General features: G+C 31.3%; 4 protein-coding genes, 1 long non-coding RNA gene and 1 pseudogene across 8 annotated transcripts; all 6 read left to right on the top strand.

Moving 5' to 3' along the window:
- Nucleotides 1-14,206: 14,206 nt before the first annotated feature.
- On the top strand, nucleotides 14,207-15,432 carry LOC150032077 (uncharacterized). Its single transcript, XM_090308379.1, has 3 exons — nucleotides 14,207-14,629; nucleotides 14,777-14,961; nucleotides 15,258-15,432. Exons 1-3 carry the CDS (start codon nucleotides 14,207-14,209, stop codon nucleotides 15,430-15,432), a joined length of 783 nt encoding a protein of 260 aa, XP_090164505.1.
- Nucleotides 15,433-15,555: 123 nt separating this feature from the next.
- On the top strand, nucleotides 15,556-16,224 carry LOC150032076 (secreted RxLR effector protein 161 pseudogene; annotated as a pseudogene).
- Nucleotides 16,225-21,596: 5,372 nt separating this feature from the next.
- Nucleotides 21,597-26,286, top strand: LOC150032075 (uncharacterized). 2 transcript variants are annotated; one of them, XR_016525023.1, is made up of 3 exons: nucleotides 21,597-21,892; nucleotides 24,488-24,672; nucleotides 26,075-26,286. It is a non-coding gene; the product is annotated as an uncharacterized LOC150032075 (long non-coding RNA). The 2 variants fall into 2 exon arrangements; XR_016525022.1 differs by lacking the exon at nucleotides 26,075-26,286 and having other exon boundaries at nucleotides 24,488-24,825.
- Nucleotides 26,287-33,626: 7,340 nt separating this feature from the next.
- On the top strand, nucleotides 33,627-40,435 carry LOC120067536 (uncharacterized). The gene is made up of 12 exons (XM_090308378.1): nucleotides 33,627-33,665; nucleotides 35,245-35,346; nucleotides 35,427-35,486; nucleotides 35,791-35,863; nucleotides 35,962-36,109; nucleotides 38,204-38,330; nucleotides 38,447-38,624; nucleotides 38,774-38,802; nucleotides 38,959-39,110; nucleotides 39,738-39,840; nucleotides 40,026-40,121; nucleotides 40,277-40,435. Exons 1-12 carry the CDS (start codon nucleotides 33,627-33,629, stop codon nucleotides 40,433-40,435), a joined length of 1,266 nt encoding a protein of 421 aa, XP_090164504.1.
- Nucleotides 40,436-43,338: 2,903 nt separating this feature from the next.
- Nucleotides 43,339-48,300, top strand: LOC120092651 (uncharacterized). Its single transcript, XM_090308377.1, has 11 exons — nucleotides 43,339-43,439; nucleotides 44,644-44,767; nucleotides 45,829-45,891; nucleotides 46,008-46,067; nucleotides 46,175-46,336; nucleotides 46,865-46,938; nucleotides 47,041-47,134; nucleotides 47,258-47,394; nucleotides 47,489-47,569; nucleotides 47,651-47,756; nucleotides 48,126-48,300. The coding sequence occupies exons 1-11, from the start codon at nucleotides 43,339-43,341 to the stop codon at nucleotides 48,192-48,194; spliced, it is 1,071 nt and encodes a 356-aa protein (XP_090164503.1). The 3' UTR covers nucleotides 48,195-48,300.
- Nucleotides 48,301-57,927: 9,627 nt separating this feature from the next.
- On the top strand, nucleotides 57,928-69,423 carry LOC120092649 (uncharacterized). Of its 3 annotated transcripts, XM_039050795.2 has the most exons (15): nucleotides 57,928-58,021; nucleotides 59,234-59,381; nucleotides 59,761-59,860; nucleotides 60,195-60,290; nucleotides 60,379-60,434; nucleotides 62,140-62,263; nucleotides 63,664-63,726; nucleotides 64,494-64,553; nucleotides 64,658-64,819; nucleotides 65,336-65,409; nucleotides 65,490-65,583; nucleotides 66,311-66,447; nucleotides 66,562-66,642; nucleotides 66,768-66,873; nucleotides 69,130-69,421. In XM_039050795.2, the coding sequence occupies exons 2-15, from the start codon at nucleotides 59,242-59,244 to the stop codon at nucleotides 69,199-69,201; spliced, it is 1,365 nt and encodes a 454-aa protein (XP_038906723.1). In that variant the 5' UTR covers nucleotides 57,928-58,021; nucleotides 59,234-59,241; the 3' UTR covers nucleotides 69,202-69,421. The 3 variants fall into 3 exon arrangements, with proteins under 3 accessions (XP_038906723.1, XP_038906725.1, XP_038906726.1); XM_039050797.2 differs by lacking the exon at nucleotides 60,195-60,290 and having other exon boundaries at nucleotides 69,130-69,423; XM_039050798.2 differs by lacking the exons at nucleotides 57,928-58,021; nucleotides 59,761-59,860 and having other exon boundaries at nucleotides 59,247-59,381; nucleotides 69,130-69,422.
- Nucleotides 69,424-72,089: the final 2,666 nt, after the last annotated feature.

The following is a 72,089-nucleotide window of genomic DNA, read 5'->3' as shown; positions in this document are numbered from 1 at the left end:
AGGAGCATTTGTTAATCCAAACGGCATTACTAGGAACTCAAAATGTCCATATCTAGTTCTGAATGCAGTTTTAGGAACATCTGTGTCTTTCACCTTCAACTGGTGATAGCCTGATCTCAAATCTATCTCAGAGAACACCGTTTTTCCCTTTAACTGATCGAAGAGATCATCTATACGAGGCAATGGGTACTTATTCTTAATGGTCACTTTATTCAACTGTCTATAGTCTATGCATAATCTAAGAATACCGTCTTTCTTCTTAACAAACAAGACTGACGCTCCCCAAGGTGATACACTGGTTCTAATGTACCCCTTATTCTTCCTGTAATTGAACTTTTAACTCTTTCAACTCCGTTGGGGCCATCCTATATGGTGCTTGGGATATAGGTGCAGTACCAGGAATTAACTCAATAGTAAATTCCACTTCCCTATCAGGCGGTAAGCTTAGTAATTCTTCAGATAACACATCTAAGAATTCTTGTACTACCGGTACATCCTCAGGTTTTAGTTTCCTATCTTGGGAAACTACCACAGATGCTAAATAAGCTTCACATCCTTTACTCAACAATTTTCTAGCTTTTACCGCTGATATTAAACTTCCTGGGAGTATTCTTTTACTTCATACCAGAGTTATTTCTTTTTCACCGGGTTTCCTAAACACTATTTCTCTTCTAAAGCAATCCATAGTGGAATAGTGTTTACTTAGGAAATCCATACCTAAGATAACATCAAATTCTAGTAATTCTAATGGAATCAAGTCAACCCAAAAACTTTGGTCTCCAAGAATTACTTCACAATTCCTATTATACTCATGTACCACTAGTATATCTCCTACAGGCGTAGAGATAAATAATTCCCCATCCATACGTTCAGGTATTTTATCTATATGTAATGCACACATACTAGATATGAATGGGTGTGTAGCACCAGGATCAAATAATGCATAAGCGGATTGATTACATAAAGTTATCGTACCAGTTACGACATCTAGAGCTTCTTCCGCTTCCTGGTGTGTCATAGCATATATTCTACCCTATTGCTGCTGCGGTTGCTGTTGGGGTCGTCCAGCTACCCCTTTCTGCTTAGCTACACCGGATCCCTCACCTCTAGTTCCGGTCGTTCTAGGTTGGTTTACCGTCTGTGTTACTTGTCTTTGTTCATTTTGTGTTCCACGACCTAGCTGAGGACAATCTCTTTTGAAATGCCCAGCTTGTCCGCACTGGAAACACACATTCTTATTACCATAGCATACTCCTGTATGAGGTTTACCACAGTTTACACACAGCGGTTTCCTCCCCCTACTAGACGCCGATTCACTAGCACGACCTGATACTGATCTACCACTTTTTTTAGCTACAGGTCTGGACTTCTTTCGACTCAAACTTTGTAGGCTCATGCCTCCAAAACTCTTTATCCCCGACTGTCCAGAGAACGAGGATCTAAATTTTTTACTTCTTGTTTCTCCAGGCACTCTAAACTGTCCTTCTCCTGGTTGAAGTTCATCCTCTTTCGCTACACTCTGCTCTACTCGGATAGCGGTCTCAACTAACTGAGTGAAATTCACCAAATTAGATGTAGAGGTAACAGGTGTACATATTTTTCTTCTTAGGCCACTCTCAAATCTCCTACACCTCTCCTTCTCTTCCGGGATGATCGGAAGAGCATACTGAGATAACTCAGTAATTTTTTGCTCATACTCAGCAACTGTCATCACTCCTTGAGTTAGCTTAAGGAATTCCTCCCTCTTCGCATCTTTAAAAGAACTAGGGTAGTATTTATCCTCAAATACTTGTCTAAACTCAGACCAAGTCATAGTTTCTGAACTACTCCTTCTAGCCTCTATCACTTTCCACCATTTCTCAGCCACTTTTTGAAGCAAGAATGCCGATAACTCAACCTTACGGTCCTCAGGCATCTCATAACTTTAAAACACTTCTCAATCAAATCCAACCAGATTTCAACATCTAATGGATCTGTGGTTCCATCGAACGTCGTGGCTCCTAAAGCTTTCAGCCTCTCGACGCCGAATTTCTTTTCTGGATTGTTTTGAATCGATCCTACACTCGTCACTAATCTTTGAGTGACTCGTTTTCAGAAGTTGCCTCCTGTTCTACTAAGTCTCTAACTCTTTTCCCCTTCGGATCTGGGTCTGACGAGACTTAGGGACTTCCACTGGTTGGGTCAATATTCCTCTTCTCAGCCTGTTTGCTCGGTCTGCCTCTTTTCCTTAGCATCTTTGCCTAGTTATTAAGTACACATGTTAGGGACTTATCTATGGGACTTAATCTAATGCATGAACTCTCTCTTTCACCCAAAATCTTATGTTTTAGTACTAAGCTATCTTAAATCTTTCCCAAACTTACGTATAACCCATCCTTTAATACCAAGTTGGTATCAACTAATTCCTCAATTATCCCAAAAACTTAACCACTGATACCAAACTGTCACACCCCACCCCAGATCACCCTTTTAGCCTAGAGAAGGGCGTGACTGCAGTAGTTATCAACCTTTAGGCTGACACTTACTGCCTAAAAACTCTTGCAGAATAACTCTGATACCAAATACAAATTATATGCAACGGGACGGCTGTAGGCCCACAATTTATTAACTTAGAAACTTAATATGTTTAGAGTATTTACAACATTAGATTTACAAGTCCCAAAACCCACAACCCTAGTCTCTATATGAACAATAGTAACATGTGTACAATATTAACAATAACCACCTAGCAAATGGTTACAAGTCTTTTGGTCCTTTAGTGGCAGAGCAGATACTAAGCTGTCTTCAGAGGATTTAACCGCTACCTGTGGGGGGGAAAAACAAAAATATTTGAAAATGGAGTGAGCTTACGGCTAGTGAGTGACCGAGAAAACATAGTAAATTCTCATGCATAATTTCAGAAAATAGTTTTATCTGAAATATAAACTTTTGCAGCATAAATATTTTCGAAGCGTAATGTATATAAAACTGTTTTAAACATAAAACAGTAAAATCATTTCTCAAGTCAAAGTACTGTATATCTAATAAAATAATCCCAACACGAACTACTAGTCCAGAGAGAACCCTTTTGCTCAATCTCTGACTTTATTCACCTGTAGCCACACTAAGTACCTTCACACATTAGGTACTACTGCTCAGATACCTTCTCCTTGCACTTCAGTATCGAGCTACTAGGATACCTTCTCAAACGTACTTTAGTACCAATAGATACCTTCTCCTTGTACTTCAGTATCTAGTTGGGTGTATGCCTTCTCCTTGTACTTTGGCATCACATTTTACCAAAACTATTTATAAACAACTTTTCTCTTTAAAGCATGTAGAGTATAATACATATACAACATGGCTTTAAAGATGGTAACGCATGCTGGATAAAATCAATACATATACATATGTAAATAGTTTTTCAACAATAAGCATGCGTTCACAACACAATTCAGATCTTACTTGGAAACCACTTTATAAAACTAGTAGGCATGAGAATTATTTTTGCAAACATGCTTTCTGTAAAATGTTTGCAATCCAAACAGTTTAAAAACGTTTTAGTTTGAAAACATTTTAGCCACTCACCTCGAACTCTTAGGAACTTTTCACTCTAGTAGCTCCTCGGGTCCCTTTTTCACCCCTAGAATCTAGATTCAACTTACAATTTAGATTACTTATAGTTCCGAACCTTATTTGGAAATATTTCCTTGTAAAAACTTATTATAAAATGTCTGAGGAATCTTACTTTAAATTTTTAGCTCAGAATTCCTCGTGGTTTGGCCAAAATCTCAAAATCTTGAAGACTGGCCCAGACTGATCCGACAGTCTGACCCTTCTGCCTTCTTCTCAACCTCCAGCCCAGTTCCTTTGAGCCTTTTCCTCCGACAGCCTTACTCTGAAAACTAAACTTCTAGAGCTTTCATGGATTTAGAATCACTCCAAACGTACGAGTATATTGGAAGATCTCCTTGTCCAAAGTTGACACATTCCTCTGAACCCTCAGTGCTCTCTACCTTCTCTACGAAATTTATGATTTTTGTGTGATTTGAAAATGAAATCCCAACTCCCTATTTATAAACATTCAAATTGCTCGTGGGATTGACAACACCTACTTGGCTGCATGGCCAAATGTTTAATCCTCCCTTTATCAACGTAAGCTGACTTCATCTTGGTTCAATGTGTTCTTCCTAAACGCATCCAACACAATTTCTTAGGGTTTAAGAATTTCTCTTAATCGGACACCTAGATTTTAATTGACGTTTTTCCTGACGTCTTCAAGCTTTGTTTGTATTCAAATTAGGGTTTTTACATGAATAATCCACCCCAACGCGTCCAAATACATTGCCCAGATACTTGCTCGGCCATTCAATGCATAGGCGAGGCGTGGGCGTGACGTTCGAATCGGACAAAGAAAGGTTAACGCATAGGCGCTCTCGCTCTTTCCGCTCTCGGCAGTGTCGCTCTGTCCACTCTCGGCAGTGTCGCTCTCTCCCACTTTCTTGCTAGTTTCGCTCTCTTCACTCTCGCTCTCTCCCGTTTCCTCTCCAATCTCAATGATCTCGCTCTCAACGATCTCGCTGATCTCAGTCTCACCGATCTCGCTGATCTCACTCTCACCGATCTCGCTCTTAGCTACTGCGAACGTTGTTCTCCGTACACGTTTGCTCACCACTTTGATGATACTTTTACACAGATTTTCCAAATTTTTCCAAACTAATTTCCCATATTTTTCGCATTTCACATAAATTCCATTTTTTTCTCAATCCTTCAGCCATAACGCATTTCACATAACTTCTCTATACTTAGCCGAAATTTCACAAACTCAATTTCCATATTATTCCACACTAGCTCAACCTATTTATTATTTTTCCCCAACTTTTCCAACTCAATTCCATATTTGTCTTTTCAAATCCCCATCCCTTCTTCACCATTTCATACTAACTTTCTCATCAACCTCCTCAACTTATTTATACAAATTTAAATAGAAACACACAATTAAGTGGAAAATTAAGACAATTTAAATAAGAAAACACACTTACGTGTAAAATTGGGATTCGGGGTTCACATTTTTCTTCCTTCCATCTATAATTTTTTTTACTATTTTCTCATGATTTTTAAAGGAGAATAATTTTATTTAGATTATTTTGTGTTAATTTTAAATGGAGTAAATAACTCACTAATTTCTATTTAATAGATATTGAGTTGAGAACTTAAGACTAGATAATTACTACCAGAAAATATCTCGTGAACTATAATTGCTACTTCATAGATATTGAGTTGGGAATTTAAGACCATATAATTATTAGGTTAAATTATAAATTTAGTTTTTTTGGTTTAGAAAAATTTAGAATTTAATTTATATGGTTTTATAAATATTTCTTTCAGATTATTGTCAGCTATTGCTTCTGACTTGTTCAAGTTATCCTCAATATCAGTCTTCTCTATTATCTGGGCATGGGGAAGCTTCAGCAGTTGAGATTATAATATCATTTTTTGGATAGTATTTGCTAAGGTCTATGTATAATTCATCAATTGGTTGAGTCAAGTTGTACCTTTTTGCAGCCTTTGATTCAATCAAATGAATCTGTCCACTTTTAAAGTGACCCTATGTCTCCGGCAACATTTTGACTGGGCTGGGATTTTCGTTGACTAAAGGACGAGAGAAAAGGTGTCGTAAACCTCTCTCCGTCAATCAAATAAAATTTGAATTATACCGATCAATACTACCTATAATACTAAGGGGTTGTTTGGGCGCTGAGTTGAGATAGAATGTCTGGAGTTCATATGTCTGTAGAGTTCATATGTCTGTGTTTAGGGTATAGAGTTATTTGGTCTGAGTTTATGTTTATATTTGGGGTGCAGAATCATTTGGTCTGGGTTCATATGTCTGTTTTTGGGATGTAGAGTTGAGTTTATATGTTTGGGTATTTTATGCAGTTTCATTAACTCTAAATAATATGCTTTTATGATTACTATTTTTGTTTTGAAATTTTTTTATTCAATAATTCTACCCATCTTTGTTTGAATAAAATATGGATTGCAATTTTTTCTTTTAATTTTCAAAACATTTCTTTCTTTCTTTCTTTCTTTCTTTCTTTTTTGGGCAATGAACAACAATTAACTCATTACATTTCTTATAGAAATATGGTTAAATAAAATGAAAAACTAAACTGAAATCAAAACTTTTGATTATAGCTAATTTTTCTCAATGAATTTTATTATCATCTTCTTTTTCTTTCTTCTTATTGTTGCTCTATACTTTTACTATGTCATGAATTTTTTTTTTTAATTAAATCTCCCCCATCATTGTAACAGTCAATGGAAAGTCACCACATTTTTTCAACAGTTTCACTTTCATTTCCTCTAAATTTGGAGGATCATCAAAGAATAAATCTCTATTTTTTACTAATTCTTGCTTGAAAATGTTTCAGGAATTTTTTTAATGGTTTTTTGTTATATATTACATACTTTTCAACTACATATATACTTTTCGTGTAAATATTCTTAACACTCATTTGATATGTGAAATCATTACGTATAAATATTGCATTTAATGTACACAAAATAATTTTTTTTTTATATAATCAACAACCCTACAACATACTTTAAAAGTCATCAATCTTATAGTAGTCGAAAGTGGTGGTCAAAGTTGATTATGGAAGATGACTTTTGCTAAAGTTTGTAGTCGGATGTGGTTGTCGGAGCCTGAAGTTGGTCACATGAAGGTGTATTGGAGTTGGTTGTCGAAGTTTGTCATCGCAGGTAGTTTTCAAATCCCGGATTTGGTTTGGCGAAAGTGTATGTTGAAGTTGATCATTAAATATGATTTCACTGGAGATTGTAGTCGGAGGTGACTATCGGAGCCCAAAGTTAGTCACATGAAGGTGGTATTAGAGTTGGTTGTCGGAGTTTTTTTTCGAAGGTGGTTGTCGAAGTCTCGAGTTGGTCGTCGAAGTTGCTCGCTCAATGGTGATCATCGAAGATGATTTTCATCGAAGTTTGTAATCAGAGGTGGTTGTTGGATTCTATGAAGGGGGTTTTCAGAGTTGGTCATCAAATTTTGTTGTCGGAGCCATTTGGTCTTCGGAGTTGGTAGTACGAAAGTGGTCGTCGGAGTTGGGTCATCGAAGTTGGTTGTCAAAGGACAAAATTTGTTGTCAGAGTTGGTCATGCAAAGGTTGTGGGAGCTCATAGTTGGTCGTCGAAGCTGTCACTAGAGGTGGTTGTCGGAGTCTAGATTTCGTCGCTAGAATTGTCATCGGAGGTGATTTTTGGAGCCTGGAGTTGGTCGTCAGAGTTGTCACCGGAGGTGATTGTCGGAGCCTGGAGTTGGTCGTCAGATTTTTCATCGGAGGTGGTTGTCGGAGCCCGAAGTTAGTTCTCAGAGTGTGGTAGTGGCTGATAGGTGGAGCCACTAAAACATGGGAAGAAGGGAGAGTTAGGGTGAGTTGGTAAAATATACCAACTCAACTCCACGAACATTTAAAGTTGGTGGGCTAACAATGAGTTAGTATATTATACCAACTCAACTCAACTCATGTTGGTGAGTCAAACGTCCCCTAAATACTACAAGTAGCAAGACCGGTTTGATCTGCAAGGAAGCACAAATATTAGTTTCTCATAGTTAATTATTTTGTTAAAGCGATAAATGGGGGTTTTGTGTGTGGGTTGAAAAGCAAGTATAGAAAATTAAAATGTAGAATGTAAATTACAAGAAAAGTAAAAATGTCATATCCTAGTTTTTAGAAGTATCCCCAATTACTTGTTTGATCATAGATTCATCATATTAATTTCTATATTGTCTAAGCTTAGTCAATTCACCTAGAAAAAATAGGTGAGAGTCCAATTTATCAAATTAGTCAATTTAATTAGATGAGAAGTATTTTAATTAATTTGGACTAACAATATTGAGACTTGGGATTATGGTAAGGTGAATATTCAACTTTCAAGAGCCTAATTAAACATTCAATATGATTCTTCCTAGGTCGATAGAGCAATGTTGTTCATCATAGATAATGAATCACAAGTATAACTATCCTTTTGCTACCTTGGATCAAAATGTATATATCACGTATTGTAATTTAATGCCTAGCTAATGATTGTACATCTTCAAGTAGAAACACAACCATAAACATGCAAAGACAGTATACTGGAATGCCTTGAATTTGTTGTGTAGTGCTACGAACAATCAAGTACAAGCGTCTCCTAGGGTTTAGAAAAGTGCACTACATAAAATCTCTAATCCTAGTGGCATCGTTTTGTATTCAGAAAATGCTCTTTTATAATATTGTTCTCCCTTTGCACCCCATAGACATAGCTAACACACTATTAATGACCACATATATCTGTGTGTCGATCTCTTTTATGTTTTTTATATTATTTAATTGTATATTTTGTAACAAACTGGTATTAGAGCCGGTCGTTAGGGCTTTTTGAAATTTCGCATTTGTTCGACGATTAAAAATGTCTAGCATGAACGTAAAAATCGTCAAAATTCACCAGGAGGAACAATTTCGGTTTATGGCATATCAAGAAGCGATCCTTGCTAAAGTAGCAGAAGCTGTGGTCGTCGCTGATTGGTAAGTCGAAGAAGGCTTTCATGGATAACGAGGAATGGCATACTCCTAAGGAGAAGGCTCATGCGATGATCATGTTGTATTTGGCTGACGACATCTATTGGATTTTATGTCCTAAAACTCGTGGTTTGTAAACAATAAACATATTTTATTAATCAATAAAGATTTTATTGAAGTGTGATTCAATAAATTAGTTATTGAATATATGAATTGCTCATTATGTTTTAGAAATAAATACAATAAACTTAAGATTCATGGCTATTACATCTGTACTTGAATTTGGTTTTGTGAAGCATATTCAGGAGAGATTTTTTGCTTCAAAATTCATTCATCTTCATTTTCTTTATTATTATTATTATTAATTATATATACATATATGTCATACCTTCAAATCCTTTGAAGTCTTTTTCTAGAAATGATGGTTATGCTTTTTCTTTAGGTTGTGGCTCCTATGAAGATGAGTTAAAGGTAATCAATGATCAATTTTATTGGCAAACAATAATTGTTGGTTGCTAGTCTAGTTTGACCAATAATCCAATCACATGGTGTCACGTGACAATTTTTTTATTGTAATATTTAAATTAAGTTTTGTAATGTAATGTAACATAAACATTATATTTGCAGGCTGGTACCATGGTAGCACAAAAAATATTAGGAAATAGTTTTACTCTTTTGACTCAAAATTCAAATCATATTGTACTTTCTCTAATAGAAATTGAAGCTCGTTATCTAGTAACTAGATTTTTTTGCACGATATATATCCATCGAATCGTTAAGGTAAGTTTAATACATGATATCATGCAATAATCATATATTTTTTGGTGCACTTGAGTATTTTTCGTCTAATAATATCGCTGAAATAAATATTTTAATGGGAGATTTTCAAAAATAGAAAAATAAGGTAAATTATTTACACAGAATAGAAAAATTTAATCTACTTTAATAGAGGCTGATAGAAATCTATCATTGTCTATTAGTGATAGAAACTGATAGAAGTCTATCCTTGATACTTTGATACTATCAGTGACAGAAACTAATACGAGTTTATTATTGATAGATGCTGCTTGTGAAACCCAGATTTCCATTTTTCCTACTGAAGCCTTAATTAGTGAAAAATTTGGCTAAGTGTGAAGCCAAAAGGAAACATGTGTTGGGTATTAGGAAACATTAATGCATAAGATGAGACTGAGTTAGTACAGGCTTAAAAGAAAGGCAACCATGCGTTTGTAAGGTTGGACGCATAATTGGCCGAGGCATTGGCAAGAGGTATTGCCCAAGTTGCTCATGCGTTGAGTTTGTGTAAGCGAGAGTGGAGAGAGCGAGAGAAGCTTGAGCATAAGACGTTAGGAAGATGATCGCATAGTGTTGAGGCGACGCTGAGGGGTGCACTAGGCAATTGTGTAACTACACACGACGTTAAGCGGTGTGAAGAAATGCGCTACATAATCGAGCCATATGATAGGCAAAGACACTACACAATCGATGTAAGCTCTAGACGATAAACGTGGAAGTTGGGTGATAGCGCTAAATGATAGCACTATACGATAGCATTAAGCGTTGAGCGGATACTAGACGATGAGCTTAGACGCTAGACGATGCGTAGGTGCTAAGCGATAAACTACACGATAGGCAGAATGCTAAACGATGGGCGTTGCGCGATAGACGCAGGTCTTGGACGATGACACTATGCGATGAAAGGATGCGTTAGACGATAGAGCGTCAACACTGCACGATGAAGCTAAACGATAGGTGCAGCAGCTAAGCGATTGGCTATGGCAAGATCGTTGAGAGCGAGATCGCTAAAAGTGAGATATTGCTAAATAATTGAGCTACACGATGGGGCATTGGTGCTATGTGATGGATGGAGGCACTAAATTATTACAGCAAGAGATTCATTAGACGATGGAGCTAAGCAATGATGTGCAAGAGCTGCACGATGGACTAAGTAATGGAGTAGTGCTGAGGCTTGCGTTACGCAAGGCTGATGAGCTCACTCGGACAAATGGCTGCACCGAGAGATGGTTAGACTTGAGTTAGTAGAAGCTGGACGAATTAAGTTTCATGCAAAGGAAGTCTCATGCATGAAGAAGACAACTCAAGTAGGTGTGTGGCATAAGAGTAGGTGAATAGCAAAGGAGTAGGTGGTAGCAAAACATGGTGTAAACACTTCAAGAGTAAGAGGTGTCATGCATTGGAGGACTTAAGAGATGAGAATGATCATTTCTTTTAGCCTATAAATACCACCACAAGATATCTCCTCAATTTATAAGCTAAATCCTCTTTAAAGATCGTAAGGAAAAGTGTTAAAAAGTAGATTTTAAGGAGGCCATGCTTTGATCATGAAGGGCGTGAGTTGATCATGAAGTTCCAAGAGAAAGGAAATGTTGCCGGACAATAAGATGTAGAAGTAGTGTTGAAAATAGGGTTATTAACCTAGGGGCATTTATGTAATTGTGTAGACCCTAGAGTTTCCTACTGTCTATTTATACAGTGTGTCCCTGTGTATTTAGTGTATCAGATTAAAATAATAAAAAAAGTCTCTATATCGTGGTTTTTCTCCCTGTACTAGGGTTTCCACATAACTATGTTGATTCTTTTCTCTACGCTTTTATTTTTAATATGGTATCAGAGCTAGGTGACGAAACCCTAGCCGTTATGGAAGAGAATCAAGCACAATCATCTTCTGCAGATGAAACTTTGAGTTTTGACATGAAGACGACTATTCGAGTGACTGTAAAAGAATGTTTTCAAGCAGCCTTACCGGAGTTGCTTTCGGCCATTCAACAACAGTCAATGGAGAGCCGTCGTTCGTGGGGGCCACCGCACCAGATAGGAGCTCCGATCGACGGACAGATAGATCGCAGACAGACAGATCTGATCGTTCCAGGTTGTAGGGTGTTGCCTTCCGTGTCGTTGGAGTCAGCTGCGCCGTCTCAGACACCTGTGCCAGTTGGGGTCACGCCGATCAGCCAGCTTGCATCAGGTCCGATCGATTTCCAAAGAGCCATGCCCAACGCGAATGTAGCTGGGTTCGACCGACCTTCCACTTCAAATGGGTTCGATCGATCTTTCGTGTCAAACATGCTTAACCAACAGAGATCTTTTCAACCGGCGATCTACTACCCAACGGCGAGCCATCCAGCCAGCGATGATCTTGAGTTGTCCGGTTGGCTAGGTTCTTCACAGTTGCTGGCAACCTCCGTTCAGCCGACTACTGCCTTCCAGCCGGTGATGTTGTTTCAGCAGATAGTAGCAGCCCCGGTTCCAGCTGCTTGTGGTTCGACCCATTACCTAGACAATGTGAGAAAACGGTGGCTTATCTGCAACAAAAAAATTCAGATTTGGATACAATGTTTGGCGCAAATCCCAATCGGGTTTAACTAGTCTATTCAGAGAATCCAATAAACTCGTTCCCTGTTTTGTCGAATGTTTCTTATTTATCTGATTCAATGGGCAATTCTGCATGACTTCTTGTAGGGGAAAAATTAAATGGCTAGAATTAGTTCTCTTGGTCCCAATAAATTCGAATGGCCCTGGAAGGGCGTCACAAATTTGGGTACCTGACAGGAAAGATTCCTAAGCCAGCACCAGGCGATCCACAAGAACGAATCTGGAAAAGAGAAGACTCACTGTTACGCTTTGCTTTGGTGAATAGTATGGAGCCTCAAATAGGGAGACCATTATTGTATGCTGCAACCGTCAAGGATATCTGGAAGGCAGCACAAGATTTGTACTAAAAAGGACAGAATGCCTCTCGACTATATACACTCCACAAACAGGTCCATGAATGCAAACAAGGATCCATGGACGTTACATCTTATTTTAACAAACTGTCAATGCTATGGCAAGAGATGGACTTGTGTCGAGAGATTGTCTGGAACTGTGCATAAGATGGGGCTCAGTACTTGAAAATTGTAGAGGCGGAGTGTGTTTACGTGTTCTTGGCTAGATTAAATCCTAAATTCGATGGTATCCGTAATCGAATATTGGGCCAACGCCCGACTTCTTAACTTAGAGAAGTCTGCTCCGAAATACGGCTTCAAGAGGATCGATCATGTGCTATGAATAATCCCATTCCTACAACTGACGCAGCTACCTTTGTTGCAAAGTCGTCTAGTGTTGATAGCGATGAAAAACCCCTACCTGTGTGTGAACATTGTAAAAAGCTCTGGCACACAAAGGACCTGTGTTGGAAATTGCGCAGGAAGCCTCCAAACAGCAGGTGACGACAGTCTCATGACAAATCTAATACTAGTTGTGCCCTAGTAACTGACTCAATAGATGAACAGACTTAGAAGCAGTCTTCCATTTACAGTAAGAACAACTTGAGTACGGTTGGGGTGAGTGCAATTGCACAATCAGGTAATTTCCCTTTATTTGGCCTGATTAGTATAAATGGTAAAAAAAACCATGGATTATGGACTTAAGGTCCACAAATCATCTTACAAGTTCTTCAGAATTATTGATGTCATATAACCCAAGTACTGGTAATGAGCGTATTCGCATTGCAGACGGGTCTTTTGCCCCTGTTGCGGGGAAAAGCCATATCTCTCCGTTTGACGGTTTAATTCTGCGTGACACCTACCTTACATGTGCCTAAAATATCGTATAATTTGTTTTTTGTCAATAAAATAACAAAAGATTTGAAGTGTAAGGCAATTTTCTCACTGATTCCATTTTGTTTCAAGATCTGAAATCGGGGATGAAGATTGCCACTGTCCAGCATGATAGAGGACTCTACTTCCTTTCTGAAGAAGCTTTCTCTAGAGATGATCATCAAACTGAGTTTATGTCATTAAATTTCTCTGTTTCTAAAAATGACTTTATGTTGTGGCATTTCCGTTAAGGACATCCGAATTTTTAATATATGAAGTATTTATTTCCACATTTATTTCGCAATGTTAATACTTCATCTTTAAATTGTGATGTGTGTATTCGTGCCAAGCAAAATCGTGTTTCTTTCCGATCTCAGCCTTACAAACCCTTGAGTTCCCTTTCCCTTGTTCATAGTGATGTATGGGTCCCTCACTAGTTACTACTTCCACTAGAAAATGGTGGTTTGTCACATTTATAGACGATCACACCCGCCTTACCTAGGTTTTCCTCATTACTGACAATCTGAAGTGTCATCTTTTTTCCAACAATTTTATACAGCTATCGATACTCAGTTTAAAACAAAGATTGGGATTTTACGAAGTGATAATGGGCGAGAATTTTTCAATGCCTCTTTCAGGGATTTTCTTGTTTCTAAGGGGATTGTCCACTAGAGCTCGTGTGCTTACACTCCGCAATAAAATGGAGTAGCTGAGCGTAAAAATCGTCATCTGGTTGAAGTAGCCCGGTCTCTTATATTATCTGCCACTCTTCCGTCATACCTATGGAGGGATGCAGTTCTCACTGTTGTCCATCTCATTAATCGGATGCCCTATCATATTCTTAATCTTCATACTTCTTTAGAATTTTTTAAAGAGTCCTTTTCAACCACTCGATTAATCTCTGATGTTCCTCTTCGGGTTTTTGGTTGTGTTGTCTTTGTTCACTCTCATAAGTGTTATCACTCGTCATCTCGTAAGTACTATGTCTCAATGGATGTCACCTTCCTCGAGGATTAGCCGTTTTTCCCTGTTAGTTATCTTAAGGGGGAGAACATGAATGAAGAGACTAATTGGTCATCATATGCTATTCCCTTAGAATCAGCTTCCATTCAAACCTTGTCTAAACCTAGTTCTAAGCATGACAGTCAGGTTCTTCCTACCAACCAAATTCCCTGGAAAACTTACTATAGGAAGAATCTCAGGAAGGAAGCAGTGTCACCTGTTGAGTCAGAACTGTCGGCTCCAGTACATGAGTCAGACCCGCCATCAGATCCAGGTATGTTCATTCTTGAAATTAATGGTGTTGATGTATGTATGGATACTGATGAATGCAAGCAAGACAAAGGAGAAGGAAGTAGTAATACTGAAAAAATGGCAAAATGGGAGATAGTAGATAATGAAATAATTCTTGCTAATGATGATGTAGAAGAAGTTTCTGATACACAAATAGTTGATCATGGAGAAGAGCTTGAAAAGGTGAAAGAACGTGATGCATCGCTTGATCTGCCTATAGCTCTGAGGAAAGGCACTCGTTCATGTACTAAATATCCTATGCATAGTTACATGATGTATAGTAATCTGGCAACCGAGTTCAAAGCATTCACTACTAGTTTGGACGTTTAGGTGGTTCCAAATGACATAAGTGTTGCAATGAAAAAACCAGAATGGCGGTCTACTGTTATGGAAGAAATGAGAGCTCTCAAGAAGAATAAAACTTGGGAACAGGTAGCTTTACCTAAAGGGCACAAGACAGTTGGATGTAAATGGGTGTTTACTATAAAATACAAGTTAGATGGGACAATTGACCGGTACAAAGCTAGACTTATTGCAAGAGCCTTTACTTAGACCTATGAAGTAGATTATTCTGAAACCTTTTCTCTTGTGGCCAAACTTAACACTATCCGAGTGCTCTTGTCAGTTGCTGTAAATAAGGATTGACCCTACACTAACTTGATGTTAAAAATGCTTTTTTGAATGGGGAACTTGAAGAGGAAGTCTATATGAGTCCTCCTTCTGGGTTCGAGAGTCAATTAAAAAACAAGGTGTGTAGATCGAGAAAGTCGTTATACGTATTGAAATAGTCTCCAAATGTCTGGTTTGACAGGTTCACAACTTTTGTAAAAGTACAGGGGTATGTTCAGGGGCATTCTGATCACACTCTTTTTATAAAAAGATCGACATCAGGGAAAATAGCTGTTCTTATTGTCTACATTGATGACATTGTTTTATCTAGGGATGATGAAGCAGAGATCATGAGGCTCAAAACAGAGATAGCCTAAGAATTTGAAATTAAAGACCTCGGGAAGCTAAGATACTTTCTGGGAATAGAAGTGGCTCGCTCAAAAGAAGGTATATCAGTTTCTCAATGAAAATATACTCTGGACTTACCAAAGGAACTAGGCATGACTGGGTGTAAACCTGTTGACATACTAGTAGAGTACAATGCGAAGCTCAGTGATAGGAGTGATAGAGTTCTTGTTAATAAAGAAAGGTATCAGCGGTTAGTCAGGAAGTTGATCTACTTGTCTCACACAAGACCAGATATTTCTTATGCAGTAGGTGTGGTCAGTCACTTTATGCAAGCTCCATGTGAGGATCATATAACAGTAGTTGAACGTATCTTTCGGTACCTGAAAGGAACCCCTGGAAAAGGTCTAATGTTCAGAAAGACCGAAAAACGATCTATTGAAACTTACACTGATTCTGACTGGGCAGGGTCTGTTGTTGATAGAAAATCGACGTCTGGGTACTGTACATTTTTCTGGGGTAATCTTGTCACCTGGAGAAGTAAGAAACAAAGAGTTGTTGCTAGAAGTAGTGCTGAGGCTGAGTATAGGGCCATGAGTCTGAGGATTTGTGAAGAAATTTGGTTGAAGAAAGTATTATCAGATCTCCAGCAAGATAATGAGCTTTCGATGAAACTGTTTTGTAAAAATAAAGCTGCCATCAGTATTGCAAATAACCCAGTTCAACACGATAAAACTAAACGCGTAGAGATAGACAGACATTTCATTAAGGAGAGGTTGGACAGTGAAAACATATGCATCCCCTATATTCCTTCAAATCAATAAGTTGCTGATATTTTTACAAAAGGGTTACTAAAACAAAGCTTTGATTATTGTGTAAGCAAATTGGGCCTTGTCGATATTTATGCTCCAACTTGAAAGGGAGTGTCGAAAATAGGGTTATTAACCTAGAGGTGTTTATGTAATTGTGTAGACTCTTAGGGTTTCTTACTGTCTATTTATATAGTGTATCCCTACGTATTCAGTGTATCAGATTAAAATAATAAGAAAAGTCTCTATATCGTGGTTTTTCTCCCTGTACTAGAGTTTCCACGTAACTGTGTGTTATTCTCTTCTTTACGCTTTTATTTTTAACAAGTAGCATCAAATTGGGACGAGGATTTGTCCCAAAATACTCGGGCGTTTGGAGTGATTCTAAATCCATATGAAATCTCTGAGAGTCTAGTTTTCAAGGTAGGGCTGCCGGAGAAGAAGCTTTGAGGAATCGGTCTGGAGAATGAGGAAAATCCAGAAGGGTCGAGCCGTCGGGTAAGCTTGGGCTAGTCTTGGTGTTTAGAAAAGTCCGGCCAAACCATGAGGATTTCAGAGCTAATATTTTAAGGTAATCTTCCTGAAACATTTTAGAGTTTTTTTGTAGAAGAAAGTATCTCAAGATAAGGCTTATAATTATAAGTAATTAGAGCTTTAAGTTGAATCTGGATCTTAGGGTTCAAAAGGGAACCCGAGGTGATCAAAGAACTTCTAGAAAGGAAGATTCCTACCTTACCAAGATGAGTTGTACTTTCCACTAAGTCTTAAAGTATATATTTTAAGAGTATATGTAAATGCTTATATTATGAATGAATAAATAGCATGAGAATAAGAATATATGATCGGGATGATCAGGGGGTCAATAGACCTAGTTCTTGAGCCTATGGGAGGAACCTCGTATGGAATGGTCAGAGGGCTGACGGGCCTAGCTTCTGAGCCCATGAGCGGGGAGCTATGTTCACATAGGGTATAAAAGGGAACCCAAAAGAGCAAGCATTTATGATTAGTAACAGTTAACTATCTACCATCCGTGTAGATAGAAGTTAAGACCAGACTCATTCAAAACTGAGGTTTGAGTATTAACCTCATATATATGATATGCTTATTATTTATGAGTTGAAATAGACTCTAAAAGTTACTTACCACTCACTGAGCTTTGTAAACCTCATTCTTTTCTTTCATGTTTTCTTCCCAGGTAGTGGAAAGGTGAAGAGTTCTAGGGTCCTGCTAAGGTCAAGATCTGCCACAAGCCACAATTACACTTCTGGGGTTTTAAAAGTTATTGTTGTAAACTTTGTAGTTAAGTCTTGGAGTTGTATAAATATTACATTGTTGTAATAAAATGGGCCTATTCAATCAGTTGTTGTTTATATCTTGACTTAAAGTTTACTGAGAGTAAAGAGGTTTAGATGGGCAGTAGGTATCACGGAAGGGTGTTATCTACGGTCCCTCACGCCTCTCCTCGGGGCGGGATGTGACACTGATTGAAGTCTATCAATATCTATCAGTGATAGAAACTGATAGAAGTCTATAAATAGAGGTTTATAGAAGTCTATCAGTGTCTATCAGTGATAAAAACATGTGGAAATTAATAATTGATATTATAGTGATAGAAACTTATATAATTCTATCACTAGTGTCTATAAGTGTTTTTTTTTTTTTTTTTGGTTATTTTAGTAAATAGTTTGACATTTTTTCTATCGATAAAATTTTTTCAATTTTAATTTGTTTGTTAGTTCCTTAAGAAGAGAATTAATGACAATCGTGTTGTCCTCTTATTGACAAGAACTAACATTGCTTAATTATTATATAATAATACACTATAATGGATGAAGGTGGTACAATATTTACATTTAAAGGAATGGATAACAAATTCCTTCCAAATGTTATTTTAAAAGTCCACAACCCCCAATTTTATTTGAAGGTATGAAATTCTAATTTCAGTTTGATGTATATTTATATATATTTGAATTAGTTTAATTTGATAAAAGTAGGACTGAAAATATGATATATAAATATGTTCTTTCTTTACTTAATTTGTTTTGGTTAAAATTATTTATTTATTATTTTTCTATCCCGGATATAAACTTGTTGAGACTTAATTTTTTTCCAATAAAGCCATACACAACCTTTCTGAAAAGCATCCATTACACTATTGTATCAATCTTCAAAATATGGTGAAGGAATAACTATCCACTTGGCCTTTTTTTTTTTAGAATAGGTGATATTATTATACAACAACAAGGGGGATCCCATAGCCCGGGATCAAGGCATAAATCAACGAAGTACAAGCAAAGACAGGGTAACAAAACCAAAACAAAGCCAACAAGATATAACCAGAACAAAACCAACACATAAACGCAAACTTGCAAACCACCAGGGAGAAAGGTAGAGAAAAGAACCTAAAACCCCACAAACTAGGGGCTACAACAAAACAGAGAACAACGTGAAGTTCAAAAAGAAAAAACATCCGTAAACACACTAGATAAGACCAAGAAGGTCAACCCACAAGGAAGTAGCATGAGCACGAACCGTAGAGACCATAAGGTGAGTCAGGGTAGACATCGACCTCGGTCGACCTCCATGCAGCCGCCGATTACGCTCCTGCCAGATGTAGTATATGGAAGCACACCAGAAAACATGGAACAACTTACTACGCACCTTCTTACCTAACCCCACTTGGCACAACCAACTCAACTCTACATCCAACCAGCCACCCGATGTGACGAACCCAACTGAAGTAACATACTGGACCACACCTCTCTCCCAAACCTACACTTAAAAAATTAATGATCCTGCGACTCCACACCTCCTCTACACAGAAGACACCCCTCATTTGACAACACACCCCAACTCCTCAACCAATTTCACATACCCAACCTATCCCTTACCGCTAACCACACGCAGAAGGAGTGACGCGGAATACCACCCCCACCCACAAAATACCAACACAAGACATCCTAGGACGACGAGGATGCATACTCTCCTATGCACTAGCGATAGAAAACTGACCACTAGCATCCGGTACCCAAACCAAATAATCCTCCCCCTTACTCTAGGCCCTACTGCCTAGATAAGACCTCAGATCTCAAGCAGCTCCCAAGACACTGTAGGCCACTTCCAACCTTCCTCACCATCCATAAACTCTGACAACCGCGCTTCCAAACTGCTACTTGCATCATGAACCACCGTAGACCCGTATAAATCCAAAATCGCACCCTCAGCAGCCAAGGATCCCATCAAATAAAATAAGACTGTCCATCGCCGATCATCAAACGAACCAGATGCTTGAATCTATCTCTACTTCGCAAGATAGCCCTCAAGCACCAAGACCTCCCAACCTTACTCTGAACAGCCCACAACGACCACCCACGCAAAACATACACCTTTACCCACGCCACCCATAGTGACCCCGATTTAATTAAGAGAAGCCATAGCAGCTTCGTAATAGTAGCCTGGTTCCAAGAGGCCACATACTTCACACCCAACCTCCCTTCCAATGGCAAGTATACCTCATCCCATACCATCTGCGCACCACCCTAACTCACCACACTACCCTTCCATAAATAACTACGTAATAGACGTTCAACCTCATGAGTTACACACGCAAGCAACACGAAGATGTTACACCAAAAAACCTAAAAGGACTATAAAATAGATCTAACAAGTTGCAACCTCCCAGCAAAGGAGAGGGACCGCGCTGCCCAGCTTCTAATACGAGCTGTAATCCTTTGTATCAAAGGCGCACAATCCATAGCCCTCAACCAACCCGCCAATAAAGGTAAACCCAGATACCTAACAGTCAACAAACCAAGAGAGAAACCCATAGATGCAGCTAGTTCCTCCGCCTCCCCTGACTCCACACTCGCAACAAATATGGAACTCTTCCTAACATTTTCAACTAACCTAGACAGCTCTACAAACTCTGCCAAGACCTGCCTCACAAACTCCAAAGAATCTCTCCACAAGACTTTTTAACACTTTTATTCATGAAGCTTGAGTTTCAAGAGGAAAAGAAGAAAATTATTCATATGGAACAAATAATTTAAAGATCAAATCAATAGTTTTTAATCTATTAAATTAGGCTTAAAGAAGTGGCAGTTAATTCTAGCCTTTTGGCTTAACATTATTTACTATTTATTTAAAAGATTTAATTCACATTAATTATTTTAATTTTAAAAATAATATATTTAAAATTAATAGTTTTAAATATCAAAACTGTTGGAAATATTTTTCAATGTAGCAAAATGTCAATAATAGACACTAATAGTCATCTAATCAATGTTAGTGGAAATTGTACTGATAGATGTCTATTAATGTTTATCACTAATAGATAATGATATTTTGCTATATTTGTAAATAAGTTAGTTCATTTTTTTATATTTGAAAATAACACTATATTTAAACATTTTATTTTATTTATTTGATTTTTCATGATAAATAGAATTTTTAATATTTAATTTTTATAATATTCTCGTAAATATATTTCAAATGTATAAGCTAAATAAAAGAAATTAAACCATAGTCATTTTATTTTAAAAATATTTGAATAACTTGATTTATTATTATTATTTTTTTTTTTCATTTGACGCGATACATGAAATCTTTTATCTTTTGGTGAAAAATACGATGTTTTAAGTTAACCCATTTGAATTGTGTTCGGGTTGATTATAACAGAATAATTAATTAAAATTTATATATGAAACAAATTTTTATTTATATAAGGGATTTGGTTCATAGCAATTTTTTTTTTTTTTTTTTTTTTAAATATCCAGACAACTTATTTTCAAGTATCAATTATCAGTAAAATATATAGGAGAGTTTCAACCAAACGAGCCTAAAAGATTAGAGATCAAAATTTTGGCGTTCAATTTATTTATGAGTTTCAATAATTTTCTGACAGGGAGATGACTCTCATTGAAAAATATTGACAGAATATTTATGACCATTTGCTACCATTAACTCTAAAAAAAAATAATAATAAAAAAAAAATAAAATAAAATAAAAAAAAAATAGACATACTTTTTTTAAAAAAAGAATTATTACTTATCTTTTAGGTTTGTGACTATTTACTAAATTTTTAAAATTACAAGTTTAATCCCTAAATTTTCATTTTTTTAAACCATTCATAGATTAAACATGAAATTAAAATTTAATATTCCATCATATAAGATGACATAAAGTTCAAATGTATATCAAAACATATTCAGCTATATTTAAAAAAATTTAAATAATGACAAGAATTTATTAGACACAAATTTAAAATATCAGAAATTTGATTAAACAAAACTTTAAAACCAAATAGACCAAGAAAAAACTATCTTCAAAATTCACCATTATATATATTTTTTGAAGGATAAAAGTTTAGGCACCACAAATATATAGCTTAAGAACAAAGCTTTCATTTTGTATTTATTATTTGAATGGTTGATCTCTCATTTTGCTTTTTCATCTGTATTGAATGTAATTCAACTTTATGAGAAGTTTAGAAAGGAAGATGAAGGTAGCGGTGGTCGGAGCGGGGATCAGTGGTTTGGTTTCGACTTATGTTCTAGCTAAAGTTGAAGTTGAGATTCTATTGCTTGAGAAAGAAGATTATTTAGGTGGCCAAACTTTGATGGCTTTGATTTGGATCTTGGCTACAAAACTACAATGACAAAAGTTCATGAACTAGACTCGTTTGGTAAGATGTTTCATTTTTTTTGGTCCCCCTTCTCATTTATTTATGAAACATACAATGCTTTGTAAATCATTTCTAAATTTTCTTTCTTTTAAAAAGAGACAAACTATGAAAATTACTTTTTCCTTGTTTTTTTCCCAATTTTTTACTTAGGTGTATCCCCTGCCATCTCTCCCTCTTTCTTTCCCCATATCTCCTCTTTCTCTTTCTTTTTAATACTTAATTACTCATTTCCACTTTTTAGGGAAAAACATACTCTTTTCGTCTCTAATTTTGAGTTAAGTTTTTATTTAAACTCTAAGTTTCGAAATGTTACATATTTAATTCTTAAGTTTTTATTTTAATTTCAATTTAATTTCTATGTTTCAACGTCAACTTTTCACTAAATATTTACATTCCGTCTTTAGAGGTAATTTATATTAATAAATTCAAATTATCAAAAGAATTATGATGGATTAAGTTTTACTATTATCACTTTAAGCATTAAATTTAAAATTTTACTTCATAATTATTTATAATTAATTAATAGAAATTGACGTCAATAATTGAAAGTGAGTGTTTAATGAAAAATTAAAGTTAAAAATGTAAAATCTTGAAACTCAATGATCAAATTGAAAAGAAACTGAAATATCAAGGATAAAATTGTTATTTTGAAATTTATGGATTATTTTGAAACAAAACTAAAAACTTAAGCACTAAATGTAGGGGTGTTCAAATAACCCGACAACCTGAACAACTCGGACTATCCAACCCAAAATGTAAGGGTTGGGTTGGGTTAGTTTTGTTCTTTGGTTAGGTTGGATTGGATTTTTCTATTTTTATTGGGTTGGGTTGGGTTGTGAGTTTGCTAAAAAAAAATCTGGTTGACCCAACCCAACCCGAATTTTATATATATATATATATATATATATATTTCTCTTTGTTTAAAGTTGATTTCTTTGTATTGATTAATTTTTGAATTTTTAATATTTTTCTTTTAAAATTATTATGATATTTGTCTTTGTTTAAGGTTTACAATAAATATCATAGATATTTGGTATTTAGCATCTTAATTTTAATGTGTAACATTTTAAAACTTAAAGAACAAATAGAAATTAGAGCCAAAATCTAAGGACCAAAAAGATAATTATTCTAATTTTTTAAATTTGTTTTCTTTTTGCGAGCTCTCCTTTTCCTTTTTGTTTTTTTTTTTTTAATCCCTTTCCTTTTTCTTTTTCTTTTACTTAACAAGTTTTTTTTGTTCTTTCACATTCAAATCTCTATTATTATTTTCTCTTCATTTTTAGGATTTTAATTTGTTTTTATTAAATAAATAAACTACTAAGATATTTTTATGTTACCACAAGTTCTCACCACAATAATAATTCATTCTTTCTCTTTTTTGAATTAGTATCGTTGAAAATTTACAAAGTTTGTCTTAATTACCATTTACAAACTAATTTAATTAAACTAACTCATTAATTAAGTAAACATAATTTAAAGGGAATGCTTTAGAGTAAAAAGTTTGATTACAAATCAAATATGATTAGCATTTGAAGGATGAAATTCATTAATATTGTTGTTATTGTATTTTTAAGTTTACCTTCAGGCTGAAATTATATGAAATACTATAAACTCTTTGTAATGGTTGTATATATATTTGATTATATTGTATATCGAAATTTTATTACAAATATAACATACAGTTATCAAAGCGGTTTATGTGACTTTTTTTTTTTCCAAAAGAAAATTATCATACATTTTCATCAGATTTAGTAGGGGTATTAAAAATAATCTGATGATTCGAAAAACCATCTAATCAAGGTTGGGTTCAACAAATAAAAATTTTATAACTTGAGTTTGTTCATGGTTCACCTAAAATAACTCAAACCAATAATTCAAATTTATTATTAATTTATTCAACTTTATTTCATAATTTTTTTATTAATTTATTCTCCAACCACTCCTAAAAATAATTTTTGAGCAGTTTCAAAAGAAAAATTTTATACAATAATTTGAAATTGAATTATTAATCTTAATTTATTATATGAAAATAATGAAATAAAATTTCTACATATTAGCATTTTACTTATTTTAGAATAATAATTTAAATAAATAACTCAAATAACTCAAACAAACCCAACTCCATATTTTTATGGTTGAATTGAGTTGGGTTCATTATTTAATAAAGGTTAATCGGGTTGGAAAAATTTAAAACCCGAACAACTAGGTTGGGTCTAAAATATACTTTAACCCAATCTACGAACACCCTTATAATATAGTTATAAAAACAATAAACATAAAACAAGAAACAAAAACCAGAATTCTACGAAATGTGCCTAAATTGTTATTTCCATCAATGTTGAAGGACGTACAGTAGTTTATATGGTACTATAAATAATTCAGTATGTGTATAAAAATCCATCAGGGAAGTGAGCTTCTGTCATATTATCCCATTTTTGTGTCATTCCTCCTCTCTACTCAGCCTCAGCAGCAACTTTACCATCTTCAGAATTTTTTTTTTTAGTCATCTGGTGTTTGTATGTATGCTCTAATATAACTAATTTTCCTCTCAATTCTCGAGACGAGCTCAATTAGTGAAACGGTTTAATATCGAAGGGTAGACGAAGATGAAGGTGGCGGTGGTCGGAGCAGGGATCAACGGTTTGGTTTCGGCTTATGTTCTAGCCAAAGCTGGAGTAGAGGTCGTGTTGTTTGAGAAGGAAGAGTATTTAGGTGGCCATTATAAAACTGTAAACTACGATGGCTTTTATTTGGACCTCGGCTTCATGGTCTTCAATCCTGTAATAATCTCTTTTCTCTTCTTCTCACATCTTTTAGACTTAATTTGAGATTATTATAGCTTATTTAAAAAATTGTTGGCAGATGTATTCTTAAATTGGTTCTCAAGTATAATTAATATTTTTATTTAACATACGTTTAATTCAATATTAAAATATATTGAGATTGATATTTTAATTTTATCGATATATCAATAGACATATACTGATAAAATATGGAAAATTGTTTTAAATGAAAAAACTGTTAAAAATATTTTTAAATATATTAAAATGTCACAGTCTATCAATTATAGACATTAATAGACATCTATCCGTATCTACTAGTTTCTCTCGGTGATCAATGATAGACAATGATATTTTGCTATATTTGTAAATGTTTTAGAAAAAAAAATTTACTGATAGAAAAATGTAAAACTATTTACACAAATAGCAAAAAGATACTAATAAACACTGATAAACTTCTATTAACATCTATCGATGATAGACTTCTATCAGTTTCTATCACTGATAGACATTGATATACTTCTATCAGCCTCTATCAAAGAAGATTAAAATTTTGCTATTTTGTTTAAATAGTTTCCCTTATTTTTCTATTCTTAAAAATCTCCCATATTTTGGTTAATTTTTCTATATTTGAAAACAACCTATAAAATATTGATATCGAATTTTCTCTTCGGATTCATTTTTTTATATTTAAATTTTTTCTTTACTTTCAAACTTAATTATAAATCTTATTATTAGTACTCATATTAGATTTTGAACTAATAGAACATAATTTTATACTTTTTATGTGTATTTAAAAATATATCATAAATATAGATTGATAATTAGTATTGATATTGAACCATCTAGTTTACAATCCTTAATGGGTATTTTGTTTTCAGAGACCTTGAAGGGTATTCCAATCCTTGATTTTATATGTTCTAAATTCTATTTAACTATTATTTTACAATTTCATATAATTTATGGTATATTATATCAAACATATATTTTAGTTTAACAAATGAGATAAGGGAGCTTATATTCTTTTGAAAAATATAATTCTACGATTCAAATTTTTAAATAATCCAAAATCTCTAGATTCAATGACAAATCCATAAAAAATTATGTCGTTTACAAAATTTATACTGTCAAATCACTAATTCTAAAAACAATTTAAAAAACAAATATACAAAACAAATATTCACTAAAATTCATTCACGAAACTGAAAACATAAAATAGAATCTGATTGCAAACGTGCCTTACTAATTTTGTGGATATGAATATGTTCTTTTTATCCCTACCTTGGCATGTATATTATTGATCATAGAGATATTACATCATTCTTTCTAAAATGTTTGGGTATGTTATGTTCAATAATATTTGGATGGATTATGATTTTTTAAAAACAAACTGAATATATAGGTAACACATCCAAATACAGTGGAATTTTTAGAGAATTTAGGAGTTGAAATGGAAGCATCAAATATGTCATTTTCAGTCAGCATAGACAAAGGAAGAGGCTATGAATGGAGCACTCGAAATGGTGTTCTAAGTCTTTTTGCACAAAAGAAGAATATTCTCTATCCATCTTTCTTGCAAATGATTCAAGAAATAACCAAATTTAAAGATGAAGTTACCAAGTATGTATTACCAATATTTTCATTGCACCTCACACATGCATGCACACACACAAGGAATGTGCAAACACAATACACTTTTGGTCCATAAGTTTTGAGTCTGATTTTTATTTGGTTATTAAATAATTTCAGAATGTTACACACACCATTTTCATTACTAGTTCTTGAGTCTAGCTTCTATTTAGTTCTTAATTAATTTCAATATGTTATATTTTTTACTCTTGAGTTTTCAGTTTAATTTTTATTTGGTATTTATGTTTAAAAATACTACATTTTCACCCATTAAGGTTTGAGTTTTGTTTCCATTTCGTGCCTAGATTTCAAGATTTACACTCTTTATTTTTTTTCCAAATATTTACTTCTGATCCTTGGTGTTAATTTTTATTAATTAACTTTAAAAATAAAATTAATTATAATTAAATTTAAAACAAAGGTTATCTAACATACAACAAAACTTGTTATGCACCATATTATAACAATTCCAATAACATCAGAGATAAACACAGTAGAATAAAGCATGAATAGAACATAGAGTTTGGTAATCCAATTCGGTGCAATACCACCTACGTCAGGGGGCAATGTACTGAAGAAAGATAATTTCACTGATAGAAAGTCAAACGATTACAATGTTGTACTTATCTGTAAACAAATGGCAATTACACACAAATAGCTTAACCTCATGAATGATCATTTACACTCTCCCTAAGTGTCTCTCTCTCACCAAGAAATTTTATCTTCCACCTTCAAATGAAGACTTCTTCAGTTGAAAAAACTTAGGCTCTCCCTAAGTATGAGAATCCCTTCTCAAAATATAGTAGAACGAAGCAATTAGATTTAGAGAATCACTAAAGATCGATAATGGCAAAAGGTTCACAATCTCATGGATTGACATGCTTGTGTTTTCGACACATACACAAGACAACGATTCAAAATCTTCAAAATGGCCAACCTTAAAATTAAACAAAACACAATATGTACATGGGTAACTTTGAGATCTTTAATAAAAGAATAAATCATCAAATAGTAATTCTGAAAATTCTTTTTCATGATCACTCCTTATTGGAACAACTTTCTATCTTTGCCTTTTGCAAACTGTAAAAGTACTTGACTTGTTCCTAACAGGCGGATCCCAAGTATATTGAGAGAGATCATTAACACACACATGGACTTATATTTGTTCCCTCCAAGAATTTTAATCATCATAGGATCCAGTAGGTCAACATGGAGAAATTTGAGAACACGATAAGTGGTAAGTTGAGAAAGTTTCTTGTGAGCATCTTCAATTTGCTGACAATCACCACACAAACTCCATCTTTAGACAAAAGATGTGGTATCCCCAATAGAGCTTCTTCTGAAACAACTTCCTTGATTCAACAAAGATTAACTTGACCAAGTCTCTTATGTAAAAGCACGACTTCATTGTGCTTAGGGATGTTACGAACATGATTAACAATATTAGGAATCCAAAAATAATAATTATTAGAAGATCACGTATCTGTCGCAATGAGAGCTTTGACATTATCTATGACAAGACATTTGTCTTTAGAGAAGCTAACATCCAAACCCTAGTCATACAATTAAGTTATGTTGATAAGATTAGAAGTAAGCCCTTCAACAAGCAATCAACTTCAAGTGGTGGGAGATCATATATGCAATTTTTTCCCAATGATCTTTCCAATTGTGCCATCACCAAAAGACACTTGGTCAAATGCCACAAATTGAGATCATTGATGTAATTCTTTTTCTCTAGTCATGTGTTTGGAACTTCCACTATCAAATGACCAATAATCTTTTGTGAAGGATCAAACAGATGTAAGTACCACTCGTTTTTCAACTTAAGGGTTAAAGGCTTTTGAACATAGCCTTTTTTAACATTAGTAAAAGATGATTAAGATTATAAACACCATGCAATTTAAAATAATAAGATCTAGAGTGAGCTTTTTTTTTACCATAGTGATAACAAACAGACATCCTCTTGGCATGTTTTACAGACTTCTGACATGATGCCTATGCAGATGTTGAGGACAAAAGTTCTAACATCTGATTTTAACCACACCCAACTGTAATGTTTTCTTTTCTCTTATAAATAGGTTGATCAACTCTTTTATCGTTCCGGAGTATCCAAGACTTGTTAGATCACTAAATTCTTACCTTGAGACAAAATCATATCAAGATCATTCATTCTTAAGTTCAACATCTTTACAGATTTATGCACAGATTCAATTTCACTCTTAGCCGTGTTCAACTCCCATTTAAGCTCAGAGACAATGGTCATGAGTTTGATTTTCAGCAAGAAAAGTCTCAATTCTTTTTTTCTGAACATCTTAGAATTTTATCTCTTCAAGCCATTTTTTATATAACATATGCTAAGACTTGTCAATTGATTCAGGCATATCTTCTTTTGCACTACTGCCACTTCAATTTTTATTTTTTTTTATTTTTTACTTTAGTACAAATTAATTTCTCAGTAAAGTTGTTGACAAGAGCTCTGACATCTTCTTCGTATTCACTTTTATCTTCAGATTCTTCATCAGATAAAGTTAAAACATAACTTTTATTTTGTTGTTTAAGAAAATTGGCACATTTACACTGATAGTGATCAAAATCTTCACATTTCCTACAAAAGAAAAAAAAAAAAAAAAAACTGTCATTATTCTGACCACTGATGCTGGAGTTGTCAACATCCTTCTTATGATTCTGAGATCCATAAAGTTTCATGGATGTGCCTCCATTTTCTTTAACATCCGAGGCACATGGTTTCCATATCTATTTCAAAACACTTTAGAACTTCACTGAATTGTTTGGTTAGTAAGGAGGTTGAGTCTACAATAGTTTCTTCAAACTCTCTATGATTATCTTCAAACTGAACATTTACAGACAATTGAAGGGGAACCCTTTTGTTTCTTTTGTCAGATTTTCCATCAAGTCATCTCAAACTTAAGCAACGACTCAAATAATTCATTAATCTTCTTTGTTGCAATGTCCTGAGCTTCTTCAATAGTCGTCACTTCCATATCATACTTTTTTTTTTGGAAGATTTGAGAACTTTTTTAACCAGGTTCTCTTTTGACATCTTCTCACCCAAGACAAAAGATTTATTAGCAATCAAGTAAACAGACATTAAATTCGTTAATTGTTTCATCTTCAAGCATTTTCAAATTTGTAAACTTCGTGGTCAACAACTAAAATCTAGACATCTTGACTTTAGAGGTTCCTTCATGAGCAACAACCAAAATGCCTCAAGCTTTCTTGGTAGAAACAAATGTGTTATTCAGAAGAAAGATATTTTTGGCAATAACATTGAAGATAACATTAAGGGCATTCAAATTTCTTATAGATGCTTTGTCCTCAAGTTCAGTCTATTTGACTTTAGGCTTAGCTAAGTACCTTAACACTATTTTGGTTAGTGACATCTAGATGAGGCCAACCAATAACCACTACTTTCTAAGATTTTCTATCAACGGATTTAAGGAAGGTAGTCATGTAACAAAACCTGATCTTTCGAGTACTCTGCCAAGGGTCGTTACTCATAAATACACATTTAAAACCCAAACATTTTAAACATTGGGGAAAAATAAAATTCATTAAATAATAAAGATAGTTTTGCAAAAATAAACTATAAAATTAATAAATAAGCAAAAAACTTTGTCCAGGACCCCTAAAAACACTAAGAAAAATCAACATTAAAAAAGATAAGATCTATAATCTGACATCAAGTTCTAAATTGAAACATTTAAATAACTTGAAAATATAAACTGAAAGGAAGCAGTCTATCTCTTGTCCCATATAGCACGATTACAGGTCCCTCTCGTCACTCGCTATTATGTTTTTGTTCTTACTTGGAAAATATAAAATAAGAAAGGCTGAGTATAAAAATTCTCAGTGAGTGACCTCTTACTAGGGCCATGTGGGTGATTTGTTAAACCCGACTTAACATTGGCATAATGTATATAACATAGCATAGCATGACATGACATAGGTAGTGGTTCTGTAAGAACATCAATTCAGACATAAATGTGATCCCGTAGGAACATAAATCATAGCAATAGTGGTGATCCCAGAAGGACATTGAAACGATCATAAGTGGTGAACCCGAAGGTTCACTGACATAAGATGTACATAGTCCGATAGGTGAGTTAACAACCACCCATTAGCTTAATTAGAATGCACACAACAGTCAATGAGACTAAAACGTAAAGCCCTAGTCCATGGCTTTCCACATACTCATAATGCTTTTGAAAATTACATAGCTTAGTAAATCACTCCATCCGTCAATTACATGTTTTTATGGTACCATTTAGTTAATGTTTTCACAACATTATCATCTAATTTGAGTGCCCAACTCAAGGAAGTTTCAGTAGAAAATCACTTACCTAGAAGTCAAGCCAAAAAATTTATTCAAGCAAATCATTCTCCTTTCTAGCTTTCCACAAATTTAGAATTAGATACTAAAATACCAATCAGAAATCAATTTTAATCTTTAAGCCCAATTCCAAACATTTAATCATTCCAAAATTACCAACATTACTTATCCAATAGTTGTTTGATCCAAAACTACCTCAATTTTCAATCTAAAAATCCAACAAAAAAAATCGCAAAAAAAAAAAAAAAAACGCACCTTGACACCGGTGGACAACCTCTCAATCCCTTCCAAAAACTCCAAATCGACCTCCAAACAAAGGTAAATCATATGCTAGGCCAAAATATAGTGCGTATTCGGGACGAATCACAAGAAACCCTCAAACATCCAAAATAATTGAAATCTTACCCGAAAACACAACTCTAACGAAGAAAATAGAGGTGTGGCCGACAGCGCCGGTCGATGATGTTTGGACGAAAGGAGGTGAGGTGGCGTTGCGGTGGTCGGCTGGTTGTGGGTCCTAGCAGCACGACAGTCGAAATGCTGACGCGGCTAAAGCAATTGTAGGCGGTGACTGGCGGGAGATCCAGTGGCGTGGCGTTCATGAACAACGACAGCGACAATATATGTATATATAAATCTTTCATTTCTCCCTTAAATTCTAATTTCTTTTTCTCTCCTAAATTTCAATTTTCTTTCAATTTCCAAAATCCTAATTCTGTTCCATTTTTATATATATATTTTTCCCTAGAAAATTAAATCCACAATTTTCCCCAAGAAAATTAATCCATTTTTTTCTTAAATTCAATTAAAATTCCAATTCCTTAAAAATATATTTTAAATTAACTATATTGCCTCCAAATTAAATTTTTAGACCCAATTTATCCAAAATAATGCCCAAATATTTTAAGATAATTTAATAAAAATTATCTGAAAAATTCAAGATGTTACAAATCATACGGGCTTTCCAGTAAACATAGTTTGTTCCATCTAGTGCTGGGGGACACATGGTAGATCCACCTACTATGATTCATTCCATTTGAAGGAATACAGATCGAATCACCAAAAGTAGGCAACCTGTTTTGCTACCAATTGAAATAAATGTTACTAACACACAACAAAATTTGTTATGCACAATGTTACAGTAATTCCAAGAACATCTTAAAGCACGAATAAAACACATAGTTTGGTAACTTAGTTTGGTGCAATATCATCTACATCTGGGAGGTAGTATGCCAAGGAAAGATAATTTCTTCTATAAAGTCAAAAAATTACAATTTTGTGTTTATCTATAAATAAATGGTAATTATACCGACACACAAATAGTTTATCCTCCTGAATGATCACTTAGGCTCCCCTAATTAAGTATGAGACCCTCTCAATGAAACTTAGACTTTTCCTAAGTGTGAAAATATTAGTGAATGATCTTTTAGGTTTCCCCTAAGTGTGAGACTCCCCTTAATGAACTTTAAACTATCCATTAAGTGTAAGACTCTCTCTCACAAAGAACTATCTTTCCACCTTCAAATGAAGGCCACTTCACTTGGAAAAAAAATTAAGCCCCCCAAGTATGAGAATTCCTTCTCAAAATACAGTAAAACGTGTCAATAAGATTAAGAATAATCGACAATGTCAAAAGCTACAAAATCTCATGGATTGACACACTTATGTTTTCGGTATAAACATAAACTAATGGCTCAAAATATTCAACATAGCCAACCGAAAAGTTGAACAATACAAAATATATATATGGGTAACTTTGAGGAGATCTTTAAGGAAAGAATAAATCATCTTTGCAAGGAAAGAAAAAAGCAAACCACAAAATCTGCAAAATCCCACTGTTCGCAACTCAGAAATCGATGTCGTTAATTCGACTCCAAACCAAAACAAAAACAAAATATTTGTAAATCATCGAAACCTACTTCTTATACTAACAAGTAGCATAAGCGACAAGTACGGATTCGAACTACAAAGATCCCAAAATTTAATCTTCTCTTAAGCAAATTTTGACTATGAAAAGTTGTAAAAATGGGATTTTCGTTGTGGATAAAATGGAAATATGCAAGAAATTAAAATGCATGGGATAAATGTAAATTAGGATTGATCTATCTAGATTCTAGAATCATTCAATACAATTTCTATCATTGATTTCTAAAACTTGAACATGCAACTGATTCATGTATGCACAACTACTTGCTCGATGTGATCTAACTAACCTCTACAAAGGCGGACAACTAGCAAGAATCTAATCGAGAAAGCGTCCTAATTATTAATTAAGGTCGAAAAGGTCATATCGTAACTAATCTGCATGCTTCTAAATTCTACTAGGTTCGATAGCGGCCATATAGAACTAAAAACACATGCATTATAATTTAGGATTCAATTGTGTTAATTAATTGTCAGGAAAGTCATGTTCAATTAATCAATTTTATCTTCGAACCTAGAAATTCATGCATCCTAGGAATAGCCATCAAATTCACAATTAATTCATGCTACTTAATTGATTTTTAGCTAGACAGTCAGGTAAGAACATGACTAACTAAAAATCGATTAGCCATGTACGATTATGCATGAACAATCAACCTCACAATCATGCTTTTAGAAATTATAATGGATTCGAAGAAGACACAAGTTCAACATATAATTTATTCAAGAACACATAATTCTCAAGAAATTAACAAAGAATTAAAACTCCAAAAACTAGATAGAAAATCGTTACCTCGAGTTATCCATAGATAAATTGAAGAGGAATATTCAATCCATCGTTTACAATCCAAAAGAAAATAAAAATATAACCTAAATATACAAAAAAGATAAAGGAGGAGGAAGAACTAGCAGCCACTCCTCGACCTCCATCAAATTTTGCATCCTCCTATTTTACCTAATTCCGAAAGAATACTTTTATACAATAGGCACAACGTTGCAATACTAGTAGGAGCATTGCAATGCTCTTGTGATCTAGCCCTCAAGTGTTGTAATGGCGTTGCAACATTACTTTGATGCTAGCTTTCCACAGGTGCGCATGCACAGATGCGTTAGAGTTCTGTTAATCTACGCAGTGTTGCAACGCTAAAGTAGCATTACGACGCTGCCCTGTATACGAGCTTACTGCCTTACAGTGTTTTGTTAGAGCGTTGAGCGAGGGTTGCGATGCTCCGATTAGAGGCATTCTGGTAATTTCTCCTCTTTTGATGTTTGGATGCTCAAAACACCTCCAAATTGCTTCAAATTAACACCGTTTTTCTCCAAATGCTTAGTTTTACCTCTTCAAAGCTCAATACCTACAGAATAGGATAATTAACATTAAAAATTCATTAATGAGCCTAAATTAAGCTAGGAATTATAACTCTTTTTGAGAGGTATCAAACACCCCGAACTTAATTCTTGCTCCTCCCGAGCAAGCTAAAACAAAATCTAGACATGAATCATGTGATGAAAATGAGTGACTCGAATCTCAAGGCTAAAGATAACAAACTCTTCACAAAGATAGGGTCATTCAAATGCGTGCGCTAAATGAAGAAATTTAAAACTAACTCTTTATCCCCTATGCGTGTGTGTGCGCTTAGCCACTCCTATTAATCACACCCCTAAGAAAGAGGAGTAACCTCCAAAAATATCATACAAACTTACTCTTACTCTACAACATGCTTGCCTTTTATTTAGCATATAACAGGCTTTTACTTTCCAAAATTAAAGTTTGGCAAAAACCTAAGCATGCATTACTAAGATGAACTTAAATTACTTAAAAACTATCACCTAGACCATTCGAGGTGACAACAAGCATATTAACCAAATAACCCAATCCTAAGAATTCAAATCCACAAATAAGACTGCTATGTGCTCAAAATATGCAAGGGAATAAAAATAAATAAATTTGGCCCAAAATCATGCATAAATTTTGTGAATCATAAACAGAGCAAATAGGAAGTTATCTAAAACCTATCATTGAAAGTTATTATCACAATACATACATCATAAAAATCATCTCAGTAGCTCAACCACAAAGTCCGAGCTCAGGTGTTCAAGGATTTTTTAGACATGCATATAAAACCACCACTCCCAACATAAAACGATACATTGTCCCAATGTATCTCTAACGAGTATTTTAAACTAACGAATATTAAAAATAAAAAAAGGAAGAAGAAGTAGACATTTTAAACTAACTAAATAACCAATATTCGTGGTTCTTTTTGGTATACAGTTATCTTGAAGCTATGAAAAATAATCCAGAAATGGATCAAAATGAAACGTTGGGACAATTTCTCAAGTCAAGGGACTATTCTGAAGTATTCCAAACTGCTTACCTTGTGAGATTTTCCCTTACCATTTTCTTTTCTCCTTATTATTTTAATTCTTTGGATAATGATGATTTTTACTCGACATCTTGAGTTTAGTAGTGATTTAATATGGTATTAGAATAAGAAATATTCTGTTTAGAACATCTCTAATATCATTTCTTCTCTAAAAATTTTCAATTAATAAATCTACGAGTGAGAGGAAAATGGTATATTATTTATATAATTAAATTTATCGATACTCAACATTTTAAGCTTTTAAGATTGATGGGATGATTTAATGGGATTATATTTCTGCAGTTTCCAATGTGTGGTTCCATTTGGTCGATCCCCATCGAAAAAGTTTTCAACTTTTCAGCTGTCTCTGTTTTTTCATATCTTCAGGATCATTATCTGCTTCAGGTGTTTTTCACATCACTTTTTTTCCATATCTGAGATTTTAAATATTATTTCTTTCATAATTTGCTTATTTTCCTTTATAGTTTTTTGGTCATCCACAATGGCTTACTGTCAAATGGAGTTCAGATTCTTATCTGAAGAAGGTGATCCTTGAAATCATTGTTAGAGGATTGATATTAATATTGAAATTTTCATTTAATCCATTAACTTAAGTTTTTCGGTCAATCTCCAAAATGAGCATAGTCATCCTGACGTGAAGTTTATTTATCGATTTCAAAGTTAGATGTTCGATTTCTCTACAACCGTACATGTATTGTCAAAAAAGGGGAAAAAACTTTCAATAAATTGGTGATTGATGTTGAGTTCGAACCCTTATAAAATGTTTATGTATTTTTTGATATTCCCTATTAATTATACAATTATTGATGTTTAAAACGTCAGTTACAGAAAACGCTTGAGAGTGAAGGATGTCAAATAAGAACTTGCTCTAAAATTAATTCCATCTCAACTACCAAAGAAGGTGTGAGTAATTAAAATTGCATTGATTCAATGAGTTTTAATAACTTGTAATTAACATTATAGAAAAAAAATTAAACATTTAATATAACGTTTTATCAGGATGCATTGTAAGCTACGGACTCCATTTTGAAGAAATATTTGATCAATGTGTGATAGCAACTGATGCCCCTGATGCTTTAAGAATATTAGGAAATCAAGCAACACCCGAAGAAGCAAGAGTACTTGGAGCTTTCCAATACGTTTATAGGTACATTTTCTATCTCTAATTCTTTGGATCCTAATTAATTTGTTTTTTATTCAACATTAGTTTGGATTTCATGGACTCTAATCCTATATTACACATCATTTGTTCCCATCTTAAAACTAATTGGCGATGAGAGGAGTAACTCACGTATATTATAAAGATCATAAACTCTTTCCAATTCTTTAATGTGAAATCTCGAACATATCCGTTCAAGATGGTGTCACTTTTGGTACACTTTTATGGATAGAGCTAAAGAGGGTAAAACAAGTTAAGATAATTTTTTTTTTTTTTGGTGGCCGAGTCTTTATACCATACTAGGTAGGAATAGTTTCAAATATAACAATGAAAAGAATATGTACATATAACAAAATTTAAATCCAACTCTCGGAATCTATCGTTGATAGACTATATTACTAAGAGGAGTCTATCGACAATAAAGTTTATCACTGATAGATTTTGCTATTAGAAATGTTGCATTCATTTAATTACTAGTCCTAAAAATGTTGCTCATTTTAATACCATTGTGTTTAGTCTCTAAGGGTCTGTTTGAATTTTCTAGATTTTTTTTTTTTTTTTTCAAAAGAGTCATTTTGATTTAAACTCTTTTATTAAAAATCGTTTAAAATACACTTTAAATTATTTCAATATCTTTTTTGAATGGTTGTCAAACACTTAAATTTTCTTCAAAATGACTTATTTTTAAAATTAAACACTTGAAAAGTTAAACAAAATACATCCAAATCCAATTGACTATGAGATAGAACCATGTTTATCTAATTAGTATTATGTGTAAGTTTCTTTAGAGGATAGTGCTTGTCCTAGCTACTTCCCACATTATTTCCATATTGAAATGATAGAAAAAAAAATTATCATAATTGCTGCTGTCATGTTTGAAAAGTAATTTTAAAATGGTTACAATGACTTTTATCGAATTTACAAATAACTTCAATTATTTAGAAGTCAATTTAAAGTTGATTATTTTTACTTTCTTAAATGTGATTTTCATATCATTAAAAGTTGAGTTTTAAGATATGTTTAGTTTAACTTTTGACGTGTTTAATTTTGAAAATAAGTCATTTTGAAAAAAATTAAAATGTATGACAACCACTCAAAATAACTTTTAGAAAACTTTCAAAGTACATTTTAAATAGTTTTTATAAAAATGGTTTAAATAAAAATAGGTTCTTTTAATATTTTTTTTCTTTTTAGGCAATCCAAACACGTCCTTTAGAAGCCATTTGGATTGCAGATGTTATTTCATGGGTATATATATTAAATATTTGGGATTTGAATGTCTGAGTTTTAAATGTGTTATAATTAATGTCTGCATTTGGATGTACAAGATAATTATTGTTCGGAAATTAAATATTTTTGTTTCATTCAATAATTTGTATATAGTAACTAAGAGTAAATAATTATTTAATTAAATACAAGAGTTGAATTAAATTTAACATTAATTAATCTATTGTTGTGTTAATTAATTATTTAATCAATAAAATAAAAACTAAATAAATACTTTTTAATTAAACATAATTATTAAAATTTATTAAATTAGAAAATAAATTAATTAGAATATTGATAATTAACAATAATAATTTATTAAATAGTTAAGATAGCATAAAATATTAATGGTAAAGATATTAGTTGAAATTTATTAAGTCTAAATAATATATTTATATTTAATAATTAAAATTAATAGTAATGAAACTTGATATTAAATTATTAATTAATTAAGCTATATCATCTCCCAGACATAAAAATCCACATTTTTGTAGGATATTAAAAAATCCATGTTAGATGGGTTTTAAAAGTTCACTAGATAATAATATTCTGAGTTTTAAAAAAGTAAAATTATGTAAAACAAATAAAGATATTAAATGTCTATCCAAAATTTATAGAAAAACCTGTGAAATAAACGAGGCCTTACTAATTTTAAAAACATGCTTCAAGGATTTTGACCAAATTTTAGTCTTTAATATGGATACCAAAAATGGTAATGAAATATGAATCTTTTGGTCATCTTGACTTCTTATTTTCTTGCTCTTTTTCTTTTTCTTCTCTATAGGTTAACAATTTTTTTTTTCTCTATATTGGCAGTGATATTTTCCTTCATCATGACACAAATTTCATGCCTGAAAACCTAGATGCATGGAGTGCATGGAACTTTCTTGGAAATAATATAAATAATAAAGCGTGTTTGACATATTGGTTCAATGTACTTCAGGTTATTATCTCTCGAAGTTCCACTTTGAAAATCTTTGATACATCAACCTAATATATCACAGATATTATTCTCTCTAAATTTATCCTAATTTTTATTTGCTTTTGGGATTAACCTAGAATCTTGGACAAAGGAGTCCTTTTTTTGTAACCATTAATCCAGACCAAGAGCCCAAACATGTCTTGTATAAGTCCTCAATTGGCCATCCAATTCCATCTCTTAGTGCATCAAAAGCCTTAAATGAGCTTGATAGCATTCAAGGGAAGAGACAAATTTGGTTTTGTGGAGCATATTTAGGTGAGATTTTTTGCTTCAAAATTCATTCATCTTCATCTTCATCTTCATTTTCTTCATTATTATCATTATTAATTATATATACATGTATGTCATACCTTCAAATCCTTTGAAGTCTTATTCTAGAAATGATGGTTATGCTTTTTCTTTAGGTCGTGGCTCCCATGAAGATGAGTTAAAGGTAATGAACGATGAATTTTATGGCCAAACAATAATTATTGGTTGCTAGTCTAGTCTGACCAGTAATCTAATCACATGGTGTCATGTGATAATTTTTTTTATGTAATATTTAAATTAAGTTTTGTAATGTAATGTAACATAAACATTATATTTGCAGGCTAGCACCATGGTAGCACAAAAAATATTAGGAAAAAGTTGTACTCTTTTGACTCAAAATCCAAATCATATGGTACTTTCTCTCGTAGAAATTGGAGCCCGTTATCTAGTCACTAGATTTTTTGCACGATATATATCCATCGGATCATTAAGGTAAGTTTAATATATGATATCATGCAATAATCATATATTTTTTTATGCACTTAAATATTATTCGTCTAATAATATCGTTGAAAAAAATATTTTAATGGGAGATTTTCAAAAGTAGAAAAATAAGGTAAATTATTTACACAAGAATAGCAAAATTTAATCTTTTTTTATAGAGACGGATAGATGTGTATCATTGTCTATTAGCGATAAAAACTGATAAAAGTCTATCCTTGATACTATCAGTGACAGAAACTAATACGAGTCTATCACTAATAAACGCCGATAGAAGTCTATCAATATCTATCAGTGATAGAAATTGATACAAGTCATAGAAATTGATACAAGTCTATAAATAGAGATTTATAGAAGTCTATCAGTATCTATCAGTGATAAAACCTGATAAAATTAATCATTGATATTATAGTGATAGAAACTGATACAATTCTATCACTAGTGTCTATAAGTGTTTTTTTTTTATTATTTTTGTAAATAATTGGACATTTTTTATATTCCTAAAAATTTTTCAATTTTAATTTGTTTGTTAGTTCTTTAATAAGAGAATTAATTACAATAGTGTTGTCCTCTTGTTGACAAGAACTAACTTTGCTTAATTATTATATAATAATACAGTATAATGGAGGAAGGTGGTACAATATTTACATTTAAAGGAATGGATAACAAATTCCTTCCAAATGTTGTTTTAAAAGTCCACAACCCCCAATTTTATTGGAAGGTATGAAATTCCAATTTCAGTTTGATGTATATTTAAATATATTTGAATTAGTTTAATTTGATAAAAGTAGGAATGAAAATATGATATATAAATGATGTTGATATTATTCCTCAATTTATATTATTTAATTTAAAATATAGTTAATAACTTCCCACCTTTAATGAGAATTTTCTTTTGGTATACAGATTATGACACGGGCTGATATAGGCCTCGCAGATGCATATATTAATAGAGATTTTTCTTTTGTTGACAAGGATGGAGGTCTTCTTAATCTTGTTCTGGTGATTTTTTCTTAGTCCCTAATTAAATAATAATATTACTCCTAGTATAAATCTATATAAATTTAGAGCCTGTTTGCGTTCTCTTAAGAAAAAAGCGTTTTAAAAAAACTCATTTTTATTTAAACACTATTGATCAAAACTATTTAACACTACAGGAATTCTGGCTTCTCCCGGCGCCATATATCATCGAGAGAGTGTGGAAAATTCATCGGGAGAGGATCTCCCGATTCATAAAAGGTCGTCGGGAGTTTGGTCGGGAGAAATCCGTCGGGAAAGGATCTCCCGGAGAACTTTTGAATGGCGTCGGGTGTTAGTGGGAACTCGGACACCTATGTGGCATCGGGAGTTAGGGGGAACTCTGGACGCTTAGTATACGGCGTCGGGAGTTCTTGGAACTCCCAACGGGCTACACCGCGTCTAGAGTTCCCCCTAACTCCCGACGCCTGAAAACGGCGTCCGGAGTTCCCTCTAACTCTCGATGCCACATAGGCGTCCGGAGTTCCCCCCTAACTCCCGACGCCGCATCAAGGGATCATATATTGATAAACAATTCAATTTTCTATATGGATAAAATTTAATATATCGTTTGTAATTTTTTAAAATTTGATCTGAAATTCCTTGAAATATATTATACCAAATAAAGATTCACATAAAAGAAAATGAAGTCCATTTTTTATAACAAGTAAAAAATTACAATATCCAAACGTTGTCCCAGCTCTAGAACACTTGTCCATTATATTCAGAAATACATAAAAAAAGTAAAATGAGAACAACATCTAGAACACTTGTCCATTATATTCAGAAATACATAAAAGAAGTAAAATGAAAATAACATCTGTTTTTTTCAATATTTAACAATGTGCCCACCAAATTGTCGCATATGTTTTTTTCAATATGCATTACATCAAATTTATGTCGTAACAATAGTCTGGACCAATATAAAAGTTGGAAAAAAAATACTTTTTTTAGTCCATTTTAGAATTCGCTTTCTTTTTTTGTCTTGCTTCGATGGATGTTTGCTAAGCACAGAAAAGTTTAGCGTATTTATTTGTTGTAATATCTCTTCTCCATTCATTACGATTGGTGGAGGACTACATTCAATTTTTCCATCATGTTGTCTACTTCGACGCCAACTATGATTCTCCGGAAGATAACATCGATGTCCCATAAATGATATTTTCCCTCTTATCCTGAAGGATGAGTTATCTTCTTTTCATATTGGACATGCTTGATAACCTTTTGTACTCCACTCAGATAAGTCACCGTACGCAGGGAAGTCATTAATCGTCCATAATAAGTTAGCATATAGTTGAAAAACTCACCAACAACAGAATCATAAGTTCGCACACCAATTGTCCACAACTCTTTCAGCTCTTCAATCAACGGTTGCAAGTAAACATCAATTTCCTTTCCAGGAGATTTTGGACCAAGTATGAGCAAAGACATGAAGAAGTTTGTTTCCTTCATGCATTTCCAAGGGGGAAAATTATAAGGAATTATCACCACAGGCCACATACTATAAGAAGTGCTCATATTTTCAAATGGATTGAAGCCATCTGAAGCTAATCCCAAACGAACATTTCGAGGATCTAAAGCGAAATGAGGGAATTCACGATCAAAATGTTTCCACCCCTCTGCATCAGCTGGATGTCGTAATACATCATACGTTTCAACTCGCTTATCTTTATGCCATCTCATGTCAGAAGTACCTTTTTTTTATGCAAACAATCGTTTTATTCTCGGTATCAATGGAAATGACGCAATACCTTATGTGGTATTTTTTTACCCTTGCCATTATTAACTTTGTACCGAGACTCACCACAAACAGGGCATTGTTGCAAATCTGCAAACTGTTTCCAATACAATATACAATCATATTTGCACGCATGAATAGACTCATAACCTAGGCCTAAATCACGCAATTTTCGCTTGGCTTCATAAAAGGAAGTAGGTATAGAGGTGCCAGCTGGAAACGCTGCTTTTAACAATTCCAGCAACATGTCAAACGATTTGTTACTCCAGTTGTTCAGAACTTTGATATGCATCAACTTCACTAAAAAGTTTAAGGACGAAAATTGCGAACACCCAGGGTATAATAATTACGTGCTTCGGTCATTAAATCCTCGAATAAGTTCATGGTATCTCTTTCTTGACCATTAAAAGACATTTCATTCTCAATCCTTCCTTCATTTGCATTTTCATTTTCAATTGGAACTTGTAAATCGTTTATAAGATTCAACATCTCATTTTTTTCGACAGCATTACTCTCTATACTATCTACTTCAACATCCTCTATTGAATGACTTGTATGACTTCTAGATAAGTTTACTGGCTCTCTATGATATACCCATTCACAATATGAGGGAGATATTTCATATGTTAATAGATGCTGTTCCACGATATCTATCTTTTCCCAAATTGAATTCATACAATTCTGGCATGGACATCTTATTCGTCCGGAATCATTTACATGAAACCTTGCCATATCTAAAAACTGTGATACTTCTTCTCTATACTCCACTGATAACTTATTCTTTAGTTTAATCCATTCTTTATTCATCCTTAAAAATAAATATTTTCTGACCAACTTGTAATCCAAAACAATAACCTGGATTAGAGGACAAAGTACAAAGTATTATTAAACATTGAGTTCCATAATTTTCATTTCTTAAGGCAAAATAAACACGTAGGTCCCTAGACCGCTTAAATTGTCTTAACAGCTTTCAATGTTTTATTTAGTACGTCTCCAAGCTTTCAATTTTGTGTCTAATATAGGCCTTTCATCTATTTAACATCTTCTAAAATTTACAAGCCTATTGGACACAAATTTTAAAGTTCAATTTTCTATTAGACACAAAATTTAATTTTATGTCTAGTAGATTCTTTAAACTTTTTTAAAATATTAAATGCGTTAAGTACAATATTTTTTTCTAAATTAAGTAATCCATAACCTTAAGAATTAAAAGTAACATCAACAATCCATAATTCATAATTCACATTAGATTACCAACATGCTAGAAATTAAACATTAGCAACATTAATTAGCAACATTAGTAACATGCTAAAAATTAAACATTACCAACATTACCAACATTACCAACATGCTAGAAATTAAAAACAATGGCTTAAATTAAGATACAAAATAAGAGAAAATAAATGAAATGGATGTGCATGAACTTTGATGAAAGCTTGAAAATAAACAACAAATTTGCAAGCAATGAAGGAGGGCGACGGCGGACGGCGGATGACGGCGCGAAAGGGGAAGGGCAGGCGTGAAGAGGAGCAGGGGCGTGAAGGGAGAAGAAGGAAAATGGGGCGGCAAAAAATCGATTAGGGTTTTTGTTTAAAGAAAAGATTCTTTCGGTGCACGAGAGAAAGCCAGACCCCTTTCCCGACGCCGCCCGGGAGACCGTCAGGAGTTCTCTGGGAACTCTCGACGCCGCTTTAATACATCGAGAGTTCCCGGCCCGATGATCCTTTACTTTGCCGGGAGAGACCGTCTCTCCTGACGACCTAACTCCTGACGCCTTAAAACGGCGTCGGGAATTCCCGTTTTTCTTGTAGTGTAAAATATACTTTAAAACTTGTTTTGAGTGGTTGTTAAACACTTCAATTTTTTTTAAATAATTTATTTTTAAAATAAATACTTAAAAATGTATTCTAAATATACTCTTAATACTAATTTCATCTTTGTGCAGATTCTCATAGCCAATAGAGATGCAAACTCTTCCATCGCAAAAGTAAACAAGAAAAGGTATATATATAACCAACCATCTCCATTAGCCTTTATAGGCTAAGAACTTTTGAACTTTATTTATTTCAAAAAAATACTTTTATATTTTTATAAATATTTCAAAACTATTCCTAGAATAAAAATTCGTCAGAATATTTTCAACAAAAATTGAGATCCTATGACTCTTTGGACCACCTTTATTAGAAATTCTAGGTTCCAATCAAAATTCTAATATAATTCTACTGAATTATTAATTGCAATTTTTAAGAGAGTTTAGAATTTTTTTTTTTTTCTCCAACAAGAATATAGCTCAACTGACATAGTATTCATACTATCAACTCGTATCAATTAATCGAATTTGTTGAATAAGTAGTATTTATTTCTCAGATAAATTATGATATTTATCAAGTAAAATTATCTGTATGATACGTAATCCATGATCATGTTTGCGAAAACGTAAAAAATCAAAGTATCTTGGCCCTATCGCATGAGTTAATCTGAAAGTAGGTAGATTGATTATAAAAATTTTGATAAATTATTGACTCATCTGGTATCTAAATATATAATTCATTTACAAATTTACTCGATCGAAAATTTATAGTCTTAAAAAAAAATTATAGATCCAATGTTACATTCAGTAAAGATTTATGATACATGTATAGGGTGTACTCAATGTATCCGTGGTTTGAGGTTTAATTACAATATCTTTCTATAAAAAAATGATTTTTTTTTGTTTAATTTACCCACATTTTTATTAAACCCACGAAACATATTAAATTAATTTTTCAGGGGATGGTGGACACCTCCATTATTCACAGCTAGTATTTCATATGCAAAGTATTTCTTTCAACATACTTTAAGACAAAACACTCTTACTCAGGCTCGAAGGAACATCTCTCGTCATTATGATCTGGTATTACAAAAAGTTTCCATTTAATCTTTTATGTTTTAATATAATATTTAATAATCGTTTTTTTTTATAGTAATTTGACGGATTGTTTGAGAATGATCGATCATTCTTATAAAACTACTTGTCATAGATGTCTAAAATACCGATTATTTCTTAACCATAGTATAGGAAGAGGCATTGTTTTTGTCTATTTGGTAGGACTGACTAATTTAATTATTTTAATGAATAATATATATTTTTGTTTGGCATTAAATCGACCCATTGTTGATCGTGTCTTTTTTTATGTGAATATGTAAATAGACCACTAATGGCAACCTTATTTTTTTTTTGTCCATGTTCAACTCATATGTTCCACGATCGTTAAAGTATGTTTTAAGATTGTTGATTATATATCTAATAGTATTTTGTCTACATCATGTGTCAATAGTTACATGTAGAAAATTGTAAAATATTCTTATATTTATTTAATTCAATTATAAATGAGTGTTAAAAGTGTAGGAAAGTGTGTAGATGAATGGTGGAACAAAAAGTTAAGCAAAAACAAAAACAAAAACAAAAACAAACAAATAAATAAATAAACTCATAAATTATGCACACCTTATTAGATTAAGACTGGATCTCTACACTCCAAACACAAACTTTATAAACCAAATCGACTCAATTCTGCACGTGAAATACAAGTAATTATTATTAACTCTCAACTCTTTGCACCTCAAACATAGATAATTATTATCAATTCAATTCAACTCACTTTTGCACGCCAAACGCACCCTTAATATATATGTTATTTTAGTATATCAACAACTAATTTTTCACTAAGCAAGTAAATTGAAAATTTTGAACAATAAAGACTAAATTTAAAAAATATACATACGAGTTTTTTAGTTGATTGCTTTCCTTCTCTCTTTTCTTTTGGTATTTTCTATTTATTAAAGCTATTATGTATTCACTAGGCTAGCTTATGGAAATTATTAAAAAAAACCAAACCTATTTAAATGTTGTTATTTCACATTATTTTTCTTCCTTTGGCTGACATAAGGATTTGAATTGGTCATTGTGTTTAGAGCAATGAACTCTTTTCTCTATTCTTGGATGATACAATGACATACTCATGCGCTATCTTTAAGGTTTGTACACTAATCAATACTATATTATATTTAAACATTTCATAATGGGTATTAAAAGGACCATTTTTTTACTATTTGTTGTTTTCTTTACTATATTTATTTAATTTATTTAATAGGGTGAAGATGAAGATTTGAGGGTTGCACAACTTAGAAAAATTTATCATCTTATAGAAAAGGTAATTATTTAAGCTACAAAAATATATTAATTTCCAATTACCATAATTCTTTCATTTTCTCACTAAGTTCTTGTACTTTTTTTTCTTTTTATATTATTAATTTCTAGGCAAGAATTAATAAGAACCATCATGTCCTAGAAATAGGGTGTGGCTGGGGAAGCCTTGCTATTGAAGTTGTCAAAAAAACTGGATGTCATTATACTGCCATTACTTTATCTGAAGAACAATTAAAATATGCTGAGAAGAAAGTCAGAGATCTTAGTCTTCAGGTATAAATTATATAATCGACCTCCCTCCCTCTCTACAACCATTAATTTTCAAATATATTGTCAAAATTATTTGTGTTGCCTCACCAAAAGAAACCATACATAAACTCAATATAAAAGCTTAAGAAAAGAGTCGTATAATATGTTTGTATGTATGTATAGGAAATTTTTTATGTAAAAGAAATCCCTAAATCTTCGTTAAAATAAAATAAAGATAAATGAAAAGAAAAAAATAGACATCGAGAAGAATATAAAGACAAGCTTTCTTTAATACCCCTTTTTCTTAATCATACAGAATAATTTTCTCTTTCGACCCCAATTACAATGGCACTTTCTTAAAACTTTTGACTATTCATACATTTTTTTCTACTCCCAAATTAGAGAATACAAAAAAAATTTGAATTAGAGATAGCATAGTAAGCTTAAGTCAACAAAATTCAACAAAAAAAAAAAAAGTGTATTTAATTTATAGACAATATATGACTCTAATTAACCCTTCATTTCGGTCAAATATATGATTATTGGTTTCAGGATCACATCGAGTTTTATCTTTGTGACTATCGACAATTGCCAAGTACTAACAAATATCATAGAATTATATCATGGTGAGTTGAATTAAACGAGAAGTCATCTATTAAGCAAAGTTTATGACATTAAACTAGCCAGTTTAATATTAATTCTTTTTGTTCTTTGTTTATCATATTCAGTGGGATGCTGGAATCTGTTGGACATGAATTTATGGAAGATTTTTTTTGTTCATGTGAATCAGCATTAGTAGAGAATGGTATTCTCGTTGTACAGGTTAGAAAAATTTTGAATGCTAATCCAAGCCTAATAAAGTAGATAAAGCTCGATATTTATAATTACGATCCCAATGATCGATGATTTAATAAAGCTCTAATTAAAATTTCTGGTTCTTATTAGTTTATATCGATACCGGATGACCGTTACGATGAGCATCGACTAAGTTCAGATTTTATGAGGGAATATATATTTCCAGGAGGATGTCTTCCATCGTTAAGTAGGGTAACAACTGCCATGGTTAGAGCATCCAGATTTTGGTAAGTGTTGATGAATATGATTAATTTGTTAGAAGATTAATGGTAATTCCCCTATAAAAAATAAAAATACTTAGTGAAATGTCTTATTTTGCAGTGTGGAACACTTGGAAAATATTGGTATCCATTACTATCAGACATTGATGTGTTGGAAAAAGAATTTTCTACTGAATAAGAGGTATAGATATGAAGCCATGTTATAGAGCATGGATTGGTTTAAATTGAAAGGCATTTGAGTTTTTTTTTTATTTTGTTCCATCAAGATACTTGAACTTGGTTTTGACGAAAGTTTCATACGAACTTGGGAATACTATTTTGATTATTGTGCTGCTGGTTTTAAATCTCGCACTGTTGGAGATTATCAGGTATTATTCTTCTTTCCCTCAAAACAATTATTTTATAAACATAGTACAAAGAATTGGATATATTAGATTAATACTTAAAATAAGAAGGAAAAAAAGAAAAGAAAAGAAAAGAAAATTATACCCAATTATTTATTTTGTTGAAGTATGCAATTTATTGATTTAGTTTGTGGGAGAAAATGAGTAACTTATTTATAAATATAATACTGGTAGATGTCTATCAGTATCTATCATTATCTATCACGGATAGACAATAACATTAAAATCTATCCGATTATATATTAAAACTCTAAAAGACAATAACATTAAAATCTATCCGATTATATATTAAAACTCTAAAGCTAGCACTATGATTCTGATGTTTTATTGCAGATTGTGTTTACAAGGCCGGGTAATGTTGCAACATTCAACAATCCATATCAAGGAATACCTTCAGCATAATGACACTTTTTACTTCTGCAATTTCTTTTCTTTTACACATTATAAACCTTTCCATTGGAGAATTATATATTTTTACCACTCATCCTCATCCACACAATAAATTTTAGAGGCAAACTTCTAACTTGTATCTTTTCATACGCATATAAGACTTCTTTAAATGCAGGAACTAATATATATTTTGGAGAGAAATGTTGAAATCAAATACGAATAGAAATTTTTATTGAATATGAGAGTGATTTTTCTTCTTCCCGTCTATATTTTTTTACTATTTTCTCATGATTTTTGGACGATAATAATTTTATTTGGATTATTTTGAGGTAATTTTAAAGGGAGTCAATTACTCATTAATTTCTATTTAATAGATATTGAGTTGAGAATTTAAGACTAGATAATTATTACCAAAAAATATCTCGTGAACTATAATTGCTAGTTCATAGATATTGAGTTGGGAATTTAAGACCATATAATTATTAGGTTAAATTACAAATTTAGTTTTTTAGTTTGAAAAAATTTAGAATTTAATTTATATGGTTTTATAAATATTTAGAAAAAATTTACCAGAAAAATTTAGAATTTAATTTATAGGGTATAAACGTTAAAATATATGCAATATAATTTGCATAATCGTTTATAGTTTAATTATTGAATTAAACAAATTGAAGAGGTGAAAATATTTAAATATGATTTAAACATTGTACATGTGAATAGGGATTCATGTTCGGAATGGTGTTGGTTATTAATTTAATATTTGATATTAAATTAATTTTATTAATTAAATTAATTTTATTAATTATTTAAAATTAATTTTATTTAGAATTAATTATTAGAATTAACTTTATTTAATTTTTTAAAGAAATTAATTTTATTTAAAAGAAATTATTTTAATTAATTTTATTTAAAATTAAAATTCTTTTTAATTTGGCTTTAGAAAATCAAAAAATAAAAGAATTTAGGGTTAGTTGGGATTTTCCCACTTTTTCCACTAACCCTAACACCTAATCCAACTAATTGCATGCATAATTAGGTGTCATCTTGATGTTGATTCATTTTGCATGTAATTCTTCTATTAATAGAAGAAATTTTGGAGAGAATTTTTTTCATGCAATTTCGATTTCCTGAAGCCTAATTATCATCTCAAAGTTTGACACCAGAACTCTTCGAAACTCCTAACTCCCTATAAATTAATCACAAATTGGATCTCACGATCCGTTCTAAGGCTGTAGAATAGCGAGGAAGACTCTAGTGGTGGTCCACGAACTATTCGTGATCAGAACTGTTCAAAAGATTGCACCAATTTGGAATTTCTACAAAAGTTGTATTTTTGAAACCCTAATTTCTTGTTATGAACTTGCATGCTTAATTCCTAAAATTAATGTAGTTAGAGTGCTTAGAATCCTAATTACTTCTATATGTATGTTTTTATCTTTGTCAATTGATATCAAAACATGTTTTAAGCACTCAATTTGCATTAATTTTTGCTTGGTGGGTGTTAATTCATGTGATGAATGTTATGGTGGCTGAAGTGGATATATTGCAGTTTTCGCATCTAGTTTGAGCTTCAATTTAGGTTTTACAGTTGTAATTGCCCGCTTCTGTATGAGTTTTCATGTGTGAAGAAGAGTCTGTAATTTTTTTAGAGTCATTAGAGTTAAAACTAGGCTATAATCGGAAGAAATTTGAGCAAGGCGCAGTAGGAAAAGCAGCTAGAAGCTGCTTTTGTCAAGAAACACCATGGTGCTCCTTCAACAGCGCTGTGACACTGTTCTTCAGCAAGCCCAGAAATGCGCACGGGAGGAGTAGTAGTTCAACTGGATCGATTCGATCTGATTCAACCATTTTCGATTCGGTTGAGCCTGTTTTAAAGCCTTGGAGGTCCGGTTCAACCCTTTTTCAACTCCTTCGGGCAGGTTCGAAGGTTCGGGAGCGGTTCGGAGCTGTTGTTGAATTATTATTGTAAAAGTTTAGTTGTTTAATAGCCTTGGATACCAAAACCGGTCCACTGGCGTGTGTTTAATTAATTATATGCATTATGAATGTATGTTTTAGTTAAATTAAATCTTGTTTGTGCATAAAGTATGCAATGTAGATTTAAAATACCACCATAGGATAAGCATGTTGCATGCATTGAAAGTATGTTATAAGTGTTATAATTTATAATATGCATGTCTAGATTTCATGAGATTTGAGATAAGTTGTTATATTAAATTATGAAATGTATGTTGTATATTATGGATTATGTCTAAGTTGTAAGTGATATAAAATGAATTAGACATTTAAAATCTATAACAAAGCTAATTACATGTTCACATAGGTTTGACTAATATCAAACTTGTTTTAATAGTTGAAATAGTTTGTTATCTTGTAAAACATCGGATATAAATTCACCCGACAAGATCCTATTTAAGGCTAGAGGTATTTAAGTTGACGGTTTAAGGAACACCTGCTATATGGGGATCGAGTCAATTCTTGAGTTTGGTTAACCCAGTTTTATGAGCATGCGTGAGCGATGTGAGGTTTTAAAAGGTTTATCACTTAGACATCATATGTTAAATCCAGTAAAATTTATAATTGGATAAACAACTAGACTTAGGTTGTATTTAATTAGTCGGAATATACCTAAGTAAAAATATACCTAAACTATCTACAATACTTCAGCTGGAGAACAATAGTTTTTAGCCCTCACGTCCCTAAGAGTTCACATCGTGAGATTCATGCTCGACTTCGTGTCGTTTTTAGGCATCCGCTCCATTCAAAAAGTGTTTGCATGGATCAATAGCAAACTGAATAGTGGAAGTTGTTTATAGTAAGTGAAAGAAGGAAATGTGTCAACATATCCTACGATCTCCTCCATTATGTTGCACCGTGAGATTCCTATATTTCGCCTGTGTATTATTTTTAGGCGACTACCCATTCAAAGGGTCGTTTCATAGGGATTGGAACATCGATGTAACATCCCGAATTTTAGGAAAAATTTAAGTTAATTATCTAAAATTATCGAGTTTAAATTTCCCTTTCATTTGGAAAATTGAGATTAAATTGAAATAATTGAAAAAAATTTATTGATTAATTGAATTTAATTCATTAGATATTCGAATTGATTATCTTGAAAATATTGAATTTTGTTTCCCTTTGATTTTGGATTTTAGGGCCAACTTATAAAAAAAATAAAAGAGATAATTAATTTCATGTGGTTTAACTGATTTAAATATTTAGAAAGATTTAATTTGTATCAAATTGATGGATTTTATGCCTTTTAATTTTGGTTTTTGAAGCTTAAATTAAGAAAATTTGAAAAGTTAATTGATTTATAAATTTAATAGAATCTTTGGAGCTTTTGGAGATATTGTGATAAAATATTTTATTTATCTTTTCAAAATTTGAAAAGAAAATAAAAGAATTGAGATTTTTTTTTCGAAATCAAATAAGAGTGAAAAGATGTCAAAAATTGGGGAGAAAGCAATTCGGTTTTTCAGCGATAGCTTCCACAAAATTGTCGATTTCTAGAGTTTGAACTATTTCGAGACATATGGAGTTTCATTTTGAACAGTTGGATTGTTGTTTGAGGCTATGGTTTATTCGTAATTGCTGCGGAATAAAATCTGTAAAACTAGAAATTCCCTTTCTCTCTCACTCTCACAAACCCTCCTCATGCAAGACCCTCACTACTAGTCGCAATCTTAAAAAATTTATGTCGTCCGACAGAAACACCCGCTGCCTATCTATGGTAGCCATGAGCCAATGCGCCATCAGCCACCATTACCCGATCTTTGCCAGATTCTTGAGAAAAACCTTGGGTAAGACTTATTTTCCTTATAATTTGGGAGGTAAAATTCACTCATCTAATTTTGAGTTAAATTAGTAACCTCTCTTTGGTGTGAAACTTAGATTCAAGATTTGGAAGTTTTGAGGCATTAATCATCAATCTAGAGACCATCTTCGTTTTGCAAAAAATTGGTAAAGATCGGTTAGTTTTGGGTAAGTTGTTGCTTGGTTGTTCTTTTGGATTGAGAGTAATAGTGGAAAATTAAGTTATTGATTTTGGATTTAATTCTTGATCAGATTGGCTAATTGAATCAAGTTTTGGAATTTTTCGTAGATCAAGCCACAACTTTAGGTTGATTCAAGTGTGCTCAAGAAGTTCTAAGGAGATTTTGTTTTGCATTTTTTACCAAGTTGAGGCAAGTGATACTATTACCGGTGCCTTCATGCCAGATGACCTAGATTAGACCTATAAGTTACTTGGTGAACTCTGGAGCATCATTTTGTTTGTCATTATGTTTTGCTAGTTGCATAGCAGTTACAAATATTATGAGCATGTTAAAAAATTTAATCAGTACTGATATTATGTATGTGATGCATGAATAGACCAGTAGAGCGGTTTATTGTCTCGCCTTGATGCATGTTATTATTATGTTTAACGGTGTGGCTACGGGCTGCTAGACATGCATGAACCGACAGGTTCACGTTCATGTTATTATCAAGTTTGACGGTGTGCTTACGGACCGCTAGACATGCGTGGGTCGACGGGTTCACGTTCATGTTATTATCATGTTTGACGGTGTGCCTACGGGCCGCTAGATATGCGTTTCAAGGCAAGATAGTAGTCTTTTAGTTTTCCTTTCATCATCAAAAATCGATGTAGCTGTATGAACCACGGGCTATCTTTCTTTGCTCGTGGATGCATAGCCTAATCTCGATAATGGGATCACTTACTGAGTATTTTATATTCAACCTTTCTTAATTTATGTTTTTCAAGTAATGATAGGAACAGACCGATGGGTGACGAGAGGGACCTATGATCGTGCCATATGGGATATGTAAATCGCTTCCGCTCAGTTTACGTTTCTAAGCTATTTGAAAGTTTTGATTTGAAACTCAATGTTGGTTAAAATTTTATTGGTTTAAATTATTTTTTTTCTTCATTATTTTAGGGGCCCCGAACAAAGGTTTTACTTATTTGTTATTTATTTTGGAAAATTGTCTTTATTATTTTAATGAAATTTATTTTCCTCAATGGTCAAAATGTTTTGAATGTAAGTGTGTAATTATGAGTAACGACCCTTATCAGAGTACTCAAAAGGTCGGGTCGTTACAATCGAAAACTTCAAAAATGAATAGGATCTCTTAAGTCCGATTTCAACATTGTTTGCCCCTTGATAGCTTGTTGATTCTGCTCTTTGGGGTCTAAAAATGGCGGGTTACACTTACGAGAACTACTAAATGTTAGTAAATTCTTGACCAAAGAAACGATAACTAAATACCATAGGAATAAGAGTTATTCTGGTATTAGTATTTAGTCAAGAATATCTTGGTGCAGTGAAGGAGTAATTGATTGTCCTCGATAGTGGTTATTCTGACTCATTGAAGTCTCGTTGCAAATTATTAATGAATTATTCGGGTATATTATTACTTTTTGCTAAAATTTGATTTGTTTTAATAGCAATTCACTAATAGAATTTGTTTTTATTTGCAGCATGTCTAACTCTATAATTCAACTACTCGCTTCAGATAAGTTTAATGGAGACAATTACTCTACATAGAAATCAAATGTAAACACAATACTAGCAATTGATGATCTAATGTTCATTTTAACGGAGGAATGTCCTCCAATTCTTGGCTCGTCTTCAAACCAAATGTTTCAAATGCCTATGACAGATCGGTGAGGGCAAATGAAAAGGCTCGAGCCTATATTTTAACAAGCATATCAAATGTTTTTACTAAGTAACATGAGAGCATGGTCACCGCAAAGGCAATCATGGATTCATCATAGGTGATGTTTTTACTAAGTAACATGAGAGCATATTAGTTTATCACAGATGATGTTGGGACAACCATCCACATCTATCAGGCACGATGCTCTTAAATATGTTTACAAATCTCGCATAAAGGAAGGAACCATTGTTAGAGAACATGTTCTAGATATGATGGTCCACTTCAATGTGGCGGAGGCAAATGGTATTGTCATAGATGAAAAAAGTTAAGTTAGTTTCATCATGGAATCTCTTCCGGAGAGTTTTTTGCAATTTCGAATGAATGCACTAATGAATAAGATTAAATACAATCTAACTACTCTGTCAAATGAGCTCCAAACTTATCAATCTCTTATGAAGAATAAGGGATAAAAAGGGGAAGTAAATATTGTTACCCCTAGTAAGTTCCAAAAAGGATCATCCTTAGGAACTAAATTTGGACCTTCCACTTCTAAAAATAAGGGTATTCAACTAAAGAAGAAGAGAAAAAAGAAAAGAAAGGCTCCTAAAAAGCGAAAAGGCAAGGGAACAATTACAGACAAAGGAAAATATTTCTACTGCAACGAGGATGGGCACTGGAAGAGAAATTACCCAAAATACCTTGTTGACAAGAAAGTTGAAAAGGAAAAACAAGGTAAATATGATTTACTCAGTTTTGAAACATATTAAATGGAGAATGATAACTCTACTTGGATACTAGATTCAAGGACCGCTAACCATCTTTGTACATTTATTTAGGAAACTAGTTCCTAGAGACAACCTGCAAAGGGCGAGATGACTTTCAAGGTTTGAATAGAAGAGGTCGTCTCAGTCAATGCAGTATGAGACTTGAAATTGCCTTTTAGTGATAGATTCATTTTACTTGAAAATGTATTTTATGTTCTTGATATGAGAAGGAATTTAAAACTTTATTAAATTACTAAATTATTTTCTCCTCCTTTTCTTCTCTTGGTCTTGTGAAATTATTAAAACTTTATTGAACTATATATTAAAATTCTAAAGCTAGCATCATAATACTAATGTATTGTACTTTCAAACTCTGGTAATGTTCGCAACATTCAATCATTCATATCAAGTATTATCTTGAGTATATTGAGTTGTACACATATATGAAAATTTTAACTAATGCAATTAAAATTTAGCATAAGTTAAGAATAATTGCAAATATGATACAAATTAAGACCATGATTATAGGATGTGAAAATTGAAATTGTTCAACCTTTTGTAAATCATCAATGATTAAACTTTTATTCATTGATTGAGATCTATCAGTATCACTAATCAACATGGTTGGAACTTTTTTTTTCTTCTATTTATTTTAGAGGGACTTGGCTTGAACTTTTAAGTAAAGTAAATGGGTCATTTAAATGAGTTCTTTTAGCTTTCGGATTATAAAGGGGTAACAAAATTTGAATGCTAAATTATATCACTTTCCATAATGATATGTGTGGTACTCAGTCTAAGTATTTATTTCTTCATTATTATAAAAATTAATATAATAGATAGGCAATAGCATTCAACGTACCTTTTACACTAGCATAGTTCTCATGCACAAATCGATTTAGAGGTGAACATATATTTTTCTCTATATACATATATAGATTTTTTTTACCTTTTAAAGAATTTTTTCACATTAAATTTTACATAATTATTTTAAAAAATGTTATTTGTCTATCAGTGATGGATATCTATCAATGTCTATCATTAGATGATAATTGTTTATCACTGTCTATCACTGATAGAACAATAATATTATTTTTGCTATACTTGTAAATATATTGACTCATTTGCTATCTTCGAATACAGCCCAATTTTTGTTTTTAAAAAAATGTTAGTTAACCTTTAACATATTTACCTAGTGTCTTAAGATTGTTTTCTAATTTAAAGATATTTTTTATATGTAATTTATCTAAGAAAATGAAAATTATATATTTTCTAAAAAATATTTACTACTATATAGCACTTTTTTTTTAAAAAAAAAAAAAATTAGGTTAAATTATAAGTTTAGTCTCTGAATTTATTGCTTGTGTCAAAAGAATGTTTTCGAACTTAAATTCCTAAGGACTCGTTTGGATAGAGAATTTTCTAGATGGAAATTGACATGGACATGTGAAATTTACGTTTGTTATACAATTTTCAACCCTTTGTCTAGTATAAGTTATTGTGTCATACATCATCTATTCTCCTCACAAAAGTTTTTTTTTTTTTTTTTTTACGCTTAAAAAACGGTGGGTTTTTGCCCTTTTCCTTTGTTTTTCTTTTGATTTATAATTTTATATTTAAAATAGTTTATTAAATAATTCACTAAATGATATTAATTTAACAAAATTATACGATGATTAATTTATTAAAATATTTACGTAAATTAATTTTAAAAATAAAAATTTGTTAAATGAATGCAACTACTCATTTACATAAATTAGTGAGTAATTGGCAAACAAAATTTTAAATATACTTAATTAGTTAACTATAATTAGTTAAATTAATTATTAAAATATATTAACATGTCATGATTTTAAAATAAGGAAATTATTTTAAATGGTAAAACTATTGAAAAAATTTACAAGATATAGCAAAATTTTAGAACTATCAATGATAGACGTTGATAGACACTGATGAACTTCTATCGGTGTCTATCAATATTACTGATAGATACTAATACTAATAGAAGTCTATAAGTGTCTATCAGCATCTATCATTGATAATTTTAGAATTTGTTATATTTTATAAATATTTTGATTTTTTTTTATATTTAAAAACAACCCTTTAAAATATTTTTATAATATTTCTTGTTAACTTTCATTATTAACATTCTCTTTTCCTTGCATTAAATTTTTGTACTTTATTATTAAAATACATTTATTTATGTGGTTTAATTAAAATTAATTCATTTAAATTAAATTTATAAATAATAATTTTAAACTCTACTTATCTCAAATTAAATAATTGATTGTAATAATCAAATAATCATATACTTATTTAATTCATTTTCACTGTTAAAAAATACTAAATTAATGTAATTAAGGATATTTATTAAGAATATATTAATCTAACTCTTTAGTTGATGGGTAATTGTTTTAAATGATAAAACGACTGAAAATATTTTATCAAATATAGCAAAATGTCATTGTCTATTAGTATTTTGATATATTTGAACATTTTGCTATATTTAAAAACAACTCTTAGTCAATTTTAGTTGTAATTTTAATAAAATTAATTAATTAATTTTAGTAATAGCTATTTTAACTTATTATATGTATTAATAGTACTTGAAATTAATTATCCAATTAAAATGATTCTTTTATTATTAAAATTATATGAGATTACTAAGATTAATTTTATAAAATAAATCCTAACATATTTGTTCTCTTAAAATCGTGATAACATTCTCATGTACAACTAAGAACAACAATCTTTTATTCCTAGAATTTTTATTTTCAAACATTTATAAAATCTTAAACTAAATTACCTCTAAACAGGTCTCCAAACTTTTAAAGTTGTTTGTATCTACTTGATTGAATGTTCAAATTTATATCTTTATTTTTCTTTTGAGTACAATAATTGTAGAGACAAGGATCGAACTTTAACCTTTACGGAAGAAAGTCATGTCAATTACCTAAGTTCACCTTGGCAACTTTCAATCTTATATCAAACAGTTCAATAAGTCTAAAAAATAAAATAAAAAGTAAAAAAATTAAATGGCTTTTACCATATTTAAATTAAAAATTGAAAAAAATTATAAAGGAGATTTTTAAAAATAGAAAAATAAGAAAAATTATTTACACAAAATAGCAAAATTTTAATCTTCTTTGATAAAAGTTGAAATAGGTTGATAGAAGTCTATCGGTATCTATCAGTGATAGAAGCAAACAAAAATCTATACGCAATAGAACTCTACCAATATCTATCAATATTTTTTAAAATTTTTATAAATAGTTTGATATTTATATCTGTGAAAATTTCCTTATATAATGCCTCTCTCTCTCATTGCACTTTCATCACATTCAAATCTTCTGCTTTCTTCAGTTTGGGCAACTTAGCATCTTCAAGAAAGATCTCAGCATTCTCGGCCTTTCGGTATTGTGCTTCTCTTTCACTTCAAAATCAATATACGAATTATAAGTAAACTAAATATATAATAGATAAGTAAGTGTAATATTAAAATTATTTCTTTATATGTAAAAATAAATTTATATTCTTAACAAAAAAAAAAAAATCGAAATATTCCAACATGATCGAATTCTAAGATTAGCTTTCGAGGTTGGAACAAAGATTATGATCTAAAAAACATTATGTACCTAATTTCTCTTTAAAATTTTCATCACCTTTTTTTTCTCGTGTGTCATACATATTTCTCTAACAAACGGAAAAAAAAGTTATATAGAAAAATAAAATTAGAGATTGAGACAAAAATGATACTTTATGTAGAATTTCTTTTTATTGAAACAAATACCCATTTGAATTTTATGAGCTCTAATATCATTATTAGATAATATCATGTTCTATCTCAAATTCAATTGACAATGAGAAGAGTAATTCATCTATATTATAAAGAGTGTGCGGTCCATTGCAATTTACGATCCTTAGCAGCTCTAACAATTGTCTAGTAAATTTTTTTTGTGATCCCTCTAACCCTTTAATTATCACCCTTGTTTCGGGATATTTTATCTCTTTAACCGATTACACTATCTAGTATCTTCTTTAGGTCCCATTTTGTTTTTTGTTTTTGTTTTTGAAAATTAAGCCTATGGACATTATTTTCACCTCAAAATTTCTTTCTTTGTTATCTACTTTTCACCAGTGGTTTTAAAAACCATGGAAAATTTTGAGAACTAAAAAAAAATAGCTTTTAAAAATTTGTTTTTGTTTTTTGAATTTGGCTAAGAATTGAACCATTGTACTTACGAAAGATGCAAATCATAATAAGAACGGTGGAAGATATAGACTTAATTTTGAAAAATAAAAACAAAAAACAAAATGGCTGCCAAACGGAACCTTAACAATTAAAAAACAAAAATAAAACACAATCAAACCCACGTTTGTTTTTTTAAGCATGAAAGCAAAAAAAAAAAAAAAAAAAAAAAAAAAAAAAAAAAAAAAAAAAAAAAACAATTATCAGCGTCTAATTTATTAGATAATATGGAGTTACATCTTATAACTAATTGGCAAATGAGATGATTAGTTCAACTATCTTGTTCAAATCTAAGATTTCTCATATACATACATACATATGTAATTAAATAATTCGATTGAAATGTGAACTAAGTTTTGTATCATAAATATTTGCAGCTGGTATCATGGCAGCACATGAAGTGGTAGGAAAAAGCTTCACTTTTTTAAGAAACCCAAAACATATGGTATCTTCTCTTGTAGAGATTGGAGCACGCCAAGTTGTTACTAGATTTTTTGCCGCATATATATCTATAGGATCATTAACGTAAGTTAACAAATGGTGTACAATTTTATGTATGTCTCAAAATTTATTTTTGAAAAAACCCAATCCAAGATTATAATGTAACATCATCGACCTAAAAAATTAGAGATTTGAATTAGGACTGTCTTTCAAATTTAGAAAAATGAACTAAAATATTTACAAATATAGAAAAATTTTATTGTCTATCTGCGATAAACTACTATCTATGTCTATTTATATCATGATAAATACATATTAATATTGTACTGCGATCTACAGCAGATAGATTGTAATACAGATAGATAGATTGTCTATTTAAAAATATTTTTAGCAGTTTTTTGATTTAAAATGATTTCTCTTTTAATTATTAGTTAAAGAAAACTAATATCGATCTATAATGTAGTATAATGGAGGATGATGGTACAATATTTACCTTTGAGGGAACAAATAATTTTTCCCCAAAGATTACTTTAAAAGTTCACCACCCTCGATTTTATTGGAAGGTATGTTTCTAAGTTGAGTTGAATGAAAATTTGAATTCTTTTGAAAATGCCTGAAAAATGATTAAGCTCTCGTATTATAACTATTTGAATTTGAATATTTGGTTTTTGAAAATTATGCTTGTTAACTCTATTTTTATGTAAAGGTATTTTTGTTTGTGGTCTAATTTTGAATAAAAAAAGAAAAAAAGAAAACTAAATCCAAACCAATGTTTTGTAAACTAAATTCAAATATTTATTTAGGAAAAATGAAAACCATAAATTAAGAATGATCTTCAAAATTTGAAATATAATCTACTTCTCTATGGTTAAATTTTCTTGCATTTTCTTCTGGCAGATTATGATGCAAGCTGATCTAGGTCTTGCAAATGCATATATTAACGGAGATTTTTCTTTTGTTGACAAAGATGACGGTCTTCTTAATTTTATATTAGTGAGCTTGAGTGTCCTTAAATGTTTAATTTCTTCCTAAATGACGTTAATTTACACTGACTCTTTCTCATGCTATATTCCTTTTGCAGGTTCTCATAGCGAATAGAGATAAAAATTCATCTGTTGCAACATTAAAGAAGAAAAGGTATTAAAAAAAAAAATTGATAGACATATGTATCAAAGGTATCAATTAAATGTAGAGAGATGTTGATGAATATTTTTGAAAAAAGAATATGGAGAGAAAAAATTCATAAAAATATATTTAAAATTTACAAATAAGCATTTTCTACCCCTTTTATATAAATATGTTATTACTAATGTTAGATCAACATTTATGTTATTTTATCAAAACTTTTTATAATACTAATGGACTCCTAATGTCTAAGTTGAACCCATTTTAAAATTTCAATGGAAATATCAACATGTCTCGATATAAATTTAAAATTTTGGTTGTTAATAAGGTCATCTACTTTGTTAAAATATGGAATTTCTCAATTTTATAAAAATATTAAATGAAAATATATATCAACAAAATCTCGATAGTAGTTAAAATGAGTATTGTTCCACTGACAAAAACACATGCATGTAACTTCAAAATTAAATATTCGAATTACCTGTTCCATATTATCAAAATAATAATAATAAAAAAAAAAATCTCAAATGCTAATAGATATTTCTAGAAATATTATAAATATATTAAAAAAACTAAAAAAATATATTTAAATTTACAATAAACGACCATTTTAAATTAAATTTAATTTCTTATGATTAATATTAGGTCAACATTTGTAATATGTTGTTGATATTTTTGTTGTATATTTTTGTTGTATTTTATTGATTTTTCTACTTAATGAACTGCATTTGTCAATGTCGTTTATCTCAAAAAAAAAAAATGTTGATGAAAATGCTAATTAGGGATGTTAAAAAAATCCAATGAACAAAAAAAAATCTATCAACCCAACTCAACTCGTGCGGTTTGGATTGTATTATCAACTCGTTTAGGTTAGGTTGAGTTCAAATAAATAAATTTTTTTGGGTTTTATTGGTTTAAGGGCTCACCTTTTATTAGTTCAAGGGTTCACTTAAAGTAACCCCAACAAATTCGAACTTATTATTTACATTAAAATAAATATATATATATATATATATATATATATATATATTATTTAATTTCATTATTTTTTAGATAATTTATTCTTTAACAATTCATAAAAATAGTTTTTAGTACTTTGGAAAGAAAATTTGTATTATATATTGAAATTGAGTTGTTAATCTTAATTCAATATATAAAAATAACTAAATTAAATTTCTACGTATTAACATTTTATTTATTTTTATAAAAAAAATTGAATAAATGACCCGAGTAATCCGAAACAACTCAACTATATATATATTATTTAATTTTATTATTTTTTAGATATTTATTCTCCAATAACTCATAAAAATAGTTTTTAGCACTTTGGAAAGAAAATTTGTATTATATATTGAAATTGAGTTGTTAATCTTAATTTAATATATAAAAATAACTAAATCAAATTTCTACATATTAACATTTTACTTACTTTTAGAACAAAATTTAAATAAATGGCACGAGTAATCCGAACCAATCCAACCAAAATATTTCACGGTTGAGTTGGTTTAAGTTAATTTTTCGATAAGAGTTATTTGGGTTGAAGAAATTTACAACATAAACAATTGGATTGGGTCTACAATTGGATTGGGTCTAAAAAGTATTTCAACTCAACCTACGAACACCCCTAATGCGAACAAACATAAATGGAAAGCATTATTTTTTATTTTTTTAAATAAAACGTTAGTTGTTAATTATTGGCCATTTACTTTATTTTCAGGGGATGGTGGTCTCCTCCATTATTTACAGCTAGTATTGCATATGCAAAGTATTTCTTTCGACATCTTTCAAGACAAAACTCTCTTACACAAGTTCGTAGAAATATTTCTCAGCATTATGATCTGGTATTAATTAATACATGAATATGTTCATAGTTACCTATTCTTTCTTTTCCTTGTTTTTTCTTTTCTAAAAGAAAATGGGCTATATAAATAGGGTTTTGATCCTTATATTTTTGAAGATGGTTCCATTTTAGTTTTCGAACTTATTGGAGAAAATGATTTATAAAATAGAATATACTAACAAAATGATTATACATTAACTAGAGATTGTACAATATTATATACAGTGATAACTCTCAAAAGTAAGTCATATGGTATAAAAAGACTTATAAATTAAAATAACAAAAAATTACAAAAACCTCAAATTAAAACTTGGAGAGATTGAAAAGATAGTCGATGCACACTTTTAATAAATGTTGTTCTGAAAACAATTATTCATTTTGCACGAGCTGCAACCTACAAATAGACTATACGATTGTCTCAGCAAGTTACAACAACCAAATCCCGATAGAATTGCAACTTTGAACTCTTCGGATCTAGCAGAAATCTTGGATATTTCTTTCAACTCAACTTAAGATCAAAAGAAAGAAAGAAAGAAAGAAATGGGAGATTTGTTCAAATTGGAATGAGATACTACAAATAAAGAAACAAGTTGCTATTTATAGGCTACCAACTTAACTATTCAAAATAAATAAATAAATAATCAAATAAATACAAAAAAAAAATATTTGTCAAATTTAACCCAATTGAGTTGTTACTTGACAAAAATTAAACATAACTCATTCAAATTGAAAAAGCTACAAATTTATTTTTCATATATGGATGAAACATCATCTAATTTGATGGTTTCAATCAAATGTGAAGTTCTTAACCACTAATTTACATAATTAATCCATTTTTTATGTTTCAATATTCAACATTGTTACTTTCTTTCACTACATTATAATATTCAACAAAACTTTCAATTGTCCAATTATTCTAGTCTTTGTACTTTTAATAAATCTTAAATCTAGCCTCTCAAAGTTAATATTTACCAAAATTATTTAAAGAATATAATAATAAATTTCATGCAAAGAAGTACACTGTAGGAATGTTTTTTAAAATTTATAGTAAAAATATTAGTAGGTAACAATTTTTTTTTCCAAAAAATCAACAATAAACTAACCATTGAGATTAAATTTAAAATTTATTAAAAATATAGAGACTAAAATATTGAACAAATTTCAAAATATAGAGATAAATAATATTTTAGCCTAAAAAATATTCATAAAGATAACGTTAAAGTGTGGACAATATGAGTATATGGTACTCTCCTATGGTGGTAAAAAATTTCTCAACAAAATGGTTGGAAATTCTACTTCTTCCTTATAGAGTAGTGATCCCCATATCTTATTCTTATTTTGCATCTTTTTTCTCTCCCTCTCTTTCTTTTTGACTGACAAATTGTTTGTTTTATTTTTTAGAGCAACCAACTTTTTTCCTTTTTCTTGGATGATACAATGACATATTCTTGCGCCATCTTTAAGGTCTGTTTCTTTCTTAGATGATACAATGACATATAATGACAAATTATTTTAAGGTTTGCTCACGTTTTTTCTTATTTCTCGATTTTCCTTTTTTTTTTTTCCTTTTATTAATTAAATAAACTATAATTTCTTGTTTTTTTGTTCTTTATTTTTATTGAAACAATATTTGGTTAATATTTCTTTTTTGATTCCCATCAGATTATAAATTAAAAATGTAAGAATTTTAATTTATATGAAAATAATATTAAAAAATATATAATTTTTCTATTGTTTTATTTGTTATTTCCAAAATTTCTATTTTTTGGTATCTGTGAGTGTTGGGACAACTTATGCACACCTGGATTAATCTCACGAAATAACTTGTTTGACCATACAACATAGGTGAGTGGTCACCATGGATCAAACCCATGACCCAATCTATGGTTAGTTGCAAGTTTTGAATTAGTCAAAGTTCTAGTTTCTATAAAAGTTGTTAAGCATCTATATTTAGAGTTAATGGCTAGCTTTGTGTAGTTGAATTAGTGTAGTTTGCTGCTAGTTTTATATTTTCAAATAATCTATTTTAGCATATAGTATTGAATTATAAGAGAAGCGAATAAATAAAAATACGCACTTTTTGAAGTCAAAGTGAGTTTAGCTCGGTGTTATTGACATGTATTTCAATCTAAGAGGTTAGAGGTTCAATTCTCCCCTCGCAATTGTGTTCTACTAAAAAAAAATAGATTGGTGGACTTATTCTATATATGTTTGTGTTTTTTGTTAAATAGATGGAGGATGAAGATTTGAAAGTTGCACAAATGAGAAAAAATTTTGTTCTGATAGAAAAGGTGACTATTTTGCTAAAATAATTATTTCATTTTTAGTTTTTCATAGATATTTCTTTTTACTCTCACATAATGTTATTTTCCATTTTTCTATTTTTAATTGTTAGGCAAGAACAAATAAAAACCATCAAGTATTAGATATTGGGTGTGGTTGGGGAAGCCTAGCTATTGAAATTGTGAAGCAATCTGGATGTCATTATACTGGCATCACTTTATCTGAGGAACAACTAAAGTATGCTGAGAATAAAGTTCAAGATCTTGGCCTTCAGGTAGAAATTAACAATTTTTTTTTTATATGTTAAAAGTATTGATATAATTAAATTTATACTAATCCATCAATTTAAACTTTTGAGTCTACCAACTTAAGCTTTTGATTGGTAATTGATTAATCGATAATTTAACATACTTTTCAACAATTATTTAATTTTTTTAGTACAATTTTAAAGATGGAGTATCGAATTTCGAACCTTTTAAATGAAAGGTCATGTCAATTACCATTAATATACTTTCTGAGTGTTATTTAATTATAATATAAACCTATTGTATAATCTATATCTTTACCATAATTACACCCCACAAAATTTAAACAAATTTAGAATAAAGTCTCCCCAACTCCATGTATTGCATAATACAAATCAAGAAACTCCAAGCCATTAAGTGTCCCACTAATCAATATATTTAATTACACCATTAATTAGTAATAAAATCTTGAGATTTAGGGATTTGTTTGTAAACACTTTTAAAACATCATCAACTGATCAATTTGATTCTAACTTTACTTTCAGGATCATATAAAATTTCTTCTTTGTGACTATCGACAATTGCCAAGTAATATCAAATACGATAGAATTATATCATGGTGAGTTGGTGAGAAGTTAATATTATCCAAGACTATGAACTTATATTAAATGGTTATTATTATTGATTTCTTATATTCAGTGGGATGATTGAAGCTGTTGGACATGAATTTTTGGAGGACTTTTTTGGAACTTGTGAATCAGTATTAGCAGAAAATGGTCTTCTTGTTCTACAGGTTTGATAATACTTTTAGAAGGAAAAGAATATTTTTTGGTCCTTAGACTTTACATCTCATTTCTATTTAGTCCCTAGATTTGTAAATGTTACACATTTAATCCTTAAGTTTTGAGTGTGGTTTCAATTTAATCTCAAATCTTCAAATAGCGTGTTGCAATTTTACCATTGAGATTTGAGTTTTGTTTCAATTTGGTTCTTAGAATTCAAGATTTACACAGTTAACCTCAATTTAGTGTTGATGTCTATTAATTAATTTAAAAGAATTATGATTAACTAAGTTTAATTTCACTCCTTTTCATCATTATTAAAATTTAATTCAAAATTTCACTTCATAATTTTTTTAAATTTAATTAATAGATATTAAAATATTGATTGAAAGTGAGTATTTAACGAAAAATCGAGTTTAAAAGTATAAATAATCTCGAAACGTAGAGACCATATTAAAACAAAACTCAAATCTCAAACATATACAATTTCAACATTTAGAAATTTAGTGAGTAAATTGCAACCAAACTTAAAATTTAAAAGACTAATATTTTAAAATCTATAGACCAAATAAAAACTAGACCGAAACACTTAGTAACGAAAAGGTATTTTTCCTATTTTAAACTATTATACTCAATAGTATACATGGATCTAATTGTGACTTAATTTTGTAGGATAGAGATAGAGTTTTGGTCATAATGTCATATGAATTATTACAAATTATTTTTTGTTCTTAATAGTTTGTATCGATACCGGATGAACGTTACGATGAATATCGACTAAGTTCGGATTTTATTAAAGAGTATATATTTCCTGGAGTATGCATACCATCATTAAGTAGGATAACAACAGCCATGGCTAGAGCATCCAAACTTTGGTAAAATGAGCTATATAATTATTAATTAGAAGATTAATTTCATGGTGATTAATTTCATTTTTTTGTTCTTTATGTTTAACAAAAACTTGTTGAACTTTCCTTCTTCATTTATAGTGTGGAACATTTGGAAAACATTGGAATTCATTATTATCAAACATTGAGGTGTTGGAGAAAGAATTTCCTAAATAATAAGAGGTAAGGAAAAGGAAGCCAATTTTTTTTTTTTTTTTTTGTTGATCATTTCATTTTAGGAAAAAACTACATTTCTTTTATGGCAAGAAAATTTTTCCAAACTAAAATTTAATTTATCTTTGTTTCAGTAAAATACTTGAACTTGGTTTCGATGAAAGATTCGTAAGGACTTGGGAATACTATTTTGATTATAGTGCTGCTGGTTTGAAATCGCGCACTCTAGGAGATTATCAGGTATAAATTAAAATACTATTTTGATATATATATACTTTGTGTGTGTATATGTAGTGTTCTTCATTGATAGATAAAAGAAGATAATGATGTGTGAATTTTGGAAGTACTTTAATGAGATTAATTATTAGTTGTTAGTATAATGGTATTAATTTTAAGAGGCAGTTGCAAATAAAGATATTAGACTCAAGTAGCAGATATAACATAATATAAAAAATTATAAATATGGACAAATTTAAATAGTCTATTAGTGATAGACCATAACTAATAGGAGTCTACCAGTATCTATCATTTTTTTTTAATTTTTGTAAATAGTTTGACATTTTTTTATTTGTAAGTTTTTTTTAATTATTATTCTTGAATTAAAATATTTGATGAACTACGGGATTTTATTATCATTCTTGGAGATGCCACTTTTTTCTATGAGACTTTTTTTCTTGAAAATTTTAATAGGAGAGAAAAAAAGAGAACTTAACTATTAATTACTTTTGTTATGAAATCGACAATTAAAGAACACAAAAAGAAACATAGAGATAGAGAAGATCGACACATAGATATACGTGGTTCACTAACGGTGTGTTAGCTATGTCCACAGGCAGAGGGGGAACAGTATTATTAGGGAGAATGTTTTTAGAAAAATTACATCAAAACGGCGCCTCTAGGGTTAGAGAGTTTATACATCGCACAAAACGAAACCCTAGGGTCATAATCGTAAATAACTACAAATAAATAAATATGCTAAATACGAATTCTGAATAGGTTTCGGGAGCGTTGCCCCCGAACCCTTACCAGCGCACGCCGTCCCTGGAACTTGACTCGAGACCCCATACTTGTTGTTCGAAACGCCAACAAACAAATTCAACACATTCTAACAACTTTCTAATTCGAAAATCAAATTAGGTTAAAAAATACTATTAATTCTTAATCATACGTGATAATAACAATTTAATCCCTAGACATTGCTTCGTAATGATTTTTCATTAATGATCTTTACTTTTTAAGGCTAGATAATTATTATCCTTGGATGAAAATATTTGATGAACTACGAGATTTTATTATCGTTCCGGGAGATGCGACTTGTTTCTACGAGACTTGGAAATTCGAATGGGAGAAAAGGAAAGAGAAATTAACCATTAATTACTTTCTGGCCTGTAAATTAAATTAGGTTGGAAAACACTGTTCTTAAACTTCGAGGAAAGTAACAATTTAATCTCTAAACTTTAATTTGTAATGATTTGATTCCTATACTTTCAAATTTGTATTGATTTAGTCCCCAACGTAAAAAAAATGTTAAAGTTAGATGTCAATTTATATTTTTTTTATGATATAGACTTTGTATTTATAGAAATGCCGAGTCTCTAATTAGTTTATTGATTTATTTATATAAGAAATCTTATTAAATCTTAACACTAATGTCTATAATAGAGACTAAATTGTTATAAATGTTAAAGTACAATGCCTAAAATGGTTACCTACTAAAGTTCAAGGACTAAATTATTACATAATTAAAAGTTCAGAGATTAAATTGTTACAATCCAAAGTTTAAGAACTAAATGTTATTTTTATAAAAGTTTAGGGATTGAAAGTGATTTTTAATCATTAAATTAAACTGTTTTTAATTTATTATCAATTAATTATCTACTACAAATATTTAAATTAACTAAAATAGTTTTTTAATTAAATCTAATAATTTAAATTAGTTTTTATAAGCAAAGCCTGAATAATAATTTTAAAATTTTAGTTCGATTTTTAATTTTACTATTAATTCAAGCTTTTTTCATTTTTTTAAGAAGCGCTATTAATTCAAGTTTAGGGTTCAATTGTACATGGAATATGATTGAAATCTCAAAAAGTTAACATTGACTTTCTTTATACAAATTCGAGATAAAAATAATATTTTTTTTTTTTAAAATTAAGCCTGTGAACACTACTTCCACCTTCAAATTTCTTCCTTTATTATCTACTCTTCATTAATGGTTAGAAAAACCAAGCCCAATTTTCAGAACTAAAAAAAGTAGCTTTCAAAAAGTTGTTTTTGTTTTTGGAATTTGATTAAGAATTTAACCATTATACTTGAAAGAAAGAAGAAATTATTGTAAGAAATATTAATGAAATAGACTTAATTTTTTAAAAAAAAAAAACCAAATGATTTCCAAATAAGACCTAAATTATTATATTGATCATACTTGTGAAAGTACTAAGATGTATAAGATTATTTAAAATTCTATATATATCACATGATTCTAATATGTTGTGCAGATTGTGTTTTCAAGGCCAGGTAATGTTGCAACATTCAACAATCCATATCGAAGAATACCTTCAGCATATTGATATTGTTTTAATTACCTTTTACTTTATGTCTCAAAGTTGGAGTGTTCCACATTTCTTTTATTTTGTAATAAAAAAGAAAAAGTTTTGACATTAAACAAAAATAAACTTTGGCTACTATATTGGAAATAACTTGGTTGCATTTAGCACAAAAAAAAGTCTACGAATAAATTGGTAAATATTTCATCCTTGCATTTAAGTCTAAGTTAAAAGATAACCCTCATGAAATTTTGAAGTTGAACTTTTCTTTTCCACTATAATATTGAAAAACAAATGTAGCTATCATTTTAGGGACTATTTAGACGGACTTACAAACAAAGTATTTTAAAAAATGAATGTTTTTAAATATAAAAAAATAAATTAAAATATTTATAAAATGTAGTAAAATTTTAGAACTATCAAGGATAGATGCTAATAGACACTGATAGACTTCTATCAGTGTCTATCAACGTCTATCATTGATAGTTTTAAAATTTTGCTATATTTTGTAAATATTTTCAACAGTTTTACTATTTGAAATAATTTCCCTTTTAAAAATTCATTTTTATTTAAATGTTTGATAACTTTTTCTCAAAAGTATTTTTGTTTATAAATTTGTCTGGTTTGTTATATACTAAAAGTGTTTTTATTAATATCCAATTACTATAAAAGACGACTATAAAATACTATGAACTAATAATTGAAAATAATTGTCGTCAAAACTGGTCGTTGGGGGTGGCCACGAATGGTAATGGACAGAGATGGCCAGTGGTGGTTGAAGTTGATCGGCTACAGTGGTGGGAGGTGGTGAGGTGGTGATTAGAGTTGGCTGACGGTAGTGATTGGGGTGGTGGCCAGTTGGCCAATGAAGAGCGGTGGTAGCCACGACGACATAGTAAAAGTCAGGCAAAAGATCTTGGAACGTTCGGATCATTTTTAGGGAGAGGTTAACCTAGCCGCAAATTTTATGCTTTACCTGTTTTCCATATATACACGAACACATATGAAAGATGTGATATGATTTAATTGGACGTAAAAGGAACATGAAATAACAAGTACTTGAAGACAATACTATCCTAGTTTAAGCTGAAAATATATTAAAACAATTCAATAACTTAAGTCTCAAAATTATTGGAGGAGTTAATATTTCTGTTATGTTGGTTAACGAATTTGTTATTTTTGTTAAGTCTATTGGATAGTTATAAGTTGGTGTATTTGTGCAGTTAGAGGAGTCTTCATTTGTGTATTCATGCAATATTCAGTGTTTAATAATAAAAACTCTTCTCTGTGTTATGGTATCGGAGCATTATTGAATTTTATTGCGTCTCCTTGTATCTTCTTGTTTTCTCCGTCTTTTAACGCGCGAGTTTTTCCCTCTCCGCCATGGCCGACAGAAGTTCCTCCTCTGGTTTTGATTCTTCGCCCATTGAAGCTTCATTGAATCCATATATGTCGCATCCTTCTGTAGCACCTACATCAGTCTTGGTTACACAAGTTTTACAGGGAGGTTGCAACTATATCTCATGGACCTCTAATCCTCATCTATATATGTATAGTAATTATAAGAAATAAATAAAACTATAACTACCGTTACCATGGTATTCCAATTAACATTATGTGACTGTTTGGATATTAGATATTATTTTATGGGACAATTGCAAGCATTTTTTTTATTGTTTTTTCAACTTAAAAAGTATATTGATGGTTTGAAACTTATTATTGAAATATAGTAGTTCTATCCATTTTCATCTCTTCAGAAGAGATTAGGTGGTGTATCTTGTCACCCATAAACAAAGGTAGTTAAATTTTATTAAAAATGTTATGGGTGATTTTTGGCTAAAGAGTAGAAGCGAAATAATGAAGAAGGGGAAAAATTGGGCCGAGAAAATGATAGTAAACAAATAAGCAATTGGGTAAAGAGGATAAAATGAAGAAAAATGGCTAGCTTGGCTTTGAGCCAAAGTAGCCCCGTCGACCTTGCCCTCGGCTAAGGATGAGGCTGTTACCAACCTCTCTGTTTGGTGAATGAAACGTACTATAATCTATTTGGCCTTTGAGAAAAGGTTAGTTTGAGAAAAGGCTAAACCAACCTCCTTGGCTAGGGATGAGGTTGAGGTCGAGCCTCCAAATTTGATAAAAAGGGCATGCTGGCCCATTTGGCTTGGGATTAACTTGAAAAGACCCAGAAGCTCTGATGTGGATGCCCTGGGTTATGATTTCACTATAATGATCGCAATAGGCCCATCAGAGACTACACTTCATAAATCTTATATGATTTCTCACCTGGAATTATGCGTCCAGCACAAGATGGTTCCAGGTTTGAAATGAAACCTGTCATGCTTCAGATGATCCAAACAGCTGGACAATTTGGAGAGACCAAGCGAAGATCTTCATGCTCACTTGAGAAGTTTCATTGAAATCTACAACATATTCTATTCCCCAACACTACTCCTAAAGAAGTTAGGCTCGCCTTATTTTCATTTTCACTATGTGCAGATGCCAGGAAGTGGGTTGATTCACTTGAACCATGTGAAATCACTTCATGGGAACAAGTCATGGAAAAATTTATGAATAATATTGTCCACCTACAAAAAATGCAAAAAGAAGAAAGACGATTACAAATTTTTAACAGGAAGAGAGTGAAATATTAAGTGATGCATAGATGAGGTTCAAAAGGCTAGTAAGAGATTGTCCACATAATGGACTCCCTAACTGTTTACAAATAGAGATTTTTTATTATGGCCTGAATTTAGCATCTCAAACAGTTGTAAACACTGCTGCAATAGGTAGTTTATTGGATAAAACTTATGTTGAAGTCAAAAACATCCTTGATCGCATTTCAAAGAACTATTAGGACTGGAAGGAGAGCAAATATGGTTTAAGATCGAACGAGAGAGGAAGAAATGGACATA

This window comes from Benincasa hispida, chromosome 12 (assembly GCF_027475165.1).
Source record: "Benincasa hispida cultivar pf3 chromosome 12, pf3_genome.v1.1, whole genome shotgun sequence".
Classification (NCBI taxonomy): domain Eukaryota; kingdom Viridiplantae; phylum Streptophyta; class Magnoliopsida; order Cucurbitales; family Cucurbitaceae; genus Benincasa; species Benincasa hispida.
Note: the sequence above shows the minus strand (reverse complement) of the source record. Positions and strands in the feature narration are given on the sequence as shown.

Coding starts and splice junctions, on each gene's coding strand:
- LOC120092651 (XM_090308377.1), top strand. CDS start 43,339: ATGAAGGAGGGCGACGGCGGACGGCGGATGACGGCGCGAAAGGGGAAG. Junction 46,939..47,040: donor TATCATAGAATTATATCATG/GTGAGTTGAATT, acceptor TATCATATTCAG/TGGGATGCTGGAATCTGTTG. Junction 47,135..47,257: donor ATGGTATTCTCGTTGTACAG/GTTAGAAAAATT, acceptor GGTTCTTATTAG/TTTATATCGATACCGGATGA.
- LOC120067536 (XM_090308378.1), top strand. CDS start 33,627: ATGGCGTTGCAACATTACTTTGATGCTAGCTTTCCACAG. Junction 35,487..35,790: donor CAGATTCTTATCTGAAGAAG/GTGATCCTTGAA, acceptor CGTCAGTTACAG/AAAACGCTTGAGAGTGAAGG. Junction 39,111..39,737: donor ATATCCATCGGATCATTAAG/GTAAGTTTAATA, acceptor ATAATAATACAG/TATAATGGAGGAAGGTGGTA.
- LOC150032077 (XM_090308379.1), top strand. CDS start 14,207: ATGAATGAAGAGACTAATTGGTCATCATATGCTATTCCCTTAGAATCA. Junction 14,630..14,776: donor ATGGAGAAGAGCTTGAAAAG/GTGAAAGAACGT, acceptor TTGGACGTTTAG/GTGGTTCCAAATGACATAAG. Junction 14,962..15,257: donor TTAGATGGGACAATTGACCG/GTACAAAGCTAG, acceptor CTGGTTTGACAG/GTTCACAACTTTTGTAAAAG.
- LOC120092649 (XM_039050795.2), top strand. CDS start 59,242: ATGGCAGCACATGAAGTGGTAGGAAAAAGCTTCACTTTTTTAAGAAAC. Junction 63,727..64,493: donor ATTCTTGCGCCATCTTTAAG/GTCTGTTTCTTT, acceptor TTTGTTAAATAG/ATGGAGGATGAAGATTTGAA. Junction 66,643..66,767: donor AATTTCCTAAATAATAAGAG/GTAAGGAAAAGG, acceptor TCTTTGTTTCAG/TAAAATACTTGAACTTGGTT.